At 36.0% G+C, this 72,089-nt stretch overlaps 2 protein-coding genes across 2 annotated transcripts; both read left to right on the forward strand.

The window, feature by feature from the left end:
• Positions 1 to 23,155: 23,155 nt before the first annotated feature.
• Positions 23,156 to 23,812, forward strand: LOC142525936 (uncharacterized). Its single transcript, XM_075630217.1, has 2 exons — positions 23,156 to 23,333; positions 23,484 to 23,812. The coding sequence occupies exons 1-2, from the start codon at positions 23,156 to 23,158 to the stop codon at positions 23,810 to 23,812; spliced, it is 507 nt and encodes a 168-aa protein (XP_075486332.1).
• A 6,679-nt stretch (positions 23,813 to 30,491) lies between these two features.
• On the forward strand, positions 30,492 to 31,148 carry LOC142525937 (uncharacterized). Its single transcript, XM_075630218.1, has one exon. It carries the CDS (start codon positions 30,492 to 30,494, stop codon positions 31,146 to 31,148), a length of 657 nt encoding a protein of 218 aa, XP_075486333.1.
• Positions 31,149 to 72,089: the final 40,941 nt, after the last annotated feature.

A 72,089-nucleotide genomic window follows, 5' to 3' on the forward strand; every position in this document is an offset into this window, starting at 1 on the left:
GTAGTCGTTGACACATAGACATTAAAGAAGTGTTGGCTGAGAGGTGTTGCCTTCAGTCTAGACTAGGAGTTCAGTTAGGCAGTGGATAAGTCATAAGCTGGATGGGTTTGTACAAGTAGTTGTATAAATTAAATTCTTCTAGTGGGTCCTACCCGAGGTGGTAGAAGGGGTGTCGTAGGAGCAGTTGAACTCTCTGAACATCCATAAACATATCTTGTATATTTAACTAATTAACTGTTGTTTTCAAACTGACTTGATCAGTTAGAGCATCCGTCAGTTTAGTTCTTGCCATAACTAAACTGATCTATGCGACAACTGATCCCCTGCTTTCCAGTTATTCAGTTTACATAAGTTCAAATGTTTTCTAATTTAACATTCTTCTTTACGAAGGATTACTTCGAGTTTCTTTCGCTTGGTTTTTACCCAAACTCGATTTAATTCATCGGCGTTAACATTCTTAGAACACGAGCTATTGCAGCTCATTGGAGAATATTGTGTTTGAAATGCTTTCAAAGGCACCAGCACACGATCCTTCAATTGGTATCAGAGCTAGCTGTTCTAAGAAAAACATTTGAAGAAAATTGTGTTCTAATATATGTTACTTTAAAATAGTGTTAAAAGCTATTTAAAAATATTTCATACAATTTTCAAAACTACTTGAAAATGTTTATCTATCACTCATTGCGACGAGTTGAGAGAACTGTTTCTGCAACTAACGTTATCGCCACTTCTCTTGACTCCTAGCTTTGGGGCTTTAATCGGCCTGCAGGGTCCTGAGCTATATCAGTCAAGATGCACAGCTAAATTGATCGATGGACAAGATTTCAGTTGCAAGCCTCCCAGGTCAGCTGTTCTTTAGGCAAAACTTATCCATGCTGGGACGTTGGTTGATTCAATCACCATCTGTATTCAATTTGAGCTTAGTTTGAGTCTGCTCGACCAGTTGGGTAAGCAAAAAGATCAAGTTCAAGACAAATTAGCTCGTTTCTCTAGAAAATTGAACTCACGACCAGTGCAGCATTTCAAGCATACAAGGCAACCAGTTGTTGGTATATCCAGTTCTGTCACATATAAACCGACTGATATCTGATGTTGTTTAAAATATGCTATTGTACTAGCAATTTTTCCTTTCAAACTGATGTATGTACTCAAATGTAAAATACAAGGAAATTTATTTGATTAAATAAACATCATGCTTATCCAGCTATGTTTCGTTGTGACTAAATAGATATTTCCAGATTTCTTATATACGTTGCTTGAATGATTATAACATCTGAATGAATGAGTAAATAATAACTTTTCAAATATGAGCTTTTATTCAGTTTTTGAGGGGGAGTTTTTCTTGTACTCTCAAACTAAAAAATTGTTTCTCAATCAGTTTTGAAAATTCAGTTGTTAAGGAGGAGCTTTCTTCAACTGTAGGTGCTCTCTCGATTTTTTTAGAGGCTTTTCAATTCAGTCTTTGAGGGGGAGTTTTTGTTTTTTTTTCTCAATCCTTAAATTGTTTTTCAAAATCGTCTTTAGTTCAGTTATTGAGGGGAGCCTTTAACGATGTTTAAATGGACTAACCTTGAAATGAATATATTGGTCTTAACTATTCAAGTTTTGAGATCATCAAAAAGGGGGAGATTGTTAGAACTTTACAAGTTCGCAATCTTAATTTTGATGTTAACAAAACTTGTTATTTTGTGTTACAAATGATTTACCTTAGTGTGCAGAAGCTAGGATCTATTATGAGTTGTTTACGTTGCAAAGTGAAGACCCAACTGATCGCACAAACCAAATCAGGTGAACTGATACGTCAAATAAGCAGTTCAGCTGATCGTCCAGTTGATAGATGATTCAGCAGGAGAACCTCAGAATCCTGGCCAGCCGAAGGAGTGTTCAACTGATGAAGAAGCCCAGATGATCAGTTCAACTTTACGAGAGAGAAATCAGTTCAACTGACGAGTCAACTGATTTCACCAGCCCAACTGAATGATCAGTTCAACTAACCAGTTTGGAGCGTCAGTTAAGAATCTCTCAGTTGCAGATGAAGATAAACTCATTCAATGGTTTTCAGCTATACACAAAGGTACAAAGCTTTTGTCCAGTCAAAGAACAATAATGGACGTCGCATCAGAGCATAAAATACAAACCTTTAAGAAGGGCAGTCAACGTCGAGACACAAAGTCCAAGGAACTAATTCAAAATGCAACGAATACAATTATTGAGTCTCACTGTACGATCAGTTTCCCGCGTATATAAATAGAAGATTAGTGAAGACTTGAAGACAGTGGTAAGTGTGGAAAACAAAAGAAAAGAGAGGGCACGCTAAATGCTTATCAGCTTTCAAGAAGCAAACTAGCCCAGAGGAACACTTCAACGTGATATCAGCTTAGCTTAAGAAGCTTATTTCCCTCAGTGTGTGAGAACATCATTGTTCAGTTCTCATACATGCACATACTCACCACTACCCAAATACAGTCTTGCAAAAAGATGTTAAACTTGTTTATGTAGTCTTAGACACATAGACGTTAAAGAAGTGTTGGCTGAGAGGTGCTGCCTTCAGTCTAGACTAGGAGTTCAGTTAGGCAGTGGATAAGTCCTAAGCTGGGTTTGTACAAGTAGTTGTATAAATCAAAGTCTTCTAATGGATCCTACCCGAGGTGGTAGAAGGGGTGACGTAGGAGCAGTTGAAGTGTTCGAACATCCATAAACATATCTTGTTTATTTAACTTATTAACTGCTGTTTTCAAACTGACTTGATCAGTTAGAGCATCTGTCAGTTCAGTTCTTATCATAACTGAATTGATATATGCGGCAACTAATCCCTTGCTTTTCGGTTTTTCAGTTTACATAAGTTAAAATATTTTCTAATTTAACAGTCTTCTTCACGAAAGATTACTTCGAGTTTCTTCCGCTTGGTTTTTAACCAAACTCGATTTAATTTATCGGTGTTAACATTCTTAAAACACGAGCTATTGCAGCTCATTGGAGAATATTGTGTTTGAAATGCCTACAAAGACGCCAACACACGATCCTTCACTAGAATTTTTTTTTCCATCATTTATTCGGCCGAAATAACACCATAAATAGAGATATTTATTTTTAAAATAACTTTGCACCATTTTAAAAATAAAACAACAAACTATTACTTGAAAATCCAAAGGAAAGTAATTTCAAAATATAAAATCGTAAATCATCAACCAAACCTAACTTTAACATTTTCAAAACTAACTCTAATATCCTCTCAAAAACCTCTCAAAATCATCATAATTCATAAAATATTAATATTACGTAAATCATTAGTGCAAGTCATAAACATAAGTAGTAAGTGCAGAAAAACTAGCGCTGGTCCTAGGGTTGTGTGCACCTTCAGTTCAGCAAGATCAACCTTCAAGTCCCTCATTAACATCAACATCATACTCACCTGCATTAATCATACCTAGTGAGTCTATTCACTCAGCAAACCTTAACCATGATAACAAATAATACATATACAATCACATGAAACAATGAAAATACATTTTACTTCAAATATCTTTACATTACCGTGCATAAATTAAACATTTTTCTGATAGACATAAAAAATTTTACATTAATTAAATGTTTTATAATATAAATTTATAGTTTTTGTTTTATTAAATGTTTAAATATTATATTGTTTATAATAAATTGTGTAAAATTTAAGTTGTTGTGTAATTGTAAGTTTTTACTTTTTTTACAGGTTCGATAAAACAAGAATAACCTTACCGTTGCAAATGAGATTAAGATGATTCTTGGACCTATAGAAAATTGATGGTAATATCTAAAATATTGGTGGCAAGCATGAGATAAAAATCCTCTCACAATTGGGATCAAATTAAGCAACAAATAAAGTTACCATAGGAGTGACAGTTTTATCATGTTCTAGCATTTTGATCATATCTCTCAAATTACTTGGTCAAATGGTAAAAGAAATACCACAATTCAAACAACTCAATTATTTATATGTTTTGTTTTATGTGGAAAAGAAAATTCGGATGGGAAGATTTTCAAAAGTGATGTGTATGATGATATAATTTATTGAAACACCATAAAGACTTATGTGTAAAAAATAATATTTTATTTGTGGTTCCCCAAATTTGGCTATAAATAGGGGTGCATTTTTTTTTTCTGATGATGGCAAGATTCTCATGATCGTCAACAACCAGATGCTGACTATGGATGAAGAACTCTCTTCATCACCCTCTTCCAACTGAAGGCCTGTCTCATTTCTCTGAGGTCACAATAGCTGACATTGAAGAGATGCAGGCTCTACTATCTGCTGACGGGAAGAAAATTAAGGTGTCAGACCATAAGAAGGAACTGAAACCATAGATTCAGCTGCTGGCTGACATCGTTGCAAAGGACATTCTCGCCAAAGCAGGCTCATTCGCTGCCCTTACACTGAAAAAGTTTCAAATCATGACTACGATAATGAAGGGCACAAGCTTCAAGTGGTCAACAATTCAGTTCAACATCCTGAAGAACATGATTCAATCAACCAAGCAGTCGAATGGTTTCTCACTGCAGCTCAGCTATTTGCTGAAAAGCTCTGGTCTTGTCAGAAACTCAATAGAGGATGAAACGTCCACTTCTCGTTTTTCTTTAGAAATATACTAGATTTTTTTTTCCATCATGTATTCAGCCGAAATAATACCATACATAGATATATTTATTTATTAAAATAACTTTGCACCATTTTAAAAATAAAACAACTAACTATTACTTGAAAATCCAAAGGAAAGTAATTTCAAAATATAAAATCGTAAATAGTCAACCAAACATTTCTTAACATTTTCAAAACTAACTCTAATATCCTCTTAAAATCATCATAATTCATAAAATCTTAAAATTACGTAAATCATTAGCACAAGTCATAAACATAAGTAGTAAGAGCAGTGTGCACCTTCAGTCCAGCAAGATTAACCTTCAAGTCCCTCAATAACATCAACATCATACTCACCTACATCAATCACACATAGTGAGTATATTGACTCAGCAGACCTTAACCATGATAACAAGTAATACATATAAAATCACATGCAACAATTAGAATACATTTTACTTAAAATAGTTTTTAATTACCGTGCATAAACTTAAACATTTTTCTGATAAACATAATAATTGTACTGTAATTAAATGTTTTATAATATAAATTTATAGTTTTTGTTTATTAAATGTTTAAATATTATATGTTTTATAATAAATTGTATAAAATATAAGTTGTTGTGTAATTACAAGTTTTTACTATTTTTTACAGGTTCGATAAAACAAGAATAAACTTGGCGTTGCAAATGGGATTAAGATGATTCTTGGACCTGTAGAAAGTTGATGTTAATATCTACAATATTGGTGGCAAGCATGAGATAAAAATCCTCTCACAATTGGGATCAAATTAAGCAACAAATAAAGTTACCAAAGGAGTGGCAGTTTTTACCATGCTCTAGTATTTTGACCATATCTCTCAAATTACTTGGTCAAATTACTTGTAAGTTTTTACTATTTTTACAGGTTTGATAAAACAAGAATAATCTTACCGTTGCAAATGGGATTAAGATGATTCTTGGACCTGTAGAAGTTGATGTTAATATCTACAATATTGGTGGCATGCATGAAATAAAAATCATCTCACAATGGGATAAAATTAAGCAACAAATAAAGCTACCAAAGGAGTGGCAGTTTTACCATGCTCTGTCATTTTTACCATATCTCTGAAATTACTGGGTCAAATGGTAAAAAAGAAATACTACAATTCAAACAACTCAATTATCTACATGTTTTGTTTTATATGAAAAAGTAAGTTCAGACGAGAAGATTTTCAAAAGTGATGTGTATGATGATTTAATTTATTGAAACACCAATGAAGACTTATGTGTAAAAAATAATATTTTATTTGTGGTTGTCTACCCAAATTTGGCTATAAATAGGGGTGCATTTTATTGTATTGAGATATCCCTCATTTTATGAACAAACATTTAAGTTCATAATATTTCTCTCTTTTTTTTTCTCTTTATTTCTTCATTTAAATATGTTTAGCATGTTAATTTCATATTCAAAGTTTTACACTTTGAATAATGAATAGCTAACATCCACTACAACAATAAATGGCTATTGTGACACTTTTTTTTAGACACTTTTAATTAAATGTTATTACAAATACTGAATAATGACACTTGTAAAAAATTAATAATGTGTAAAATAAAAAAACATATTAGATTAGTTATCATGACATTTTTAATTGATGTCATCTTTTATATGGAGGGAAACAATTACTTTTCCCACATCGTAAAAAATCATTAAAAACTAAAAAATTTCACTATAAATAAGTGTGAGAATATTTGGGTTAGATAAATATTGGAGGAGGGAAAATAATTGTCTCCCTCCATATAAAAAATGACATAAATTAAAAATGTCAGGATAACTAATCTCATATGTTTTTTTTATTCTCACATTTATTTTATCTAATTTTCCCTCCTCCTATATTTATCCAACCCAAATATTCCCTCATTTGTTATTGTCACTATAAATAATATACACGACACTTTTAGTTGTCATTATAAATGATTTTAACTGACATATAAATTTGTCATTATTACTATAATAACAAGACATCTATAAATGTATTTAAACATGAGTTTTCCTGACATTTAAAATTGTCATTATATGAATTATTAGTAACACGTATAAAGTTGTCATTAACATCTTATAATGACATTAAAAAATGTCAGTAAGTTTAAGAAGACATTGGAATAGATGACATTTGTTGGAGGTGTCACTAAAACTTAAATGTCACTAAATATTGAATATGATGACATTTATGAATGTCACCACAAGCAATTATTCTTGTAGTGATCCCAAAGTTGAGATGAAAAGGTGAGACTCTTGGTATGATTATAAGGTTATTAAAAAGTAATAATCTATGTTTTATATTATTTAATCATTATTTATTTTTATTTTATATTTATTTTTTAAGTATTATTATACCCTACTTATAAGTGAGAGTCTTGATTTATTGTTTCTATGTGTTACACTAAATTATTGGAACCATTTCAATGTCAGTTTGGTATTACCAAACATTAAAATGGATGCCTTGATTTATTATATATGAATATATCATAATATTAATTTCTCGGTACCTTTTAAATATTTGTTTGGTTTTACCAACCATTTAAAATGGAAACATTGAAGTGTTTACAAAAATATATATAGCATAATAAATACTTGACAACATTTATAAGTTTTGATATATATTATATACTTATAAGATAATAATATATAACAAAATATAAATATGATTATTTAATATATTGGAACCATTTTATTATGTGGATTTCAATAATGATCATTAATGATAACTTTATTAAAATACCAAAAAGTGGATCCTCTAATCTCAACTACTTCAATTAAAATTTGAATAATTAAAAATTATCAATTAAAGATTCAAACAATTAAAAGAAAAAACAAAACAAAACAAAAGGACATTGTAGTGGACTTGTAATTACCTTAACTTCCATGTGGATACGATATTCGGACGCACCGAATTATACTACTTGTGAACAATCTGCTCTTGGGAGTTCAACAATCAAAGTCACATCAGGTTTTTTTTCCGTTGTCAGGGAAGTATAATTTAATTTCAAGTCTATTTAATTTTTTTATAGTTTATTTTTCTTTCTTTGAATTTTTTTATCGATTTTGTGTGTTTTTATTCTTTTTCTTTTACATTGGCATGAGCATTTGGTCATGTACACTTAGTGGTCGACTCATTCGAAATAATCCTTTATTTTCACAAAACATGGCGGAAGAACACATCCAAGAAAATGAAGATGAAATTCAATTTCAACATGATCATGATAGACGAAGAACATTTAGAAATCACATGAATCCTACACGTACTAGTGCACCTTCATGTCTAGTTTTTCCAGCTGATGCATCTCATTTAAATTTTAAGCCTGGTATTATCCAACTTTTACCCAACTTTCATGGCTTGGATTCTGAAAATCCATACATGCATTTACGAGAGTTTGAAGAAGTGTGCAACACATATAATGATCTAAATTGTAGCATGAAACCATTCGACTTTAGCTTTTTCCTTTTTCTTTAAAAGATAAAGCTAAAACTTGGCTACAAAATCTTATATCGGGATCCGTTCGAGCTTGGGATGAATTGCAACAACAATTTTTGAAAAAGTTTTTTCATCTCATAGAACAAATTCGTTCAAAATGCAAATAATCACTTTCACTCAAAAACAAGGAGAAACTTTTTATTAGTGTTGGGATATATACAAAGAATTGCTTAATCTTTGTCCACGTCATGGTTTTGAAATTTGGAGAGTTGTTTACTAATTTTATGAAGGATTAACACTTAAAGATAGACAAATGGTTGAATTTATGTGTAATGGAACATTTGAAGATAAAGATCCAAACGAGACAATTGAGTATCTCGATTCATTAGCTGAAAATGCTCAAAATTTGGACACTATAGGTATAATCGAACCATCAAACAAGATTCAATCACCCACACCTGATGGAGGTATGTAAACCCTCAAAGATGAACATGATCTCCAAGCTAGATTTACTTCTTTGGCAAGAAAAATTGAGGCACTTGAATTGAAAAAGAATGGTCAATTAAAATCTGTTCAAAAAATTGTGTGTCACATCTGTGATACAAGTGATCATTCTACAAAATATTGTCCCACTTTGTCCTCTTTTAAAGAATGTCTCCATGAACAAGCCAATGCTTTGAACAATTTCAAAAGACCAAATTTTGAATCAGTTTCTCAAAGTTACAATCCAGGTTGGCGAAATCATCCAAATTTTAGTCGGAGGAATGATAATTTTGCACAATTTTCACAACCACATTTCCAAAATCATCAAAATTTTCAAAATTATGCACTTTATGTTCCTCCACCTAAAAAAAATTTGGAAGATACATTGAATTCTTTCATGGCAAAGCAAGAGTCTATCAATACTCAAACTGCTCAAACCATGACAGATTTGAAAGATACTCTTACTAAATTTGCATATGCACTTAATGTTAATGAAAAAGGTAAATTTCCTTCACAACCACAACCTAATCCCAAGGATCATCATTCACAAACTAAAACTTCTGGAGCTCAATTGATGGATCAGGTAAAATCTGTTATTACCCTTCGCAGTGGTAAGGTTGCGGAAAAATCCATTCTTGAACTTTGTGAAGATGATGATAAATAAACTTCAAAGGGTGAGGAAGTGGAACCGATAACTTGCGAAGAGAAGTATCAACAGACAGTGTCACCACCATTCCTTCATGCATTGAAAAATAAAAAAAATCAAATTTGAATTCTGATATATATGATATTTTTAAATAAGTAAAAGTTAATATTCCTTTATTAGATGCAATAAAGCAAGTACCTTCATATGCCAAATTTTTGAAACACTTGTGAACTGTGAAAAGAAAATTGAATGTGAAAAAAGAAAGAATTTTTAATAGAACAAGTAAGTGCAATCATTCAAAATAATAATACTTTGAAATACAAAGACCTTGGTTGTCATACTATTTCATGTATTATTGAAAAACAAAAGATTAAAAAAGCATTGCTTGATTTTGGAGCTAGTGTGAATTTACTTTCATATTTAGTTTATAAAAAATTCAATCTAGGCGAGTTAAAACCTAGTTCGGTAACACTATTACGTGCCGATAGATCTTTTAAAGTGCCAAGAGGTATGGTGGAAGATGTGTCGGTCCAAGTTGATAACTTTGTGTATCCTGTCGATTTCATAGTTTTAGATACTCAACCTATCGAAGCTTGTAATGCAATTTCTATAATTTTGGGCCGTCCATTTTAGCAACTTCTAATGCTCTAATAAATTGCAGGAATGGAATAATGAAGTTGTCATTTGGTAACATGACTTTGGAGCTTAATGTTTTTAATCTTTGTAAGCAACCACATGACAAAGGAGATGAAAGTGAAGATGAAAATCTTATTGAAACTCTTGTGGAAGAAAACATTCAAGAAGGGAGTACTCGTGACCAATTAGATATTTGTTCAATTGATACTATTAAAGACAATATTGAAATTAATCTTGATGATTTTATCAGGTATCACTCGTTACTAGGATCAGAGAAAGAATTTGAGGCAAAATACGATAACATAGATGAACCACCGATATTGGAGTTAAAACCCCTGCTAGAAGAATTGAAGTATTCATTTCTTGGAGAAGATGAAACATATCCGATCGTAATTTCTTCCAAACTAGCAATTGATCAAGAAGGTAAATTAGTTGATAATCTTAAAAGACATAAAAAAATGCAATTGGTTGGACACTAAAAGATCTCAATGACATTAATCGACTAATTTTCACTAACAAAATTCACTTAGAAGAAAATGATAAAACATCTCAACAACCACAAAGAAGATTAAATCCATATATGAAAGATGTTTTGAGAACTGAAGTTCTTAAACTACTTAATATTGGAATTATCTGCCCTATTTCTGAGTAAATGGGTAAGTCCAACACAAGTAGTTCAAAAAAAATCTGGCATCACAGTGATAAAAAATGAAAAAGCTGAATTGATAACAAGTCGAGTCCCATCTAGTTGGCGGATGTGTTGATTATAGAAAATTAAATGACGCCATTAGAAAAGATCATTTTCCATTATCATTTTTAGATTAAATTTTAGAAAGAGTAGCAGGTCATCCCTACTACTGCTTTCTTGATGGATATTCAGGCTATTATCAAATTCGCATTGCACTCGAAGACCTTTTGGAACATTTGCATTCAGAAGGATTCCATTTGGTTTATGCAATGCCCCCGCAACATTTCAAAGATGTATGCTAAGCATTTTTAGCGACATGATTGAATTTTTTTGGAGATTTTCATGGATGATTTAACTGTTTTTGGAAATATATTTGATAATTGTCTTGAAAATTTGGAAAAAGTTATAAAAATATGTGAGGAAAAAGGTCTTATTTTAAATTGGAAAAAATTTCATTACATGATTACTTCTGTGATTGTTTTAGGACATGTTGTGTCATCTCATGGAATTGAAGTTGATAAAGCAAAAGTTGATGTCATTGACAATTTAACCCCCCAAAAAACCATTAAAGAAAAATTCGCTCATATTTGGGACATGCTGGATTTTATAGGAGGTATATAAATGACTTTAATTTAATCTCTAAACCCATTTGTAACCTCTTAACAAAAGATACTACATTTGAGTAGACTCAAGAATGTCAAAATGCTTTAGATAAAATCATTCGACATTTAACATCAGCTCCTATCATGCAACCTCCTGATTGGTCTTTACCATTTGAAATCATGTGTGACGCGAGTGATTATAAAGTCGGTGCAGTATTGGGTCAAAGAAGAAATGGTAAGCCTTATGTGATATATTATGCAAGTAGAAATTTAAACAATGCTCAAATGAAATATTCTACAACTGAAAAAGAATTACTTGCTGTAATAGTAGCATTTTATAAATTTCGTTCTTATTTGATTGGATCAACAATATTGTGTTTACTGATCATTTTGCTATTAGATATTTATTGATCAAACATGATTCAAAGCCACGACTGATACGATATTTTATTGCTCCAAGAATTTGACATTGTAATCAAAGATAAAAAAGGAACCGAGAATGTCGTAGCGGATCATTTATCAATACTAGTAACGGGATCATCTTGTGAAATGACACCAATTGATGATAATTTTCCTGATGAAAATCTATTTTCAGTTACTACTACACTTTGGTTTGCTAACATAGTAAATTTTCTTGTGACGGGAAAAATGCCACCACAATGGAGTTCCCAAGATAAAAGAAAATTTTTGAATGAGGTAAAAAACTTTTATTGGGATGATCCGTATCTGTTCAAGTATTGTCCAGATCAAATTTTTTGACGTTGCGTACCCGACAATGAGGTAATTAGTGTCATTAAATTTTGTCATTCAAAAGCATGCAGATGATATTTTTCTTCAAAAAACGGCTACAAAAGTCTTGCAGTGTGGATTTTATTGGCCCACTTTATTTAAAGACGATCACGAAATCTACAAGATCTATGAATATTGTCAAAAATTGGTACAATTTTAAAAAGAAACATTGTGCCTTTGAATCCTATCATTGAAATTGAAATTTTTGACTGTTGGAGAATTGATTTTATGGGACATTTTTCACTGTCGTTTGGATAATTGTATATTTTATTTACAATTGATTATGTTTCCAAATGGATAGAGGCAATTCCATGTCGCACAATTGATCATAAAATCGTCATCGAACTTTTGGAAGAAAATATTTTTAGTACATTTGGAATTCATCGAGCCATGATAAGTGATGGGGGAACTCACTTTGTTAATAAACCATTTGCTTCATTAATGAAAAATATGGTATTACTCACAAAGTAACTACTCCTTATCATCCTCAAACAAATAGACAAGTTGAATTAGCTAATAGGGAGATACAGCAAATTTTGGAAAAAACTGTTAATCCAAATAGAAAATATTGGTCTTTGCGACTTAATGATGCACTTTGGCCATATTGAACGGCTTTTAAAACATTATTAAATATGTCTCCATATACGTTGGTTTACAAAAAACATTTTCATTTGCCTGTAGAATTGGAATATAAAAATTATTGGGCGATCAAACTTTTAAATCAAGCATGGATGATGCCAAAATTTGCGCAAATTTCAACTTAATGAACTTGATGAACCCAGAAATGACGTATAATTGCCCGAAAATTCGTGTTTGAAAATTTGCGGAAAAATTTAAAATTTTCTTTTTAAAATAATCAAAATGCCTCATTTATAAAATAAACTGATAAATCAAGTTTAATGTTCAAAATAGCAGCGGAAGAAATTATTGTTTGCAAAATAACAAGTTAAAGTAATCCAACAACTGATAAAAATGTTTGAGCATAAAAATGGTAAATGCTGAAAATGAGTTCCTCGGGTTCCACTACTGCCGACCCGAGCTGGATCACTGGTCCCCGCCCTAAGTCTCGTCCTCATCAGTACCTACAACAATCAAGTCTAGTGAGTCTAAAGACTCAGCATGCATATATCGTAAATAACAAGTAGTAATAATAAAATTGCATGTGAAGTGAAAATATCATGTCGTGAGTTATTATAATACTTGCATAATTGAACTGAAAATCGCATCATGAATAATTATAAATACGTGCATAACTGAACTGAAAATCTTAAGTAAAATGTTTGCTCAAGAGAGCCCTGAAATAAAATGGCATATCATAATTTTCTGTCGAGATTATGTTCTACGCTAGTGGCCCATGAACTGAACTGAACAGAACCGGTAATTGACCACCAGGTGAAGTAATCATCGTCTGATCAGACTAATGCCACAGTATACTGGGTGGAACTGAACTGAACTGAACTGAACCGGTAAGTGACCACCGGGTGATACAATAATCCCATGACAGTGAATTGGCCACAAGCAATATCGCATAATTCTCAAAAAATGAATATTTTATATTTTGCACGTAATTTAATTAAACAACGTAATTAAATTTCCTGTATTAATTTTACCGAATGGGTTGGATCGTTCCCAGGCTCGCTGCGACCTAAATTTAACATGAAAAATATGCAAATGATTTTCTTGACCAAACTTTTTAATTGAATCCAAAAAAGAGACAATTACGCTCAACGACTTAGTATTTAATCATGACTCCGTGCCAACCCGAACCAACACCAAACCATCATTTAGTCATGATTAAAATACACCTAAAATGATGAAATAATGCTCCAAAAATGATGCAAGTCGAAATTTTGGTGAATGGAGGCCAAAACATGAAACGCTCTATCGAGAGTCAATTTGGCACCTCGCACCGTAAATTCTCGTACGACCTCTAAAATTAACCTAATAACAAACGGCCAAAAACATGACCTTTATAACTCGATAAGGTACTGTCCAGTCCAAGGCCATAGGCTAAAAGCCAACCATGAACTCGAACGAGCCTCTGAACCGAAGCACCACTTGCTGTCAACAAAAATACAGCAGCAGCGCATTCGTTTCCTTGCGTCGTTTTCGAGACTACCTGCCATTGGGGCTTGCGCCACCGACCAGAGACTCTTACCAATATCCTAGGGTATGGTTTGAACCATGGCTAAGGGCCATAGGCCAGCCACAATCCGAATCACACCATGAATCAACCGAAACTTCCCACCGAGAGCCGAACCTATGCGTGGGCTGTTGCGATCGTTCTTGCTGTCATGGACCATTCCAGTGGCCATTTGATTGACCATGGCATGATCTAGATATCCAGAGGTATGGTGTGAACCAGGGATAAGGGCCAGAGGCCAACCAAGGTCCACCCCAAACCACCAAAACCGAAGGGACATGTGCAGAATTTGAAAGGGGTCGAAGGGGGGGGGGGGGGGGGGGGGGGGGGGCTGTTCTTGTTTCTTTTATTTAAAAACCGATTCCACCATGGACCAAGCCTAGAAAGGGCAACTTGGTCACGTATTAGACATGATAGGGGGGTGTTCAAACCATGGTTATAGGCCCCTAGGGCAGCCAAGATCAGAAACTCTCCCTTGACAGCAAGATGACAGAAAATTGAAACACAAGTGACACTAGGAAGGAGTTGCTGTCATATCCGATTTCCAGCATGCATGGGGCTTGAACTATTGGACCAACATGGTCCTAAAATGTCCTAGTACATGTCTAGAAGCAGCCTTGGGAGCCTAGGGTCGAACCAATACCTGAAACAATTAAAACAAGCCAACCCGTGAGGTAGCTAAGGAAATCCGAAAAATTCTGCATGTTCGTTTTTTGAAAATAGGTTGATGTATTTCGGTTTTCTTGTATTAAAATCATGTACAAGTGATGTTTAAAAATATCTATATGGCTTGATTGAAGAGTAAATAAAAACATATACATGCCTTGGTTTGTTTTGAACGAAAAACAAACGAAACAACGATGCGGCGCGGAGGAGACGGAGTGCTCTTCACTCTCTTGCTTCTATTTGATTTTCTCTCTTGTTTTTCCCCTAGCACCTCACGATTTTTTTACTCTGAATTTCGGTGCAAGGGAGAGGGGGAAATGGTTGTGAGAATGAAGGGGAGTTGCAATATAGAAGATATTTAAATGGCATGACCAAGTCTTGGTCTCTTTGAATGGTTAGATGAGGACTTGGTTTGATATCCAAAAGATTTTTGGAGGGTTAATGAAGTGCATGACCGATTCTTCCTATCCAACAAGGCAAAGATAATGATTGATCAATAATTAATGGTTATTAAAAAAAATTGAAGGGTTATCATACTAAGAAATAACAAGGAAAGGGTCAAAGGTGGTGAGTTGTCAAAGAAATGTTAAATCACCTATGAGGTGGCCGAAATTAGGCTATTAAGTGGAGGGAAAATATTGCTTAGTTAGTGTATTTTAAATCTTTAGAGTCTTATCTACCCATTAAATAATTTAGTGAATTAACACATTAATTATGGAACCTAAATGAACTTATTTCCTACTTACCTCAAGTTACTTAAATAATTCCTTAAACATTCTTTTACCTTAAATTAACTTATTAGCTAGCTAAAATAAATTCCGGGAATGTTTTCTTAATATTAAATTCTATCTCAAAACTCCAACTCCAGTCCGGCCTCACTTAATTAACTGAAAAGGTAACAATTAAACTATTGCGTAAAATAATTAAATTGAAATAAAGGAATTTAAATACTCATGAAATAAAAATCATTTTAATTTAAGATACTAGGAATTATGCAAGGCTTATACGTAGTCTGATTTACGGGTTCTACAACCCTCCCCCCTTAAAAGAAATTTTGTCCTCGAAATTAAAACTCACCGAATAACTCGGGGTAACGACTCCTCATCTCTGGCTCAGATTCCCATGTAGCTTCATCCTCTGAATGGTTAAGCCATTTGACTTTGACTCGCTTAACCAGCTTGTTCCGAAGCTTCTTCTCCTGCCTGTCTAAGATCTGCACTGGTCTCCCCTCATAAGACATGTTCGGAGTAAGATGCAACGGCTCAAATTTCAAGACATGCGAAGGATTCGCCATATACTTCCTCAGCATAGAGACGTGGAACACATTATGTACTCCGGCCAGATTCGGCGGAAGAGCCACACGATAAACTAGCGTCCCAACTCTGTCGAGGATCTCAAATGGTCCAATGATTCTCGGACTGAGCTTTCCTTCCTTCCCAAATCGCATGACACCTTTCATAGGTGCTACTTTCACAAAGACATGGTCGCCCACGGCAAACTCTAGATCTCTCCTCCTCTGATCCGCATAACTCTTCTGTTGACTCTGAGCAGTCCTCATCCTATCGCGGATCTTGACTACTACATCGACAGCCTACGGAATAATCTCTGGACCCAACTCTGCTCTCTCCCCTACTTCATCCGAATGAACATGAGATCTACACTTACGGCCATATAGTGCTTCAAACGGAGCCATACCAATAGACGACTGGAAGCTGTTGTTATAGGTGAACTCCACTAATGGCAATTTGACTCCAAACTCCCAGAGAAATACATAACACAAGTGCGGAGAAGATCCCCCAAAATCTGAATAACTCGCTCAGACTGTCCATCTGTCTGCGGATGGAAAGCTGTGCTAAACAGCAACTTCGTACCCATGGTCGAATGCAAACCCTTCCAAAACGAGGAAGTGAATCTGGGGTCTCTGTTAGACACGATAGAAACGGGAATGCCATGCAGTCGGACTATCTCTCGGATGTACGACTCTGCATGCTGAATCATGGTGAAAGTCGTCTTAATAGGCAAGAAGTGCGCTGATTTGGTAAGACGATCAACAATCACCCAGATAGCATTTGATTCTCTGACTGACTTCGGCAACCCGATCACGAAGTCCATGGTGACATTCTCCCACTTCCACTCGGGAATGGGAAGAGGCTTGAGCATACCTGCTGGTCTCTGATGCTCTGCTTTCACAAGCTGACATGTCAGACACTCGGATACAAACCGTCTGATGTATTTCTTCATCCCCGGCCACCAATACAATAACTGCAGGTCTTTGTACATCTTTGTACTCCCAGGGTGAATAGAGTACGGCGACATATGGGCCTCTGATAAAATATCTGCTCGAATAGAACCACTACTAGGAACCCACATTCTGTCTCGGTATCTCACAATGTCGTCGTTCACTGTATACAAGACACTGCCCTTGGCCTCATCTCTCTGCTTCCACTTTGCCAACTGCTCATCTGCTGACTGACCACTGTGAAAACGGTCTAGAAGAGAGGACTGAATAGTCAAGGTAGATAGACGGGGAACTCTACCTCGAGGATAAGTCTCTAGACCAAACCTCTGCATCTCAGTCTGAAGAGGTCTCGAAACTGTCAAATGAGCCATCACTGTGACTTTTCTGCTCAATGCATCCGCAACTACATTAGCTTTACCCGGGTGGTAGCTAATGTCACAGTCATAATCCTTCACAAGCTCCAATCAACGCCTCTGACGCATGTTCAGCTCTTTCTACGTAAAGAAATACTTGAGGCTCTTGTGGTCGGTAAAGATCTGGCACTTCTCTCCATACAAATAATGCCTCCAAATCTTCAAGGCAAAAACTACGGCGGCCAACTCTAGATCATGGGTAGGGTAATTCTTCTCATGGATTTTCAGCTGTCGAGAAGCATATGTTATCACCTTCCCATGCTGCATCAACACTGCGCCTAAACCGAGCTTCGAAGCATCGGTATACAACACAAAATCTCCGGGCCCTGACGGCATGGCCAAAACTGGTGCTGAGATAAGAGCTTGCTTCAAAGTATCGAAGCTCTTTTGACACTCCTCGCTCCACACAAATTTAGCATTCTTCTTGGTCAATGATGTGAGTGGAACGACAATAGAGGAGAATCCCTTAATGAACTTCCGATAATATCCTGCTAGCCCAAGAAAACTGCGGATCTCTGATGCATTATGTGGCACAACTCAATCTCTGACTGCTGCAACCTTCGCTGGGTCTACCTCAATACCGCTGCTGGAAACAATATGGCCTAAGAATGCCACCTTCTCTAACCAGAATTCGCACTTACTGAACTTTGCGAATAACTTATGCTTCTGCAAGGTCTGCGACACTGTGGTCAGATGTCTGCTGTGATCCTCTTGATTCTTGGAGTAGACGAGAATGTCGTTTATGAATACTATCACAAACTGGTCAAGATATGGCTGAAATACGCGATTCATGAGATCCATGAAGATCGCTGGCGCATTCATCAGACCAAACGGCATCACAAGGAACTCATAGTGGCCATAACGAGTCCTAAAAGCAGTCTTGGAAACATCGGCATCTTTCACCCTCAACTGGTGATAACCGGAACGCAGATCTATCTTGGAGAATATCGAAGCTCCCTGCAACTGGTCAAACAAATCCTCAATCCTCGGAAGTAGGTATTTGTTCTTCACTGTAACCCTGTTCAACTCCCGGTAGTCAATGCAAAGCCTCATAGCGCCATCCTTCTTCTTCACAAATAAGACTGGCGCACCCCATGGTGAAAAACTCGGGCGAATGAACTCCTTATCCAGAAGTTCCTGAATCTGCTTCTTAAGTTCTGCCATCTCTGTCGGCACTAATCGGTATGGCGCTTTTTATATCGGAGCCGTACCTGGTATAAGCTCAATAGAAAACTCCACCTCTCGCTCGGGTGGCATACCAGAGACGTACTCAGGAAAAACGTCTGGAAAATCTCTAACAATAGGAACATCTGCGACTGACTGACTTGGTGCCTCGGGGACATATATAAAAGTTGCTAAAAACGCCCGACACCCTCTATGCATGAGCTTCTTAGCCTTGACATAAGGATTATGCGCGGTAAGGGAAAGTACCTATCTGGCTCAAATAAAAACTGCGCCATCCCAGGCAGTCGGACTAGGACAGATCTCCGCTGAAAGTCGATCAAAACTCTGTTCCTCAATAGCCAATCCATCCCTACTATGATGTCAAACTCCGGCATCGGCAACACGATCAGATCCGCATAAACGAGGTTGCCATGGAGCTCAAGATCTAAGTCTCGGATCACATTGGTAGCTGCCATCTCCTCACCAGAAGGTAATACTACTGAATAGGCTACATCTAGCCCAACGGTCTTGACCTTGAGGAAATTAGCAAAGACCTCCGAAATAAATGAGTGAGTGGCCCCTGAATCTATCAAGGCCTTCGTAGCGGAACCAGATATAAATATTCTTCCTGAAAGATCGAACTCTAAGTTGAACCCAATAGTTACAAGAACTAAACTTATAGACATGCAAAGGTCAAAGTTCTTCTAACTTAAATTCCCAAAATAATACTGAGTAGAGCATGCAATCCTACTGCAATTCTATGTTCAAAATCTTAACCCAAAACATTAAATCCCAAATATAAACTTAAAGCGTAAAGGTACCTGTCATAAGCATGGTCTCCGGGTTTGTCTCCGTAGCATGGAGAGAAAACACTCTGCCTTGGGTAGGCAGATTCCTCTGAGGGCACTGCGGCAGCAAGTGGTCTGGGCTACCACACTTGTAACACTTCCCTGAGCCATACAAACATGCTCCGGCATGGCGGCGTGAGCACTTGGGACAGACTGGATGCTCAAAAGTCCTCGGGGCTGGGCGTCCCCTCTGCTGCTGCTACTGACCTCTGTTTCTAGGCGGGCCGTGAAAAGACCTCTTATTCTGATGCTGCTGCTGAGGAGGAGGAGGGCGGTGTGGTACTGAAATCGGTCGCTTCCCCTGGCGATCCCTCTCAATGTCACGCTGGTCCTGCTCTGCAGCTGGAGCTCTGGAGACGGCAACATCATAAGTAGTAGGGCAAGCCACCCTAACATCACGGCGCAAGATTGGCCGTAGTCCGTCCAGAAAGTGTCTTAACTTTGCTCCAGCATCATTCGTAATTAGGGTCACGAAATGGCAATCCCTCTCAAACTTACGGATGAACTCCGTAACAGTCAGATCTCCCTGCCTCAGGGTCATGAACTCCCTGGTCAACGTGGAACGCACCTCATCAGTAAAATATTTGGAGTAAAATACCTCCGTGAAGCGTGTCCAGCTCAGCGTAGCCAAGTTCAGGGCTACCGACGCTCCTTCCCGCCATAAGCGGGCATCTCCTCCGAATAAATAGGTGGCACATCGAACTCTGCCTGCATCTCCAAGCTCCATGAACTAGAACATAACCTCGAGTGACTTGATCCAGCCCTCGGCAATCATGGGATCAGACGTCCCTGAAAACTCCTTCGGCTTCATCTTCATGAAGCGCTCATAAGTAGCCTCGGGCTTTGTCGGCCTGGCTGCCACAGCATGGTTCCCCGCAAACTGTGCGAAGAACTGAGTCATCCCAGCTAGCATCTGGGCATTCATGTCAGGTGGAGGTGGAGGTGGTAAGTCCCTCTCCTGCCTCTGGTTCATGCCGTCCTCCTGGCGAGGCTCATCCTCTCTAGTGCGCTCGAGGATGCGTCTAGGGGGCATACTGTTCCATACATAACCCATACGTAACCAACATACATATTTCCATAATTTATATAAATTTAAATACTGAACAATAAAAATCTGGACGTAAAATATTTCATGAAAACATGCTGTCCGAATATTTCATGCTTTAAATAAAATGCGTAAATGTAAAACTTACAGACCGAAGACGTGACTTCATGAGCTTCTCGTGGTCAGTAGTAGTACAACCCTTTACAAGAATATATGCTCTGATACCAGCTATAATGGCCCGAAAATTTGTGTTTGAAAATTTGCGGAAAAATCTAATTTTTTTTTTAAATAATCAAAATGCCTTATTCATAAAATAAACTGATAAATCAAATTTAATGTTCAAAATAGCAGCGGAAGAAATTATTGTTTGCAAAATAACAAGTTAAAGTAATCCAACAACTGATTAAAATGTTTGAGCATAAAAATGGTAAATGCTGAAAATGAGGTCCTCGGGTTCCACTACTGCCGACCCGAGCTGGCTCACTGGTCCCCGCCCTCAGTCCCGTCCTCATCAGTACCTACAACGATCAAGTCTAGTGAGTCTAAAGACTCAGCATGCATATATCGTAAATAACAAATAGTAATAATAAAATTGCATGTGAAGTGAAAATATCATGTCGTGAGTTATTATAATACTTGCATAACTGAACTGAAAATCGCATCATGATTAATTATATATACGTGCATAACTGAACTGAAAATCTTAAGTAAAATGTTTGCTCAAGAGAGCCCTAAAATAAAATGGCATATCATAATTTTCTGTCGAGATTATGTTCTGCGCTAGTGGCCCATGAACTGAACTGAACTGAACCGGTAAATGACCACCGGGTGAAGTAATAATCGTCTGATTAGACTAATGCCACAGTATACTGGGTGGAACTGAACTGAACTGAACCGGTAAGTGACAACCGGATGATACAATAATCCCATGATAGTGAATTGGCCACAAGCAATATCGCATAATTCTCAAAAATGAATATTTTATATTTTGCACGTAATGTAATTAAACAACGTAATTAAATATCCTGTATTAATTTTACCGAATGGGTTGGATCGTTCCCAGGCTCTCTGCGACCTGAATTTAACATGAAAAATATGCAAATGATTTTCTTGACCAAACTTTGTAATTGAATCCAAAAACGAGACAATTACGCTCAACGACTTAGTATTTAATCATGACTCCGTGCCAACCCGAACCAACACCGAACCATCATTTAGTCATGATTAAAATACACCTAAAATGATGAAATAATGCTCCAAAAATGATGCAAGTCGAAATTTTGGTGAATGGAGGCCAAAACGTGAAAAGCTCTTTCGAGAGTCAATTTGGCACCTCGCACCATAAATTCTCGTACGACCTCTAAACTTAACCGAATCACAAACGGCCAAAAATATGACCTTCCTAACTCGATAAGGTACTGTCCTGTCCAAGGCTATAGGCTAAAAGCCAACCATGAACTCGAACGATCCTCTGAACCGAAGCACCACTTGCTGTCAACAAAAATACAGCAGCAGCGCATTCGTTTCCTTGCGTCGTTTTTGAGACTACCGGCCATTGGGGCTTGCACCACTGACCAGAGCCTCTTACCAACATCCTAGGGTATGGTTTGGACCATGGCTAAGGGACCTTGGCCAGCCACAATCCGAATCACACCATGAATCAACCGAAACTTCCCACCGAGAGCCAAACCTGTGCGTGGGCTGTTGCGATCGTTCTTGCTATCATGGACCATTCCAGTGCCTATTTGATTGACCATGGCACAATCTGGACATCCATAGGTATGGTGTGAACTAGGGCTAAGGGCCAGAGGCCAACCAAGGTCCACCCCAAACCACCAAAACCGAAGGGACACGTGCAGAATTTGAAAGGGGTCGAGGGGGGGGGGGGGGGGGGGGGGGGGGGGGGCTGTTCTTGTTTCTTTTACTTGAAAACCGATTTCACCATGGACCATGCCTCGAAAGGGCAACTTGGTCACGTCTTTGACATGATATGGGAGTGTTCTAACCATGGCTATAGGCCCCTAGGGTAGCCAAGATCAGAAACTCTCCTTTGACAGCAAGATGACAGAAAATTGAAACACAAGTGACACTAGGAGGGAGTTGCTGTCATATCCGATTTCCAGCATGCATGGGGCTTGAACTATTGGACCAACATGGTCCTAACATGTCCTAGTACATGTCTAGAAGCATCCATGGGAGCCTAGGGTCGAACCAATACCTGAAGCAATTAAAACAAGCCAACCCGTGAGGTAGCAAAGGAAATCCGAAAAATTCTGCATGTTCCTTTTCTGAAAATAGGTTGATGTATTTCGGTTTTCTTGTATTAAAATCATGTACAATTGATGTTTAAAAATATCTATATGGCTTGATTGAAGAGTAAATAAAAACATATACATGCCTTGGTTTGTTTTGAACCGTAAAATTTTTCTAAATATTTAGATCCAAGTGGATTTGGAAGGAGCTAACCGAGGTTTGACAGGCCCTGAAGCGAAGGACGGGCATGGCCGTGCTTATTAAGAGGCAAATGAGTCCAATGACTCAGGTCCATCGCTTTTTTGGGGCCCAAAAATTTTTTAAAAAAAATTATTATATATAATACTAGTTACTAGATAGCCCAAAACCAAGTATTTATTAAATAGAACTTGCTTAGCTTGTTATCGATTTATTCCTCAATCTTCCCCAATATTCATCTACAGACAACCCCTAATTTCTTCAATCTGAAAATATGGATATTGATGTTGCTATCAAACTTTTACAAGGAATTGTTTTATTTCTTGAAGAATTTAGAGAAGATGGTTACGATAAGGCCATGGTTGAAGCTAAAGAAATGGCATGTGAGATGGGCATTGAAGCTGTATTTCGAGAGAAACATGTTATTCGAAAAAAGAAACAATTTGGTGAAAGTAACAATGAAGAAGTGATACAGTCAGCTGTAGAATCTTTTCGAATTAACTACTTTCTCTTAATAATCGATCAAGCTCGTTCTTCTATGAAAGCTCGATTTGAATAGTTTCAAAAATATTTAGAAACATTTGGTTTTTTGTTCAATTTAGAGATGTTACAACATGGAGACGATGAAACCTTGTTGAGGTCTTGCAAGAATCTTGAAAATTCTTTGACTCATAAGGGTTGTTCTGATATTAATGGAGATGATCTATTTTCGGAGTTGACATTCTTGAGGTGCTCATTACCAAGAGAAGCAAAATCGGCCATTGATATAGTGAATTACTTGAAGAAAATGGATGAGTGTTTCCCAAATGCTCATATTTCTTTTAAAATCTTGTTGACTGTCCCGGTCACAGTAGCAAGTGCAGAGCGAAGTTTCTCAAAGTTAAAACTCATCAAAACTTTCTCTGATCAACCATGTCACAAGAAAGATTGAATGGATTGGCTATGTTATTGATCGAGAAAGAAATTAATGAACAACTTGATTATACAGACTTGATTAGTATTTTTAGCTCTAAAACTGTTAGACGGGTTGTTTTTTAGTGATCATTTTGGACATGTTTGATATTTTTATTCATTTAGTTTTTTATATTGTCTTTGACGTATTGATTTACTTTGAAAAATTGCTATGGAACTAAAAAAAAATGGACACACATTATGATTCAGTGGTCTGTTTTTAAAAGTCAGACTCAGGCCCAGATAATGTTAGGATCGGCCCTGAGGACGGGAACGAGCGGAATCAATGTGTTCTAATTTCTGGCCTTGCACCGACCATCCAATGGACCATGGACTAAACGGCCGCTGCCTGAAAGGACTATGTCCAAGGGACCACCGCCCCCCCCCCCACCCCCCCCCTTCCCAAATGCTCATATTTCTTTTAAAATCTTGTTGACTGTCCCGGTCACAGTAGCAAGTGCAGAGCGAAGTTTCTCAAAGTTAAAACTCATCAAAACTTTCTCTGATCAACCATGTCACAAGAAAGATTGAATGGATTGGCTATGTTATTGATCGAGAAAGAAATTAATGAACAACTTGATTATACAGACTTGATTAGTATTTTTAGCTCTAAAACTGTTAGACGGGTTGTTTTTTAGTGATCATTTTGGACATGTTTGATATTTTTATTCATTTAGTTTTTTATATTGTCTTTGACGTATTGATTTACTTTGAAAAATTGCTATGGAACTAAAAAAAAATGGACACACATTATGATTCAGTGGTCTGTTTTTAAAAGTCAGACTCAGGCCCAGATAATGTTAGGATCGGCCCTGAGGACGGGAACGAGCGGAATCAATGTGTTCTAATTTCTGGCCTTGCACCGACCATCCAATGGACCATGGACTAAACGGCCGCTGCCTGAAAGGACTATGTCCAAGGGACCACCGCCCCCCCCCCCCCCCCCCCCCCCCCCCCCCCCACAAGGTACATCTTGCGCCTATGGGCCGCTATAACTATCCAAGAAGACACTCAAAACTGGAATGATAAAGAAACCGACCCGGTGGACTGCCGTATAATCGTCAATTAATGACACCGGTAACCGTTTAGTCAACGAGACGTACGTAAGTCGACGTCAGCCTTTCAACAATCAAATGTCAAATGCGTTATTAACTCATAGCTCTGACTCAAGGATAGGAAGAGCCTTACCGCTTGTCAATTCTTGGTGTAATACTCACTCGCAATTTTCTTTATTATTCCTGATCCGGAAGTAACCTTTTCCTTTCCTTGGGCAGTACCTCCCAATCTTCCATTGGGTCAAGAAGGTTACTCTTGAATTCTCTTTGAATTTCGGTGCAAGGGAGAGGGGGAAATGGTTAGGGGAATGAAGGGGAGTTGCAATATAGAAGGGATTTAAATGGCATGACCAAGTCTTGCTGTCTTTGAATAGTTAGATGAGGACTTGGTTTGGTATCCAAAAGATTTTTGGAGGAGTAATGAAGGGCATGACCGATTCTTCCTATCCAACAAGGCTAAGATAATGATTGATTAATAATTAATGGTGATTAAAAAAAAATGAATGGCTATCATGCTAAGAAATAACAAGGAAATGGTCAAAGGTGGTGAGTTGTCAAAGAAATGTTAAATCACCTATGAGGTGGCCGAAATTAGACTATTAAGTGGAGGGGAAATATTGCTTAGTTAGTGTATTTTAAATCTTTAGAGTCTTATCTACCCATTAAATAATTTATTGAATTAACACATTAATTATGGAACCTAAATGAACTTATTTCCTACTTACCTCAAGTTACTTAAATAATTCCTTAAACATTCTTTTACCTTAAATTAACTTATTAGCTAGCTAAAATAAATTCTGAGAATGTTTTCTTAATATTAAATTCTATCTCAAAACTCCAACTCCAGTTCAGCCTCACTTAATTAACTGAAAAGGTAACAATTAAACTATTGCGTAAAATAATTAAATTTAAATACTCGTGAAATAAAAATCATTTTAATTTAAGATACTAGGAATTATGCATGGCTTAGACGTAGTCTGATTTACGGGTTCTACATGACGTGTATGAGAATTCAAGGATTTATAAAGTAAAAATCAAATCATTTCATGATAGGACAATTCTTACAAGATCATTTGATATTGGTAAAAAAACTTTGCTTTATAATTCTCGACGTCACATATTCCTAGGAAAATTATGATCAAGATGGACAGGCTCATATGTTGTAAAACATGTGTATCCTTACGTAGCTGTGGACATTGTAAATCATAAAAATTATGATGTTTTTAAAGTAAATGGACAAAGACTTAAACTATTTTTAGAAAATTATATATTTCAAGAAGAGTTTATTTCCCTTTCTGATCCTTTATTTTTTATGTTGCATTTACTTTTGTTTGTTTTTATTTGAGATTTTCTTAATCTTTTTATTTTCCCGATTAAATGACGGATAATGGTACTTCGTGACTCTCATAGTCAGTTAAATTAGTTTCTCACAATTGTTGATACAAAAATTAAAAAAAAATCATTTCTTTTCAAAATGGATGAAATTCTCTCAAAAATTTGTAAATATTTTTTCTCTGTTTCTAAAAATGTTTTAAGAAAAATTAATGTAAGTAGTTGTGAAAGATTGAGATTGATAATGCAAAAAATAATTCCAGAAGATATTCGTCTTGTATTATAAGCTAAGGTCCGAAGCTCCATAGTCATTGTTCATTCGATATATGCTTGGATTAGGAAAAAGCACTTATACGAAAAAACGAAGGGTAAAAAGGTTAGGGGTTTGTCATAAATGTGCAAGATGGACTTGCGACAAACGATGCAGATCTTTGGGATGTGTTTCCAATAACAAAGAAGATAAAATTGGTTTTTATTAAGAATGAGCTGAGTACAAAGTTTTTAGATAACTTCTTATTGACTCTTGAGACGCATTCTAGTGGACAAGTGCATATTGAACTTCTCAGTTTATGGAAACAATTCCAAGATGAGCATCATCGTAATAGTCTTGGGAATCCGACTAAAAAAGACAATGTCTGCCAATTTATAAGAAAATTTGATGGGAAGCATATCTTCGACTCATAAAAGGCGTTGAAGTCGTTTCTGGAAATAAAATCAGAGGCAAATTGTGAGCCACAATCACACTATTGTCTATATGCATGTGTGTCATTATTGTTTTTACTTTTTATTCTGCTTATAGCTGTGACCCATAGTTTTGTCATGATAACATATTATCCCCATAAAATCTCTCATCTTTTTTTCTATATTTGCAGACCAAAAAGAAAGTAAAAACTTGGCTGGATCCTATGCACAAACATTGAAAAATATTTGTGTAATTTGTGGGTCGAGTCCTGGAAAATATGAAGTGTTTGTAGAAGCAGCGAATAATCTTGGAAAGATATAGGCTGAGAGAAAAATTCACTTGGTAAATGGGGGAGGTAATATTGGGTTAATGTGATCTGTTTCAACATCTGCTCATCTTGGAGGTAGTCAGGTTTTGGGTATTATTCCTACATCTTTAGCTGAAGAAAATATTACAGGTGTTACGATTGGGGAGAAATAAAAAGTTTCTTCTATGCATGAAAGAATCACCATAATGATTGAAAATTTTGATGCTTTTATCACACTACCAATTGGTTTTGGTACAGTAGAAGAAATTTTTCGCGTTGTTTCTTGGGGCCAACTTAATATCAATAATATACATATGGGCTTGTTGAATATCAATAATTATTATGACATTTTGTTGACATTTCTTGATAAAGCTGTGGAACATAATTTCATTTCAGAAAATTCACGACAGATGTTCATCTCTGCTTCGACTGCGGGCCAATTAATTGATGATTTGGAAGCTTTTGTTCATAAGCCTGATTCGATGATAACAAAGATCAATTGGTCGCAATCAAGCTGTAAGAAAAGAAAGTTGGATCATTGATTCAAAAGTCATGGATTGGTTTCTGTTTGTTTCAGTTTGTTATCTTCAATAAAATTCCAGGTGATATCTCTTTCATTATGTACTATTTATTAATAGTTATTTTGACATTAAGGACAATGTCAATTTTGATTGGGGGGAGAACAAACTTATTTAAAAAATTAAAAAAACTTTAAAAAAATATTAAAAAATTATTCTAAAATAAAATCATGTTTATTGTTTGTATCTTTGTAATTTTTGCAAAAATATCATACGCTACATGTATGAAATGTTTAAATTAGAAAATGTATTAGTCTATTTAAGGATGCTTAAATTTTTATTTGAATAAAAAATCAATTTTAATATTCTGATTACTATAAAAATATGATTTGTGAAATTTTTTGAGTGATTAACCATTGTGATAAGATCAGATATTAAATTATATGGCCCAAGATATACCTTATAAGAGTGCCTAAAATTTTAAACTCACATAGTGTGTTGGAAACTTAATTTCGGAGTTTGACAAACTAAGCGTGAAAAGATTGAACAACTGATCAAGAAAACTAAAGGCAACTGATATTAAAGTTTCTGATAGTTGCTCGAATAGAAGATTAATGTTTATCAAGGAAACCGAACTGATATAAGATAACTAAAAGTTGTGTAGATAACTTAACAATCAGTTGGGAACTGATCAGTTAGTCAACCATGAGCTTATCCTCTCGGCTCATCAGATTTACACGTCTTCAGTGAAAATGACGTGACCCAACAACCGACAGATTGTACAAAGAGCAGTAGTAACACCGCATTTCAAAACTGCCATAGTGTACGACTGTTAGAGGAATGTTGACGTGGCTAACAACAGATATAAAGATTCAAAATGCATTCATTGTTACCGTTGGAAGCAAGCCTATAAATAGGCGAGAGGAACAGCTAAGTATAACATAACGTACTCAATCAACCAGGTTTTTACTCAGCCGAAATCTTCACAAGCTTTCTGTTCATATTCATAAGATTTCAAAAGCTCACACATAGCATATACATTCATAGCATTCAAGGCTATACTTTGAGCTTACAAGCACAAACACTTACTGTTGTATTATTTGATCTTATAGAGATCAGTTGTGCTAAGAAGTATTATATCAGTTTAGTACTGATAAACTGTATTGATACTAAGAGTTTCATTATTGGCAGTGGTAAGTTCAAATTGAAGTGTGTTTGTACAAATCGTTGTATAGATCAAAGTATTTTAGTAAATATCATATCGTCGAGATAGAAGGGGTGACATAGTCTATTCGTTTTGAAAGTGCGGAAATAAATTTTTTTATTTATTTTAAAACTCGAAATATCATTTAAAATAATCGTAATTATCAGACAGCGAAAATAATTCTGTTTAAATTAACCAAACTCATCCAACATCATACGTAAACATAAACGAGTAAAAATCTTAAAATCATCAACGTATGAAAATGTTCATCTACTCTCAAATCTCATAAATCATAATGTGGAAAACATGCGGTCCTCGGGTCATGTCACCGCACCAGGTCTGCCTGCTCAGAGTTCGGCACATCCAGTTCCCTCACCATCAACCTCACCTGCATCACAAAAGCCTAGTGAGTCTAAAGACTCAACACACCTGTACCAGGAATAACAAGTACATATACATGGCACACAACAGTGAAAAATATCATACTCAACATATCTTTCATGAACTTAAAAGCATAACATAAAGTGTCGTATAAAATCATAACACGTCAAAGCATGTCATCTCATGTCATCATATACGTATACCTTTTCTTTTTAATTGAATTCAGTTCCTTAGTTGTGACTTACGTATCAGCTTTATCGTATCAGCTCTATCGATGGATCCATCTACGTATAACCACGGTACCGGGCGGTAGGGACATCAACGATAGCATTACCTGTCCAATGAGCCTTGGCATCAACTCATCATATCTCATGTCATCGTATAAATATACATCGTCAGTCACAACAAATTCTCATCCTTCAAAAATATCATCATATTCACCACTTAAAAAAAATATGTATATACGCAACTTTTTCATTATAACCAAGCATGCACTGTATATATCATAATTTCATAAAAATCATACACGTGATGCATAAACTTTAAAATATCATAAATTTGTGCTCAGGGCGCTTCCAGGACCAAAATCTCACCCCGGGTGCAAAATGAGCAATTTGCCCCTGGAAACTCAAAAATTACTGTTTTACCCCTGAACCTCTAAAATTGACCCGAGCTTACCGAACTCCTTAAAATATCCCAAAACATATTTATAATAATTCCTAGATGTAAACTCGAGCTTATTTCATAACTTAACCGAATTGTTTTAAAACTTAGACCGGGGTTCCGGTTTTAAACCAAACCGACTCGAAACTTAACCGAATTTTACCAAACTTAAAAGATGACTTAACAACACTATACCAGACCTGAACCCACCCAATTCGAACCCCTTAGAACCCTAAAAACCCTACTGGTATGCTGCTGGGAATTACAACACATGCGCGCCTCATCCCTAGTCATGGCCGTGCTTATTAAGAGGAAAATGAGTCCAATGACTCAGGTCCATCACTTTTTTGGGGCCCAAAAATTTTTTAAAAAAAATTATTATACATAATACTAGTTACTAGATAGCCCAAAACCAAGTATTTATTAAATGAAACTTGCTTAGCTTGTTATCGATTTATTCCTCAATCTTCCCCAATATTCATCTACAGACAAGCCCTAATTTCTTCAATCTGAAAATATGGATATTGATGTTGCTATCAAACTTTTACAAGGAATTGTTTTATTTCTTGAAGAATTTAGAGAAGATGGTTACGATAAGGCCATGGTTGAAGCTAAAGAAATGGCATGTGAGATGGGCATTGAAGCTGTATTTCGAGAGAAACATGTTATTCGAAAAAAGAAACAATTTGGTGAAAGTAACAATGAAGAAGTGATACAGTCAGCTGTAGAATCTTTTCGAATTAACTACTTTCTCTTAATAATCGATCAAGCTCGTTCTTCTATGAAAGCTCGATTTGAACAGTTTCAAAAATATGAAGAAACATTTGGTTTTTTGTTCAATTTAGAGATGTTACAACATGGAGACGATGAAACCTTGTTGAGGTCTTGCAAGAATCTTGAAAATTCTTTGACTCATAAGGGTTGTTCTGATATTAATGGAGATGATCTATTTTCGGAGTTGACATTCTTGAGGTGCTCATTACCAAGAGAAGCAAAATCGGCCATTGATATAGTGAATTACTTGAAGAAAATGGATGAGTGTTTCCCAAATGCTCATATTGCTTTTAAAATCTTTTTGACTGTCCCGGTCACAGTAGCAAGTGCAGAGCGAAGTTTCTCAAAGTTAAAACTCATCAAAACTTTCTCTGATCAACCATGTCACAAGAAAGATTGAATGGATTGGCTATGTTATCGATCGAGAAAGAAATTAATGAACAACTTGATTATACAGACTTGATTAGTATTTTTAGCTCTAAAACTGTTAGACGGGTTGTTTTTTAGTGATCATTTTGGACATGTTTAATATTTTTATTCATTTAGTTTTTTATATTGTCTTTGACGTATTGATTTATTTTGAAAAATTGCTATGGAACTAAAAAAAAATGGACACACATTATGATTCAGTGGTCTGTTTTTAAAAGTTAGACCCAGGCCCAAATATTGTTAGGATCGGCCCAGTCCCTAGTGAGCTAACCCCCCCATTTTTTCGCTCCTATTCCACAACCAAGCGAACCAACTCTTGAATCACCTCTCCTAGACCACCCTAGGACTCTACTGGACCCAAAGGAATCACGGCTACACCCTCATGCAAGAAGGACACCGATCATCTCATGTGCACCATGCGAACAAACCTCCTACCCGCAGCTCGATCGACTTCGTGGCTCGTTCCAGTAGGTCTTGAATTTCTCCAGGCCTTGACTTAGACCCTCAAGGGTCAAGTCCATGGCTCAGATCAGTCCTCGAGTTGCTGGTTCAGCCCTTGCACGTAATCTACCCCAAAACCGAGCTCTCCCCTAGCCATCACTCCTCTCGGCTACCTTTAAAATCACCACTAATCCTCCTAATAGTCTCATAACTCAAACTTATCACCAAGAACAGCCCCTTATCATCAATTACTGGCAGCCCTTCGCACAGATCAAAGAAACTATGAGCAACACAACACAAAAATGTAATAACATAGTGCAAACCCGAATGATCTCTCATGTTCTTGGATAGACCGAAATATTTCAAGCAAACATGCATACACAGCAGTAATATAAACGTATGTGATGCAAAGATGAAGGAACAATGCGTGCCTTGATGAATTTCACGCAAGAACGATGAACAACGGACATCGGGAGAGCTCCGTAGAATTTTCTTATGCAAGAAATGGAAATGGCCGATGGTTTGATGAAGATTGGCTGCTGAATTCAACAAGAAGATGGTAGGGATGGGGTGTGTCGGATGGTGGGGGGAAATGCTATTAAGTTTAGTGGGTTCTTAGGCATTAATTAAATAGTTAATTAATAGATAATGGGCCCTAGTTGTCATTTAAAAGTTTAAAAATGAATTTTAGTCCAATTAGGCTTACTAAATCCAAACACACTCATGAAAAATATTTCGTGTTGGAAAGTTTTTGAAAATATTAGCCGAACCCTTAAAAAGTCCTCCGATTCGATAAAATTTACGTACCGTTAAAAATTAAAATCTTGCGGGTAAAAATACCCAATAAATCTCATTTTTTAAAAATACACTTAAAAAAACATCTTAAAATAATTAATAAATTTAATCATGAAATAAAAATAATTTTCCTGATTTCTATTCCTCGTTCGAGTGCGAAATGCAAACTTAAAAATATTTAATGCATGAACCATTAAAATTTCATGAAATAAATTATACCATGCAATAATTATGCATAAATTGCATAGAATAATTAAACACTTAATTTAAATAAAAATCCTATATTGAATGCATTCATGTTACGTGAATTAAATTTCTAGACCTTACAGTTGGAGTGTTTGAAATCTCCGAACATCCATAAATCTTGTGTCTCTTATTTTCAGCTTTATTCTATCTGTCATTCAGTTTATTTTCGCACTTTCATTAGTTAACTTATTTACATTTACATAACAAGATTCCCGGGCTTAGTTAATTACTGAACTGCTCATTATTCGATAAAGTGGTAAAATTTTCGAGTGTTGATTCAACCCCCACTTCTAAACACTATTTCACCTACCAACCGATCTTATCAAGTGGTATCAGAGCAGTTGAATCTTGTTCCTGAATATTCCTACCTACAAAATCTGATCATCATGTCTTCCTTCAACAAAATTCTAATGTTCTCAAGAGAAGAGTTCGTTGACTGGAAGATTAGAATGCAAGCTCATCTAACTGAACAAGATGATGACATATGGTACGTTAATACTGACAGACCCATGAGAATACTGAAAGCAAATATTGTTTTTGCCATAACTGATGGTGCTCCTAACCGAATTGAAAAGCTAAGAGAAGAATGGACAGCTGAAGACAAAAGAAAAGCCAATTTGGACAACGTAGCTAAAGACATTTTGTACAAAACGCTAAATAAAATCACTTTCAGCAAGATAAAGATGTGCAAGACTTGAAAAGAAATCAGGGAGAAGTTGACTCAGCTCTACAAATGCAATGAGCAATCCAAAGAGAATAAACACTCAGTTGTTGTTCAAAAATTCGATAATATTGAAATGAAGATTGGAGAATCTCTGCACGAATATGGTGAGAGAATCAGCGGCATAATAAACGAATTGAATGCACTTGGAAATGTGTATTCAAATAAAGAAGTAGCACTGAAAAGTAGTCAGAGGTCTTCCCAAGGAATGTTATGTTAAGACCATGGCAATGAGAGAATCAAAGGACTTGAATAAGGTCGAGTTACATGATCTATTCACTGATCTGAAGGCCTACGAGTTTGAGCTGCAAACAGAGGAAGGAGAACCTTCTACACCAGCAGCTACTACTGCTCTAAGTGCTCATAAACTGGAACCTACAGGTTCAGTTGAGAAATCTGCTGATCGGCTAAGAAATGAAGCATTGTAGTTATTTGTAAGGAAATTTGGAAAATTAATGAGGAGAAATTAGGATTCTTACCAACGAAGCTATTAAAAGAATAACTCAAAAGATGAACCAAATGCTTGCTACAACTGTGGCAAAACTGGACACTTCATTGCTGACTGTCCTATGACAAAGAAGGATAGTCGATTGTCGGCTGAAAAGGGAAATAAATCACATGAGCACAAGAGAAGAACCAAAGATGATAAGAAATCATTTAGAAAGAAACACGAAGTTATTCTAGCTGAAGAAAGTAAATCCAAGTGGGCTGAATCTGACAGCGATGAATCAGAACCTGAGAGCTTGAGCAGCTCCAGTGATGATGAGGAAGTCCACTGTCTGATGGCTGATGACACAGAAATAGAATCAACCAGTGAACAGGTATTCGATTTTATTTCAACTGACTTTACACGTGATGAACTTATTTCTACGTTGCATGACATGGTCAACGAGTATCAGAAGCTTGCTCTCTCAGTTGAGAAGGCCAAAGCAAAGCAAACTAATCCCATTGACAATAAAACTGAAATTGATGTATTAGTTGAACTGTGGAGTCTTAAATGGGAGATTGTTGAGCTGAATGCTGAAAGTAGCAAGAATCAATCTACGATTCAGAAGCTAACGCTTCAGAATTCAAAGCAAACTGAGCTTATTCAAGCATGAAATAAATCATCAGTTGCACTAGCTGAAATGCAAGATGTGCAAAAATCAGTCTCAGATAAAACTAGTTTAGGGTTCAGCAACCAAGATGAGACTTCTACCAGTGATACTTAGCCAAAACTGAACATTGGCAAAGAGAAATATATTCACTTTGTCAAATCAGTTGTGGTACAAAACAACCTGAGCCAAATAGACCAGTTGAACAACCTATTGAAAATAAGAACAAGGCTAAAAGATATGGAATTGGTCATAGCCCTAAAAATTCAACTGATTCGCGTAGCTGGACAACTAAAAATTCAGCAATAAACGCCCGATTTCTCCAAATGGCTATTCCAATTACCCTAACTGTAAACCGGTTCAAAAAAGATATAGGCTGAACAACCAGTTGAACAAGGCTAAAGCACATATTGCTTCACTTTACACAACACACCAAGCACACACAAGCCGATAAAAACCATTAGGAACACAGCAACTGGAAAGTCAGTTAAACTGATCCAAGTCTGGGTTCCTAAAGGACTAATCCGTTTAGGACCCAAATAGATATGGGTACAAAAATTATTCACTGTGTGTGATTGCAGGTGGCAGGGACAAACACAGAATCAATCTGGTATTTGGACAGTGGATGCTCGCGGCACATGACATGGAATGCAAATTTGTTATCCCAACTAATCAAATACACTGTTCCAAACATCAGTTTTGGAGATAATTCTAAAGGTAAAAATGTGGGTAAGGGTAAGCTTATTCGTGGTAATTTTACTATCAAAGATGTCTTACTAGTTGAGAATTTGAAGTATAACTTAATTAGCATCAGTCAGTTATGCGACAATGATTTCTCAGTTCAGTTCAACATACACACTTGCTCAGTTAGAAACTTAACTAATGATATAATTTTAACTGGCAATCGTTGTGGGAACACTTACAAAGTTAGTTTGACTGATCAACCTAATGCATTAGTTTGTTTTATAGTTTCAAAATCCTCTAAAAACTGGTTGTGTCATAAAAGGTTGAACCACCTAAACTTTAAGTCTATTGCTTATCTGAGTAACCATGATTTTGTAACTGGTTTGCCCAAAATAGAATTTTCAAAGGATAAAATTTATTCAGCATGTCTTTTTGGTAAGCAAATAAGATCTTCATTTAAAAACAAGGGGAGTACATCGTCCTCCAGATGCTTAGAACTGCTGCATATAGATCTTTTTGGTCCTATAATCAATCATGAGTTTAGGGAGAATGAAATACACCTTGGTGATTGTTGATGATTTTTCAAAATTTATTTGGGTTATCTTTTTAAAATAAAAGACCAAACTGTTGCACAACTGATTAAACTTCTCAAAAGATTATTAAATAAAAAATCAGTTGATATTGATAGAATAAGGTCTGATCGAGGGACTGAATTCATCAATCAAAATCTTTCACAATTTTTAGAAAATACTAGGATCAAGCATGAGCTCTCAGCAGCTAAAACACCTCAGCAAAATGGTGTAGGTGAGAGAAGAAACCGGACCCTTAAAGAAGCTGCTACAACAATTCTTGCTGATTGTGGTATTTCTCAGAGGTTTTGGGCAGAAGCAGTAAACAATGTGTGTTACACTCAGAACATATCGATGATTAATAAAAATCATTTGAAAACGCCATATGAGATCTTACATGGACGTAAAAGTATGGTTTTTTATTTCAAAATATTCGGCTGCAGATGTTTTATTCACGATAATGGGAAAAATCATTTAAAAGCTTTTGATGCCAAATCTACAGAGAGAATATTACTTGGTTATTCATCAATTAGTAAAGTTTATAGAGTCTTTAACAATGCACTTTCAATGTCGAAGAGTCAATTCATGTGGTATTTGATGAATTTGTACAATCAAAATATCCTTCAAACACCAGAACCAGAAGTACTGGATCAATAAGTTGAACAAGAAATTGTTCCTGATAATCAGTTTGTAGAGCTAAATGATAATATTCAAATACCAACTGAAGCAGCAGCAATTGAAAATGAAGAGAATACTTAGTTGCCAACGAAAACAGTTGCTGAGATTGATGCAACAAATGCTGAATACAGATGGAAGAAATCTCACACCAGAATTGGTGATAGGTAACCCATCTGATCCAGTAAGAACTCGAAATCAAATGATTAATTTATTTATTCATTCAGCTTTCATTTCCCAACTGGAACCGAAGATAACTGATGAAGCTCTTGCTGATCCTAACTGGATAAATGCTATGCAAGAAGAGGTGAATCAGTTTACCCATAACAACGTCTGGAACATAGTTCCAAGACCAGTTTCTAAACCTATTATAGGTACAAAGTGGGTGTACAGAAACAAACTGAACAAAGATGGTTCATTTGTGCGCAATAAAGCAAGTATTGTAGCACAAGTATACAGGCAAGAAGAAGGAATAGATTATGATGAAACATATGCACCAGTTGCATGACTGGAACCAATCAGAATGTTCCTTACCTATGCTTCATACAAGGACTTCAAAGTCTATCAAATGGATGTAAAAAGTGCATTCCTAAACGGTAAATTGCAGGAAAAAGTATATGTTGAACAACCACCAAGTGCTATTAATCACTCTCATCCTGATCATGTTTATCATTTGAACAGACCTTTACATGGTCTTAAACAAGCTCCAAGAGCTTGGTATGAAACACTTTCAAAATTCCTAATTGATCATGATTTTACTATTGGATCAGTTGATAAGACTATGTTCAAATTTTCTAAGAATGATCATATTTTGCTTGTGCAAATATACGTTGATGATATTATTTTTGGGTCAACTAAACCCAAATTATGTGAGAAATTTTCCAAGTTAATGCAGGAAAAGTTCGAGATGAGCATGATGGGTGAACTGACATTCTTTCTTGGACTGCAAGTGAAGCAATTAGAGACTGGTACTTTTATCAATCAAAAAAATACACGAAGGAACTCCTTAAGAAATTTGGCACGGTGACATGTTCTGCTGCAAATACCCCATGAGCTCATCGATTAAATTAGATAAAGATGAAGGGGTAATATTAGTTGAGATGGCACTTTACAGAGGGTTAATAGGCTCTTTATTATACCTAACTGCTAGTCATCCTGATATTGTGTTTGTTGTTTGCATGTGTGCCAGATTTAAAGTTGATCCTAAGCAATCTCATTATTTAGCTGTCGAACGCATATTGAAATATCTTAAAGGCACAAAAAATGTGGGGTTATGATATGCTAAAGACTCATCTTTCAATTTAATTGGCTATTCAGATGCAGATTATGCAGGATGTAAGCTTTATCGTAATAGCACTAGTGGATTGTGTCAGTTTCTAGGAGACAGACTGATTTGATGGTTCAACAAGAAGCAAACATCCATGGCAACTTCCACAACTAAAGCAGAATATCTTTATGCCGGAAGCTGCTGCGCTCAACTGCTCTGAATTCAGCAACAACTGAAAAACTATAGAGTCATTGCAAAAGAATCACCAATCTTTTGTGATAATACAAGATAATTGTGATTACATATAATCGAGCTCTTCACTCCAGGACCAAACATATCGATGTCAAACATCACTTCATCAGATATCATACTTTAAAGAAGGAAATAAAGTTGGATTACATTTCAACTGAACAACAAGCTGATGACATCTTCTTTAAGCCACTTCCCGAGACTAAGTTTTCTTACTTTCGAAATATTCTTAGCTTAATTGATTTGTCTTAAATTATTCTCTTTATTTTATTGTCATGTTGTTTACTCATTTGTCACCAGTTTATATGCAGTAAATTAAAAAAAAACAGTAAGAGAAAGACATCAATAAATTTAATAAAAGTTTATCTATTATAAACGGAGCGTATATGGGTGATTTCTTTTTTCACTACGAACCTTCAAGAGAGCAACCACGTGGTTATTCCTTCGGTGGAGGTCCTTAGGAAGTCTTATGAGAAGGAAATCCTTCCAGAATCTTCCGCTCCTTGAGGAGAAGTAGAAGGTAGACACCTTCATCAGTGAAGATGTCTACATTATCAGTGACGTGAAGATGCCGCCGATACCTCCTCAGAGTTGCCACCCTTTTAGGATTAGCAACTAGTCCTCCCTCAGAGAAGGACTGAAGGTCCTGGATTTCCATCAAGGACAACAGTATCTTTTCATAAACAATGTCCTCCATAGCTAGCTTCCTCGAAGACGCAACTGACTACATGAACTCTTCAACTAAGTCGGTTGATTTGAACTTTCTCCAGTATCAATTGCTATTTCTTCAATCTATTTTATCTTCTGATATGCTTTCAATGATATTGTAACTAACATGTTTACTCTTATTTATAATCGAGCTCCAAGGCATCTGAAGAGACGCAATCAATATTCCTAACGATTCATCTTCTGAGAATAATATTTCTTTTATAATTACGCACTATTATAACCGTCATTTTTTTAAAAATATGCATTTATTTAGGGGTAGTGTTGATACTTAACTGGTTAACTGATAAGACAATAGTCGGTACGTCTTCAACTGAAGAGATTCAGTTCTCAACTGAACACTCATTTATTGACATAACTGATCTTATCCATAAGTTAACTGGTTAGCTATTAAGTATTCCTTATTAAGTGACGTGACTGCTAAAATCATGCATTTAATTAATGTCATTCATGAATAGTAACTTGAAACGTGGCCCCACGTGGTCCATTAGACTTCTGTTCACATTTTCACTGCACATACTCATAATTTTATCTTGGACTGACACGTGTCCAAAAAATTAAACAATCCCAAATATATGCACTTGAACTCGCTTCATTTCAGTTTGCCTATGCACATTACAACTTTCAGAGCAAATCAATCCTCAAAGGTTTTTCTCGCAGATATTCCAACTACCAACAATGGTAAATCAAGTTCCAGCTTACATCCTCAATGCAATTGCTATTGATTTTGATTTAGTTTTGTCTGTCAAAGACGAAGCTATCTAGGCTGTCTTTCTCAAACTGGAAGTAGCTGGACTTGAGAACTTTCTGAGACTATCGTCTCAAGAAATCTATCCCAAAGAGATTCAAAATATATATGCCAATGGTTTCATCTCTATTTACAGCAAAATTACGACAACCGTCAACAGTCAACTGCTGACCAGTGATGAAGATTCTTTCAGAAATCTTTTTGAACTGCCTTCTAATGGCCTGGAAAATATATCTGTGGTCAAAACATCTGATGTGGATGAAATGCAGACGATGTTATCTGTAGAAGGACGGAGGATCAAGGTCTCTGATCCAAAGAAAGAGCTGAAGCCTGAAATTCAGCTGTTAGCTGACATCGTGGCCAAGAGACTACTTGCTATAGTCGGTTCATTTGCTGCTCTCACCTTGGAAAAATTCGAGGTGATGACTGCGATTATGGCTGGGACGCAGACTAAATCGGTCAGCCATCATATTTTCCATCCCGAGGAACAAGATTCAAACATCCAAACAGTCCAAGGGATATGCTGTACAACTCAGTTATCTGTAAAAAAAACAACGGTTTGGTGGATGACTCGTCTGAGAAGTCATCCAAATTCAATATTTTCAATTCCAAGAGTGTTCAGCTGCCAAAGGTCAAGCTAGACATGTTAACTGAGCAGTTTATCAAAGTAAAAAAGGAGATTGGGACACATGATGCTCCCAAATCAGTCAAGAAGACAACTCAGAAGAAGACAATCAAAAGGAAATTGATTGTCAGTGAGACTGATTCTGAGAAAACTCCTTCTCTCAAAATCCTGGAGAAGCCAAGAACTCTCAAGACCAAATCGGCTGCTGTTCTGAATACAATGCTAGCTGATCGATTGACAATGACTGGAGCTGAACATCCTATCAGCGCCATACCTCTAAGGGCAGTTATAGTCGAGTCTTCAACTGAGGGTCAGTTACCTCCACCAACTGATATATCCGAGAAGATTATCACCAAGTCTGGTGATAAGAAAAAATCAGCAGAAGTCCAAGCTCCCATGATTTCTATCATGCCCCAACTACTCTCCCATTTGCTAGACCAAAAGAAGTAGTCATCAGGGAGAAAATAGATGCAACTGCATCAGGACTGAGTATCTCTCATGTCCTATCTGACCCAAAAAGAAAGGGCAAGTTGACTGAAGAGTCCCGACCAACAAACTCAATTCAAACTCACATCGACCTGATTTGGAACGAGGTCAATGATTTTGTTGAATCAAAGCTGAACTTACAATGAGTGGGTCAGCTTTCGAACTGAAGTTTTTGCGAAGCACTTACGGAAGAAAGAAGTTTTGAAGAAATTCATTGCTTTGGAAACTGTGGTGTTGAAGGTAGTCAAAGCTACCTCGATTGTTCAAGCACTGTAAAGGAAGACATACTTCTTTGATCTGGTGCGTGTCAAGAAGCTTGCCCAACTGATCACTTAGCTCCATCAAAATTATGATTCAACCAGTCCCACAGCTTTCAATGACAAAGCAGTTCATGATCAACTAGACACGGATCTTAGATCACTATAGATGCAGATCAAGAGTTGGGAAATGGATCAGGAGTTGATTATTCCAGCAAATGCTCCGAGTCCTTCATCTGAAAAGAAAGCTGAACAATCAGTTTCAGATCTAGGGCAATCTCAGAAACAAGTTGCCGAATCAACTGTAATGCCCGAGATTTTGATTATTTTAATCTGAAATGATTGTTAATAAATTGATATGATTATAGACGGAACGGATCGGAACGGGAAAGACGAACGAAGACACGAGTTATGTGTGAGGACTGAACCCCTCGCGCATATGCGCGAGGTAGGTAGAGGACCTCGCGCATATGCGCGACATGGATCCGCGCATGTGCGCGTGGATGGCAGAGAGTTGAGAAGAATCTCGCGCATATGCGCCGAGCGAGGGCGCGCATATGCGTGAGATGCCGTGATGAGGACGCGCCGAGACATAGTGTCTCGCGCATATGCGCCAAGGAGGGTCGCGCATATGCGCGAGACGTGCAACTTGAAGAAGTGTGCCACCCGTACTTTGCCATGAATATATAATATATAATGAGTCTCATTTCCTCAGAAACAGTAAAGAAGAAGAACGAAGAGCTACGGGGAAAACCTTTATTGTTGCTTCTAGAAATTGATTTGCGGGAAATCCGTCCGTCAGATTTTGAATCCGAATTCAGTACTGTATTCTTATCAACGAGAGCTTCAACTGGACGTAAGTTTTACTACGTTTTGTTATGTTTTGAAAATATGATATTGAAGGAATCGGATATGATTCATATATGGTGTTCTGGACATAGTAAACATCGTATAATCGAAACCAGATTGAAAAACAGATACCGTATGGAATTATTATGATTTTCAGAATTGATTTGATTGAGATTTGATATCAGATTTGTATTGTTATCGATTATGAGTTGTGGGAATTGATATCAGTTGATTTGTATTGCTGGGTATATTGGGATTGTGTCGTTATGTCGTTGAAACAGAATTTGATCTAGTTCTGATTTTATCCAGTATTGATTGAGTGGCATATTGATATTATACCCCTCTATATTGTCATTGCAAGATTGATATTGACAGGCTTTGAATCCGAGACTTCGACAGAGTCAGATTGACAGAAAAGAAAAGTATAAATCAATGTTGATACGGGATTGCACAACTCGAGTTTGATTTTACTTAAGTTTCCCAAAATCACATACTTAATGGTCATTGCCTCGATATGTTGCAATGTCTTAGATTGAGATGCTTATTCTATTGATTTATAGCAAAGCGTGTATGGAGTCATAGGCGGAGATGCCTAGTCATTGGCAGGATATGCCAAGTCTGTGGCGGATATGCCAAGACACTGGATGTTTGGTTTATATCGATGTTTGCTTAGGAGTTGATTTATTCCTATCGCTGAGATTCGATATATGAGACAATGTCCAGGAACCGGGATCCCTAGATTAGAGATGAGTCGAGTCTGAAATGACGAGTCACGAGTTTATTTACAGTTTTACATCATTCATATTTCGGATTTGATACATGTTATTGATAACTGTTATATGCTTTTATATATGTTTTTATATGATTGCATGTTTACATGATTTATATTGGGATTATATTCTCACCGGAGTTATCCGGCTGTTGTTGTGTTTGTATGTGTGCATGACAACATGTGGGACAGGATCAGGGTCAAGAAGATAATGAGAGAGGACAAGTTAGCGTGGAGATCCGGATCATAAGTAGATAGGATTCAGCACTTGATATATCGTAGTTGAACCCTAGCTTGAGTTTATTGTATTGAGCACAAGACATGTACTTTACTTTTGATATGTATATCAGATTGATTACCTTACGTTTCCGCATTTGTATTTTAAAAAAAAATTTAGACCCTGTTTATTTAATTGATCTAATCATTCCCAAAAATGATTAAGAAATGAATTAGCGTCCGGGTCCCCATAGCAGGTGGTATCAGAGCAGTAGGTTCCTTAGACTGAGATAGGAGCTACTGAGCGGGGTAGAATGAGTTTTCTTTCCTTGCTTTTGCATGCTAGCAATCTATTATGCTTTACTGCTTTGAAATGCATGTTTACCTGTTTATCTGATTTGATTGGTAACGTGTATTATTGAGAATGGATCAGAACCGATTCTTGATCAGCAGTAAGATGATCAGAGGAGGACTGAAATAGGTTTGTTGTATTTGGTTACTAAACCTTTTGGTAATCAGATATGCCTCCTCGAAGAGTACCAGAACAGGGTAGTACTTCTGCTAATCCGATGGATGTAACAGCAACTCCGATGGAAACACTGTTGAAAAGATTTCAGTCGTTTAAACCGCCAACCCTGAAAGGAACAGAGACTTCTGTTGATTGTGAGTGTTGGTTAGATGATATTGAGATGTTGTTTGATTCGTTGGATTATACAGATGAGCGCCGAGTCCGATTGATTGGACACCAGTTGCATGACGTTGCAAAGAACTGGTGGATCACGACAAATAGAGCATTGGAGCATCGAGGTACGAATATCACTTGGAATGTCTTTAAAGCTGAGTTTTATCAGAGATTTTTCCCAGTCTCGTACAGGAAAGACAAGGAGGCAGAGTTTGCCAATCTGAGACAGGGTCAGTTGAACATAGAGGAGTATGTGGCCAAGTTCTCTACCTTGCACGATTTGCTCCACACGTGGCTGAGAATGACGAAGCCGTTGCCGATCAGTTTATCAATGGATTGAACCCCGAGATCTTTACATTGGTAAACACAGGGCGACCGAATAACTTTACTGATGCCCTGAATAGAGCAAAAGGAGCGGAAGCCGGTCTGATGAGACAGAAAGGAGCTTCCTATGTTCCTCCAGCACCGAGACCTCAGCAACCACCTCCTAGATTTGAGCGTGGCAGCAGCAGTGGTGGAAAGAAATATTTTCTGAAAGCCAGAGGGAAACAGTTTAAGAAGTCTGGCAGTAGATCTTCTAGCTCCAGTGGTTCCCAACAGAGCCAGAGTTATACCGGGACTTATTGTTACGGAGTGAGACATCCGACAGAGCAAAGCCAAGGAGTGTCTGGTAGTTGCAACATCTGCAAAAAGCAGGGACATTTTGTGAGAGTATGTCCACAGAGAGGTTCCCAGGGATCCCAGAGAGCAGAGTTATCTGGATCACTGGCTCAGACAAATAGAAGATCATCTGCTATTCACTCCTTCCAGCCAGCACCGACTTCTACTCCGTCACAGCAGAGGCCAGGTGGAAGCCAGACAGTTAGCCAGCCTCCTAGACAGCAGGCCAGAATATTTGCTTTGACAGAGGAACAGGCCCAGGAAGCACCAGATGATGTGGTTGCAGATAACTGTTCTTTATGTGGTTACCCTTCTTATGTATTGATAGATACGGGTGCTTCTTATACATATATATCTGAACGATTTGCATTGAGTCATGCATTGCCTATTGAGTCTTTATCTGATGTAGTGTCTGTCTCTTATCCTTTGGGGACAGGTTTGATATCAGTGAAATCTATGAAACATTGTGTACTATAGTATGACGGGCATGAGATTGATTTAGATTGTATTGTACTTGGGTTGTCTGATTTTGACTGTATTATCGGTATTGATATGTTGACCAAGTACAGAGCTACCGTTGATTGTTTCCATAAGATTGTGAGATTCAGACCTGACATGGCTGATGAATGGAAATTTTACGGTAAGGGTTCTAGATCTAGAATTCCTTTGATGTCTGGGTTATCTATGACTGGATTGTTACAGAAAAGAGCAGAGAGATTCCTTGTCTATTCAGTTGACGTACTGAAATCGAGTCCATCATTGGCGGATTTGCCAGTGGTCTGTGAGTTTGCTGATGTCTTCCCAGATCAGATTCCGGGTTTGCCTCCGATACGAGAGATAGACTTCAGCATTGAGTTGATGCCAGGTATAGTTCCGATTTCTAGAGCTCCGTACCGAATGGCACCGATAGAATTGAAAGATTTGAAAGATCAGTTGGAAGATTTACTGGCTAAGGGTTACATCAGACCAAGTGTTTCTCCTTGGGGTGCTCCAGTATTGTTTGTGAGAAAGAAAGACGGTTCAATGAGACTCTGTATTGACTACCGACAACTGAACAAGGCTACGGCAAAGAAAAAATACCCTTTGCCTCGTATTGATGATTTATTTGATCTGTTGCAGGGTTCTTCTGTATATTCCAAGATTGATCTGAGATCTGGATATCATCAGCTGAGAGCTAGAGATTCTGATATCTCGAAGACAGCGTTCAGAACCAGATATGGACATTATGAGTTTATTGTCATGCCGTTTGGGTTGACTAACGCTCCAGCTGTATTTATGGGTCTGATTAACCGTGTGTTTCAGAAGTATCTCGATGAGTTTGTGATTATTTTTATTGATGATATTTTGATATATTCGAAGAATATGATTAATCATGCTGAGCATCTGAGAACCGTGTTGAGAATTCTGAGGGCTGAGAAATTATATGCAAAATTGTCGAAATGTGAATTTTGGTTGAGACAGGTTGTATTTCTGGGTCACATTATATCTGGAGATGGGATTTCTGTTGATCCTAGCAAAGTTGAGGCCGTGATCAGTTGGCCGAGACCGACATCTGTGCCAGAGATACGCAGTTTTATGGGTTTAGCCGGCTATTACCGTCGATTCATTAAAGATTTCTCCAGTATTGCTAAACCTATTACTCAGTTGACTCAGAAGAATGCTCCATTTGTTTGGTCAGAAGACTGTGAGACCAGTTTTCTTGAGTTGAAGAAGAGACTGACCAGTGCTCCGATCTTGACTATTCCATCAGGTACTGGTGACTTTGTAGTTTATTGTGATGCTTCTCACAGAGGATTGGGTTGTGTTTTGATGCAGCGGGGACATGTGATTGCTTAAGCCTCGAGACAGTTAAAACCACATGAATCTCGTTACCCAATTCATGATCTTGAATTGGCGGCCATTGTATTTGCGCTGAAGATATGGCGACACTATTTATACGGTGAGAAGTTTGAAATATATTCTAATCATAAAAGCTTGAAATATCTATTTTCACAGTCAGAACTGAATATGAGACAGCGAAGATGGCTTGATTTGTTAAAAGATTTTGATTGTGAAATCAAATACTATCCTGGAAAGTCGAATGCAGCAGCTGATGCACTAGGTCGAAAGGTATGTTCTTTATCCTTATCGACGATTGGTGTCTCGAATTTGATTAAAGATTGTTGTTTTTCTGGATTAGTATTTGAGACAGATTGTAGACCGTTGAGATTATATGCTGTCCAAGTCGAACCAGGGCTGATTTTGAGAATTAAAGCGGCTCAGAAAGTTGATCAAAATGTGCAGAATTCGATATCGATGGTCAGAGTAGGGCATCGATCAGAATATCAGGTACGTGATCAGGTAATGTATGTGAATAATCGTATTGTTGTGCCAGATGTTTCGGATTTGAAACTACAGATATTGTCAGAAGCACACAGCAGTCGATTCAGTATTCATCCTGGTGGCAGAAAGATGTACAATGATTTGAAAAGACAGTTTTGGTGGAAACAGATGAAAGCTGATATTGCTGAATTTGTATCCAAATGTCTGAATTGGCAACAGGTGAAGGCCGAAAGAAAGAAACCAGGAGGATTGTTACAAAGCTTGTTTATTCATGAATGGAAATGGGATCACATTTCTATGGACTTTGTGACGAAGCTACCACGTACCTACCGAGGTTGTGATGCGATTTGGGTTGTGATTGACAGATTGACCAAATCATCATGCTTTATTCCGTACAAGATGACGTACAGACATGACCAGATGGCTGAGATTTATGTCAGAGAAGTGGTCAGATTGCACAGAGTGCCAAAGTCGATTGTGTCAAACCGTGATCCTCGGTTTACTTCGCACTTCTGGCAGAGTTTACAGCAGGCTCTAGGTACGAATTTACATCTGAGTACCGCATATCATCCACAGACCGACGGACAGTCAGAGCGGACTATCCAGACACTGGAGGATATGCTTAGAGATGTAGTGCTTGATTTTGGCACTAGCTGGCAGGATTCATTGCAACTTTGTGAGTTCTCGTACAAAAACAGCTATCAGACGAGTATTGAGATGGCACCGTTTGAAGCGTTGTACGGTAAGAAATGCAGATCCCCTCTATATTGGGACGATATATCTGAGGTACCTGAGATTGGACCTGACATGATCAGAGATATGACAGAAAAAGTGAAGCTGATTCAGAAGAGAATGAAGGCAGCTCAATACAGACAGGCCAAATATGCCAATGTTCGACGTAGACCGTTGGTATTTGAGGCAGGAGACCGAGTCTTCTTAAAGATTTCACCTTTCAGAGGAGTTGTCAGATTTGGCAAGAAAGGAAAGTTGTCTCCACGTTATATTGGGCCATATGAGAATCTCGAGAAGATAGGAGATCGTGCCTATCGACTCGCATTACCGCCTTCTTTATCTGGAATACATGATGTCTTTCATGTTTCTTTATTGAGGAAATATCTTTCCAAGGCTTCACATGTCATTCAGCTAGACGAGGTCGAACTTGACGAGACCTTGAGTTACTTTGAAAAGCTGATCCAGATTCTCGATCGTAAAAAAAAGCAACTCAGAACGAAGACTATTCCGCTTGTGAAAGTTCAGTGGAGTCGTCATGGCACTGAAGAAGCTACCTGGGAAACCGAATCGGACATCAGACAGAGATTCCCCGAGTTGTTTCACTGATGTGAGCTTTCTGTTTAGCTTCTGTTATACATTTCTTTCTGATATGATTTGATTGCCTGTGATTTCGGGGACGAAATCGTATCTTAGGGGGGGAGAAATGTAATGCCTGAGATTTTGATTATTGTAATCTGAAATGATTTGTTGATAAATTGATATGATTATAGACGGAACAGATTGGACAGGGAAAGACGAACGAAGACACGAGTTATGTGCGAGGGCTTAACCCCTCGCGCATATGCGCGACCGGAGAGGGCGCATATGTGCGAGGTAGGCAGAGGACCTCGCGCATATTCGTGACATGGATCCGTGCATGTGCGCGAGGATGGCAGAGAGTTGTGAAGAACCTCGCGCATATGCGCCGAGCGAGGGCGCGCATATGCGCGAGATGCCGTGATGAGGACGCGCCGAGACATAGTGTCTCGCGCATATGCGCCAAGGAGGGTCCCGCATATGCGCGAGACGTGCAACTTGAAGAAGTGTGCCACCCGTACTTTGCCATGCATATATAATATATAATGAGTCTCATTTCCTCAGAAACAGTAAAGAAGAAGAACGAAGAGCTTCGTGGAAAACCTTGATTCTTGCTTCTAGAAATTGATTTGCGGGAAATCCGTCCGTCAGATTTTGAATTCGACTTCAGTACTGTATTCCTATCGACGAGAATTTCAACTAGACGTAAGTTTTACTACGTTTGGTTATGTTTTGAAAATATGATATTGAAGGAATCGGATATGATTCATATATGGTGTTCTGGACATAGTAAACATCGTATAGTCGAAACCAGATTGAAGAACAGATACTGTAACGCCCCAGATTCGACGACTGTCTTCACTGTATCAAGACGTGTCTTTCCAGCGTGCTTATGTCCTCACTCACACGCACCCTGGGAAACTTTCCAGGAGATCACCCATCCCAAAATTTTCCCAAGTCAAGCACGCTTAACTTTGGAGTTCTTATGTGATGAGCTACCGAAAAGAAGATGCACCTTCGTGATATGAGTAGTACAAATCAAATCTTTTAAGCCCTCTTTAACTGTACATTCTATTACATTGAACAGTCTCGGAATCCCTCTCATTCCCGTGTGGGTCGGTTCATTCATGTTCCCTCCACCTAGAAGTCTGCCAGGAGCTGCTCATTGTCCGTGCAACTGATGGCATCGGCGATCACCCCCCGCCCTCTTCGGCTCCGGGCCTCACATGCCCACCAGCTTCCGCTTGGTTCGTCCCCGAACCACACCGTACTAAGAGAGGTCGGCTCTGATACCACTTGTAACGCCGCAGATATGACGACTGTCCTCACAGTATCAAGACGTGTCTTTCCATCGTGCTTATTTCCTCAGTCACACGCACCCTGGTAAACTTCCCAGGAGGTCACCCATCCCAAAATTTCCCCAAGTCAAGCACGCTTAACTTTGGAGTTCTTATATGATACCGAAAAGAAGATGCACCTTCGTGATATGAATAGTACAAATCAAATCTTTTAAGCCCTCTTCAAATGTACAGTCCATTACATTGAACAGTCTCAGAATCCCTCTCATTCCCGTTTGGGTCGTTCATTCATGTTCCCTCCACCTAGAAGCCTGCCAGAAGCCGCTCATTGTCCGTGCAAGTGATGGCACCGGCGATCACCCCCCGCCCTCTCCGGCCCCGGGCCTCACAGATACCGTATGGAATTATTATGATTTTCAGAATTTATTTCATTGAGATTTGATATCAGATTTGTATTGTTATCGATTATGAGTTGTGGGAATTGATATCAGTTGATTTGTATTGCTGGGTATATTGGGATTGTGCCGTTATGTCGTTGAAACAGAATTTGATCTAGTTCTGATTTTATCCAGTATTGATTGAGTGGCGTATTGATATTATACCACTCTATATTGTCATTGCCAGATTGATATTGACAGGCTTTGAATCCGAGACTTCGACAGAGTCAGATTGACAGAAAAGAAAAGTATAAATCAATGTTGATACGGGATTGCACAACTCGAGTTTGATTTAACTTGAGTTTCCCAAAATCACATACTTAATTGTCATTGCCTCGATATGTTGCAATGTCTGAGATTGAGATGCTTATTCTATTGATTTATAGCAAAGCGTGTATGGAGTCATAGGCGGAGATGCCTAGTCATTGGCAGGATATGCCAAGTCTGTGGCGGATATGCCAAGACACTGGATGTTTGGTTTATATCGATGTTTGCTTAGGAGTTGATTTATTCCTATCGCTGAGATTCGATATATGAGACAATGTCCAGGAACCGGGATCCCTAAATTAGAGATGAGTCGAGTCTGAAATGACGAGTCACGAGTTTATTTACAGTTTTACATCATTCATGTTTCGGATTTGATACATGTTATTGATAACTGTTATATGCTTTTATATATGTTTTTATATGATTGCATGTGTTACATGATTTATACTGGGATTATATTCTCACCGGAGTTATCCGGCTGTTGTTATGTTTGTATGTGTGCAAGACAACAGGTGGAACATGATCAAGGTCAAGAAGAGAATGAGAGAGGACAAGTTAGCGTGGAGATCCGGATCAGAAGTAGATAGGCTTCAGCACTTGATATATAGTAGTTGAACCCTAGCTTGAGTTTAATGTATTGAGTACAAGACATGTACTTTACTTTTGATATGTATATCAGATTGATTACCTTACATTTCCGCATTTGTATTTTAAAAAAAAAATTAGACCCTGTTTATTTAATTGATCTAATCATTCCCAAAAATTATTAAGAAATGAATTAGCGTCCGGGTCCCCACATCAACTGTTCCAGCAACTGCTCCTCCCTCTAAGAATGATCAACCAACACCTTCATTTCCTCCATCCTCTACTACATATCTTCAACACTACACTGATGATGGGATGTCATTGGCGAACATCGACGAAGTCATACAATCAGTCGCCACTGATGTTCAGTTGAAGATTTTGTCTACAATAGCAGCTGAAGAACCAAACGTAACTGAACAACCTGCCGCAGAGGCTGTTTTGCAGAAAACTGAACAACCAGTTCAATCGGCTGCCACGACTGAACAAGAAGTTATAGCTGACACTGACGTGGCTCAGATGCACCTGGAACAAACTGAAGAAGTGCAAACTGAACAGCCAGCTACAATTTCAGTTGTTCAACCAACTGAAGAACCAGCTACAGTCTCAGTTGATAAGAAAACCGACGAGCCATCCATCTCAACTGATCCTCCAAATTTCTTCCTTCCTCCAGAACTACTACAGGACGCAATACCAGAAGATGAATCAGAAATGGTCACTGTTGCGACTGAATCAAATGATAGAGCCTTGGTAATTTTTTATCAAGAAGACAAGGAGCAGGAACCTGATTCCTCTGGGGCACTGAATCGATGATCGAAGAAATTCATTCCAATCTTCACGATGTGATCTCCTCTATCCCTGACATCAAATCAACACATCCGCTGCATACCTTAAAGATTATTCTATAAAGGAAAAGACTCTCAAGAGTTTACAACAAGTCACGAAGAATATTACTACACTATTTTTCCAAATAGATCAGTTCAAGAAGGACCGAGTGACGATTCAAGCTCATTTCCAAGCTCAAGAAGTGTTCACAAACCGCATGGATTTCCTCCAGAACGTGTTCACAAAGAGAATGAATTTGTTGCAAGAACATATAGTGCACGCATTATCAAATGTCACTTCGGAAGTCTGTGCTTTATCCAGCAGAGTTGACAAGTTTGACAAAAAGGCGGAATAATGAAAAGAAGAAGAAAATGAACAAGATCAACATACACAATCCAAAAAGAGACCCAGCCAACTGACTGATCAAGGACCAGCTGATAAAAGAGCAAAGAATTAAAGAGATCTAGATCAGTTAGAAGACAGTCTTCTTATTCTTATTCAGTTGAAGAGTTTAGAAGATTTTTAATCAGAAGATTCTTTTATTCTTTCATTTTCTGTATGAATCTGTACATTGAAAGAGGTGTTAATAAAAGATTATTTTATCCATAAAGTATTCAGCTTGATCAGTTCACATTTTCTAATTTTTGTCAAACACCTAAAAATGGGAAAATGTTGGAAACTTTATTTCGGAGTTTGACAAACTAAGCGTGAAAAAATTCATTACTTGATTAAGAAAAATAAAGGCAACTGAACTGAAAGTTTCTGATAGTTGCCCTAACTGAAGATTAATGTGTATCAAGCCAACCAAATTGATATAAGCTAACTAAAATCTTTGCAGATAACTGAACGATAAGTTGAGAACTGATCAGTTAGTCAACCATCAGCTTATCCTATCGGCTCATCAGCTTCACACATCTTCAGTGAAAAGGACGTAACCCGACAACCGACAGATTGTACAAAGAGCAGCAGGAACGCCGCATTTCAAAAATGCTACAGTGTACGACTGTCAGAGGAATGTTGACGTGGCTAACAATGGATATAAAGATTCAAAATGCATTCATTGTTACCGTCGGAAGCAAGCCTATAAATAGGCGAGAAGAGCAGCTGAGTATAACATAACGTACTCAATCAACCAAGCTGTTACTCTGCCGAAATCTTCACAAGCTTTCTGTTCATATTCATAAGATTACAAAAGCTCAGACTTAGCATATACATTCCTAGCATTCAAGGCTATACTTTGAGCTTACAAGCACAAACACTTACTGTTGTATTATTTGATCTTATAGAGATCAGTTGTGCTAAGAAGTTTTATATCAGTTGAGTACTGATAAACTGTATTGATACTAAGAGTTTCAGTCTTGGCAGTGGTAAGTTCAAACTGAAGTGGGTTTGTACAAATCGTTGTATAGATCAAAGTCTTTTAGTAAATATCATATCTTCGAGATAGAAGTGGTGACATAGGAGTGTTTGAAATCTCCGAACATCCATCAATCTTGTGTCTCTTATTTTAAGCTTTTATTTCTATCTATCTTTCAGTTTATTTATGCACTTTCATTAGTTAACTGATTGACATTGACATAACAAATTCCCGAGCTCAGTTTATTACTAAACTGATCCATTATTCGATAAAGTGGTAAAATTGTCGAATATTTATTCAACCCCCTCTAAACACTCTTTCACCTACCAATCGATCCTATCACAGTGAGTGAAGAGGACTGAAAAAACAGCTTCCGAGCCTTTATTGATCATTAGAGATGCTATCTATTGTTTAGATCTTGAGTTCTTATTTTGAAGAAAAAAATAGATATTTCCTAAAAAAAGAGAAAAAAAAATGATGTTGAAGATCTATGTAATTTTAAAGTTATATGCTACGACCTAATTATCTCTAAAAAATAAAAAGAAAATAAAAAAGAAAAAAATAGAAAGAGAGAAATATGTTGTACAAATTAAATAAATATGCGGTCAAGGAGCATATACTTAGTCTAATTCTATGATGTATGAAAAAAAGGTCAAGAAAATATATATATATATATATATATATATATACACACACACACACAAAGACTACCCAGTGATACTTAGGGGGATAATTGGACACCAATAGAAATATTCATAAACAATAATAATAATGAGCAATTAATAAAAAGAAAATGCAACAACAATAAATAAAGTAGGCGGTTTAACCAGCCATATAATATGTATAATAATATATATATAAATGCGGAATTTAAAGACAGAAATTTAAATACAAGAATTTAAATGCAGGAATTTAAAGATCTTTAAATATTTGAGGTTCCTCCACTTTCTGATTGCATACAATCTTTAAAGAATTGTATGTAGAGCATACTTTTGCAAAGAACACCACAAAATCTTCAAAGATATATATATATATATATATAAGATATATAGGTATTTATATATATTTAGGCGGTTTAACCGGTCATATAATATATATATACAAGTATTTAACACATAAATAAAACACACCTTGAAATCAAAATAAGAACTTCAATATTAATCTTCAAATTATTTACAAATTCTTTAAGAACATAAAGCTTGAAGGGTAAGAACACCTTGAATGTGAGTGGAGAAAGTAGGAAAAGTAAGAAAGAGAAGAGAGAAGAAAAAAAGAGAAAGTGGGAATCAAAACTTGGTATCAAAAAACTTGCATTTCCTTGGAGGCCTTCTCTTCTTTTTATAGACATCTTCAAGGGTATTTTCGGAATCTTGAATAGTATTTGTCCTTGTCATGCTTGCATCATTTTGATGTCATTTTTCATATATATATTTATATATGTATGTATATATATATATTTTTTTTGTACAAATTTTACAATTAAAATACAAAAATTACAATTCAATAAAAATCATGTGTCTAAATTGTGCATTCCTTCTTCATCGAGTAAATCTTTAAGGATAATATCTTCTTCTGAGGAGTAGAAGATTTCTTCTATTTTCTGGTCTTCTAATTCTTTCGAGAATCTGTTGTACATTCTAGTATAAAAGTAAAAAGCTTTGGGAGCATCTGTATAAAAATCTGGAAAATGATCAACGCATGGTGATGAGCTCAATATGTAGATTTTGTAAATTTGGTTCATAAAATATAATCTGTAGTCTTCGTTTCTCTTTTCGATGAATTTATGCTTGAAGGCTAATGTCTGTAATCTCTGATGTTTTATTTGTTTTTGGATTGTAGCACTACAATTGACTGGATGATGGACTTTGGGTTCCGCTTCTTGTCTTTGCCATTTGAAAAAGGGCTTGACCCAAATTCTGTGAACTGTTGGTTCTAAATCTGTTCTAATCCATTCTGGACATGTTGATCTTATTTCTAATTTTACTTCATTATTGCCGGTATCAAAGATATATTGGATTGCACTTTTAAGGGCAACACTGTTGAGACTGTCTATGTTATCTTTATCTGTAATGATGATTTCGGAAACTAATCCTAAATCTAATAAGGAATTTATACTTATTCTTTCTTCCTTATTATTAAACTGAAAGAAAAAATCTCTAAATGATGAAAATTGTATTTGGGTAGAAAGGATGTAGAATTGAAGTTGACAAGAACAATTGTCTATGTCTAAAGTTTCTTTTTCACAATCAATTTTATGTTTGGCATATTCATTTATTCCTTTTAAAGGAATAATTTTTATGCCATCAGGTTTTAAGAAAAGAATTTCTTGGATCATTTGGAATTTTTTGTAGAAATTTTCTTTGACTTTCGAGAAAATAATGTCATTTATTTGGGTAGTTAATATGATTAATTCTGTAAGTGGTCTAAAGAAAAATCTTGTTGGGCTCAGTTTTTGGCTAGAATTAAATAGACTAGGTCTGTCTAATAGACTGGGTTTGTCTATTTCAAAATCTTGAATCTTTTTAAGAAGGTTCAAGTTCATAAGGTTTGCCTTAAGGGCTGCTTCTGTTTTTTGTAATTTTTCCGTCAATTCCTTTATTTTATCAGACATTAATGATTTCGAATCATTTAGTCTTTTAAAATATTTTTCCATCGTCTCGCAATGATTACAAAATTGAAAATCAATTTTTAAATCTTTTTTAGGAATTTCATAAAAACTCTTTTTTGGAAAATTATTTTCATTGGCTATTTGTTTACCATAAATCTTTTGGGTATTTATATTTTTTCGGACTGGATAATCAATAAAGTAATTTGAACCAATAAAACGGTTGGCTGATTCTAGAGCTTCAGGAAGGGTTTTAAAACTTTTATTAAAAAATTTTGTTCATTTTTAATAACTTCAACCACTCGGGTCCAATGGTTGTAGATTCCTGTCACCTTCCCTTGGTAAACAACGTAATATAATATGGTTTCTGAATCAGCTTCATGTGCTGATTGGGAAGAAAGATTTATTTGATTGAAATAATAGGCCAAGGCGTTTAAGACTATGACTTTTTGATTGGAATCGTTTGGTTGGACGTTCCATATTGAATTTAATAAAGTTTTTTGGGATTTTTTTAGATGAAAAGGTTTTGAAGTCCTGAAATATTTTTGTGAGTTTTGAGGATAAACAGGGAGATTGATATCTCCAAAACAAATTAATTCCGTGGGGGATTTCTGTTGGAAATAATTAACTTTGCTTGATGACGCCATTTTCCTGGATGGATCAAATAAATTTGTTAGAATTCTTTCATAATCCCCATAAGTTTTTATTCTTTTTAGAGAAATATTATTTTGAAATTTTTTTCCTTGAATTAGTGCACTAATACTATTTTCATATATAGAATATGTTTTTATTAAATTGAGATTTTTTGTACGAGGTTTTTCTAAGAATTCAAAATCTAATTTTTTATAATTAAATTTAAAAGAGATAGAATTATTATTTACTTTATATGGAGTAATTAATTCTATAAAGAGTGTTCCTAGAATTACAGTATGATGTATGTCATTAACTAAAATAAATGTAGTTTTAATACAAACTCCATTGTTTAATATTGATGCTTTTGTTTTTGAATTAACATTTAATTTAGAATTGTTAGCAGCCGAAAGTTTTTCATTAGTTTTTTCTTGAAAATTTTTAGGTACTATCTCTAATTTTATACAATTTAAATCACCACCAGTATCAAAAAGCGCTATTGTACTAATTTTAAAATTTTCTGAAAATACCAGATTTATTTTTAGTATGTATTTTCTAGAGGTTATTTCTCTTAATACAAAAAGAAAGTCTTCTGGAATTTTCTCAAGGTTTTGAATGTTTTTAATTTCATTATCTTCAAATTATTCGGAATTTTCAATATTAATATTATTTAATATTCCTTTGATTATTTCAGAATCTTGTTTTTGTTTTTCTTTTAATTATTTTAGTTCTAATTTTATTTCTTTTATATCTTTTTGTAAATCTTGGATTGTTATCTCTTTATTTTTTGTTTTCTTTCTTTTTTTCTAAAATATTGGTTAGATCGTAAGTATTTTTAGAAGTAGTATATTTTATTTTTGTTTTTTCTTCTTTATTTTCTTTGAGAGATTTTAAAATTTTATCAAGATATTCTTTTTGAATATTGGGATCATTTATGTATTTTAGAATATCAAGAAGGAATTGTTGATCTTTTGAAAGCATGTTAATTTGTTTTTCAAATTCATTACTAGATGTAATTAATTCATCTATTTTTAAAGATTCATTTTCATCTTTAGAGGAAAAATTTTCTAATTCTGACTCAGAAGAATCAATTAAAAGATTAGAAATTTTATTTAATATTTCTTCATTTAATTCTAATTCATTTAACTGTTTATTCAATCTTCAATAATTAGCAGTATGTCCTTTTTTATGACATTTATAACATTCAATATCTTTAAATGATTTTTTAGGATATTGTTTGAAATTTTTAAATTTCTTATAAGGTTTCTTATAAAATTCTTCTTTTGATTTAAAATTTTTCTTATTGTATTTTAAATTTTTTCTATATAGTTTTTCATTAGATTCACTACAGTTTCTTAGGCATTTAGAAGGAGAGAAGGTTTATTAGGATTTATATCGAATTGTTGACAGAAAGTTCCTAATTCTTGTTTCGTTCTTTTCATTTCCCATTTTAAATGTTTTTGTAATTTTAGATCTTGACATATTTTTAAACCTTTTTGTTGAGTTAGACTAATTAATTGACCATAAGTAAATTCATTATAAGGAATTATTTGTTTTCCACATGATTCCCTAATTTTATTTCTAACATTTCCTCCTAAAATAGTTGGTAATCCTGCTATGAATTTTTCTTTCCAAAATGGTTGATTAGAGTCTTCCCTAAGCATGACTCTGGTTAGAAAAGTATTTTTATATCATTGAAAATCACTTAATTTTTTACATTTAAGATTTGATAATAATTCAGCATTTTTATCTTTTAAATGTGAAGGATCACCTATAAAGTGTAAAGAGATTGTTAGGATTAAAGTAGCTACAGCATCTTGTTGGGGATTTTCATCTTGATCTAAAATTGGTATCCCGTCTTCATCAGTTTTTATAGAATTTAGAATATCTTCTTGTTGTTGATTTGTAAGATAATAGTCCCACCAACCCTTAATTTGACCAAAAAAACCTGCTATAAGGAGTTCGGCTATGGTTCTATCTTATGTATTTGTTTGAGTTTTATAAGGATTTGCTGCCATAGTCATTTGTTGTAAAATACTAAGAATATTATATTCAGTCATTCCATCTATGTTCCAATCATAAACGGAAGAAGCATTAAAACGAGATTGTGTTATGGGTTTTATTATTCCTAAATCTGGAGCAGGAATAATTTGTAACTTTTGTGAAGATTGATTCCAATCCATTTTATTGATTTTATTTGTAGGATTTTGGAATTGTTCTAAAGCTTCACTAATATCTGAATCATGATTTAAGGTATTTATTCTAAGATTAGAGGTTGGTGTTTCAGGAGCAGTTTGATCTATGGGTTGATTTGAGCTACTAGCTGTTGTTGCTATTTTACTTAATTTATCTTGTATAATTTTTATAAATTCAAAATTATTCTTTTTGATATTTTTAACACTATTTTCAGTTATTTGGTATGGTTTAAAAATTGGGTTTTTGAGTTTACTATCTGTATTCGAGGTTTCTATTTTAGTTGTTGGTTGTTTTTGTATTTGTTTTTCTATCCGATCTAGTTGTTTTCCTATGGTATTTATATTTGTATTTGTGAAATTATTTTGTATTATGATGTTTTTTATATTAATTTTATCATTATCTCCTGGATTTTTTATGGGAATTGCTTCAATTTGTTGATTTTGTACCAGTATTTTAATTCCTTGTAAAGGAGGATGATTAGATTGAATTTTTCTAGAATCAATAATGGTTTCCCATTCTGGTGATTTATTTCTCATTGTAATAGGATTTACATAGTTTGAAAATGGGTATTGTAAAGAATTTTGAGAAGAGTATATTTAAAACCAATCGAAGAATAAAATGTGAATTTTATATTAATTTATAAATTCATAGAATTTTTCTTGAATATCTTTTCTGGTATTCATAAAAGTTTCAAAAAACCATAATCTTTTTGGTTTATTATGTATATCATAAAAATCTTTATGTAGAAAGTTTTTATCTATTCGAAATTCTTTTTCTATAACATTTAGTTCATTAATTATATTTTCTGTTATTGAGTAAAAAGTTGGACTAGTTGGATCTTGTTCTGATTCAAATTGTTGTTATGGAATATTCAATTGTCTTCCTATCCTATTTTTGGTATATATAGGTCTAGGTATTTCTGAGGTATAATCTACATTTCTTATTACAGAATTGGGTATATCTGAAGTAGAATATCTAGGTTGGGTTTTATAAGGAGAGTTTATTTGTGATATTCTTCCTAAATCTATAGTATCAGAAGTTGAAGAATCATCAGATATATTGTTATAACTATTTGTTCTATCAAAAGAAAGTTTAACTCTTCCATCTAAATATTGAGTTTTTTCTTTTAATTGGGTGTTGGGTTCTTCTTGTTCTATAAATTCTGTTTTGACAATACCTTCTAAAATCCATTCTTCTGGAAGTGTTATATCTTTCCATTGAATCGGTTTAGGAATTACTGTATTAGATTTTCTTAAATCTGTTTGTAATAAAAGAGTTTCTCCTTTTTTACTATGAAATTTTACTTTTGTCGCAAAAGCAGAAATCATGGCTTTACAATGTACTTTAAAAATTAAGGCTACGGGAATTGAACCTTGAAGCATATTATAATTATGAGTTTTAACTTGTAGAACTAAAGATTTTAAAATATTTTTATCATTTAAGGAGACTGAAAAATTTGGATAGCAATCAAAAAAAATTTGTCCCGTACACAGACTGGATTCAACAGAACTTAACAAGGAGTCTTAAAAGTTTGTGAATCTATCATCTCTTAAAATAGCAAGAATAGAGGTATTTAATCCTTCTTTTGTTAAAGGTTTTATCCCAACTTGGACTAATCCAATATGAAGGTATTTATAATTCTTTTCTCTATGTTTTTGTAAAGAATTTTGGAAAAATAAATTTATTGTTTCAAATGGTTTTGTAAGTTGAATATCTCTTTCTTCTGTTTTGATTGTAAAATCAGTTTTGAAAAATTGATACCTTGAAGTTTTATAGATTTGATCTTTATTTACTTTAGGAATTTCCCAATTATCAATTGATTTATCAAAATCTTCTATGACTATTTCTTCAGTATTTATTATCCTTCTATTTTCATAAGAAGTTGAAGTAACAGAGTTAAGAGAAGTAGATCTACAGAAAATTGAATTCATTTTATTAAAATTTGTGTTTCGATTTTTAATTTCTCTCTACAACACTAAGCAATTCTATGGTTTTACAGCCTTAACGTTAGAACTTACTACTAAGACCTTCTTAGGCAAAAACATTCAAGAGAAACTAAATTTCTAAAACTCAAATTAAAATATCGTAAAAACAATTCTTATAACTCTACCCCCCCCCCCCCCCCGCCCCGGGCTCTGATACCAAAGACTATATATATATATATATATATATAATAAGAATAAGTAGATTTTGAAACAATGGATTTTCTATCTTTTGATTAATCTGGCTCGTTTGTCTGTGTGCATTTTGTAAACCATTTTCTTGAGCATTTATCTGTATTCCAACTCCAGGAGAGAAATCATTCTCATGAAATGAAACATTTATTAACCTGTGAGGATATGGAGTTGAGACTCTTATTAGGAATTTCTGAAGGCCATGTACATTTAATTAACTAAAAATAAGCTTTGAATTGATCAACTCGGATTATTTAATAAATTATAATTATGAAGATCTTGATATAACTTTGACAGTTTTCAAATTTAATTTAAACACTTGGAAAGTTTCGATTACATTTCTATTTAAATTAATTAATATGTTGTGTATTGCTATTAACGCTTAAATTGCTAGGTACTAGCAATGAGCTGGTTGGGGGTGTGATAAACATAAAAAATTGTACATTAATTAAATGTTTTATAATATACATTTTTAGTTTTTGTTTTATTAAATGTTTAAATATTACATTTTTATAATAAATTGTATAAAATATAAGTTTTTGTGTAATTATAAGTTTTTACTATTTTAACAGGTTCGATAAAACAAGAATAACATTGCCATTGCAATGAGATTAAGATGGTTTTTGGACCTGTAGAAAGTTATTGTTAATGTCTATAATATTGGTGGCAAGAATAAAATAAAAATCCTCTTACAATTGGGATCAAATTAAGCAACAAATGAAGTTACCACAGGGGTGACAGGTTTACCATACTCTAGCATTTTGACCATATCTGTCAAATTACTTGGTCAAATGGTAAAAAATAGTACAATTCAAACAACTCAATTATCTACATATTTTGTTTTATGTGAAAAATAAAATTCTGATGGGAAGATTTTCAAAAGTGATGTGGATGATGACATAATATCTTGGAACACCAATAAATATTTATGTGTAAAAAATAATATTTTATTTGTGGCTGTCTCCCCAAATTTGGCTATAAATAGGGGTGCGTAGTAATGTATTGAGATATCCCTAATTTTATGAACAAACATTTGAGTTCATAATATTTCACTCTTTGTTTTTCCTTTATTTCTTCATTTAAATATATTTAGCATGTTAATTTCATATTCAAAGTTTTGCACTTTGAATAATGAGTAGTTAACTTCCCAAAATTGAGATGAAAAGATGAAACTCTTGGTATGATAATAAGGTTATTAAAAAGTAATAATCTATGTTTTATATTATTTAATCATTATTTATTTTTATGTTATATTTATTTTTTTAAGTATTATTTTACCCTACTTATAAGTGATAGTTTTCATTTATTGTTGCTATATGTTACACTAAATTATTGGAACCATTTAAATGTCAGTTTGGTATTACCAACCATTTAAAGTGGATGCCTTGATTTATTATATATTAATATATCATAATATTAATTTCTTGGTACCATTTAAACATTTATTTGGTTTTACTAACCATTTAAAATGAGAACCTTGAAGTGTTTACAAAAATATATATAGCACAATAGACACTTGAAAACATTTATAAGTTTTGATATATATTATATACTTATAAGATAATAATATATAACATAATATAAATATGATTATTTAATATATTGGAACCATTTTATTAAGTGGATTTCAATAATGATCATTATTGTTAACTTATTAAAATACCAATGAGTGGATCCTCTAATCTCAACTACTTGACCACTCTACTTCCACCAGCAGAGATCAAAGCACGAAAGAAAGTATGTATTAAAATATGAACAATTAAAAATAATCAATTAAAGATTCAAAAAATTAAAAAAAAAACAAAACAAAAAAAAAGACATTGTATTGGACTTGTAATTACCTTAGCTTCCCTGTGGATACGATATTCGGACTCACCGAATTATACTATTTGTTGACAATCTGCTCTTGGGAGTACAACAATCAAAGTCGCATCATTTTCCTTTCATCATATAGATTTTCCTTTTCATCATATACATATACGTTTTCCTTTAATTGAATTTGAATCGTTAATTGTGACTTTCGTATCAGCTGAAAGTCGATGGATCCATCTACGTGTAACCACAGTACTGGGTGGCGGAGACATCAGTGACAGTCTCACCCATCAACTGAGCCTTGGCCTATCATATCATGTCGATGGAAATACAATCGTCGGGCTCCATATGGGGTCTTCTCCCGTAAAAGGACTCTCTATGGGGCTTTTTCACTCACCATATCTCCAATCATATCATCGTATTATCGTATTAATCACAATTACTTCACTCCTTCAACGTTTCATATTTTCATCACTTAAAAAAATTGATGTGTATATATAAATCATTTTTTTTAAACCAAGCATTAGCATTTCATCATATAATTTCATTAACATTTAAAATAAACTTTTTAGCATATATTACAGCATTCAGGACACTACAAGGACGTCTATCATTTTTCAGGTGTAAAATGACAGTTTTACCCTTAGATTTAGAATTTCTTGATTTTGACTTTTTCTTACTTTCAATAACTCTAAACCATCCGAAATAATTATTTAAGCTTAAATTAATTTTTAACATTTTTATTTAGCTTAAATTCGAGACATTTCGATTTAATTTTCTATATATTTATTCGTAAAGCATTTAATTTTCAAATTAATTCGAACTTTAATATTTTACTCCCAAACTTTTATCATGAGCTTTTCATACAAAAATTACCCTCGTGAACCATGAATCGACCTCCGTGGACCGTGGTTCGACCCCTTACCCATATAATTCAAAAACCAAACCTTAGTTTATTTCCCCTCGATCCATCTCGCGGTAACTTCGAGACACACCCGAGCCACCTCGAGCCAACCCCTGACAAGACCACATAAAAACCCTACTTACCAGCCCTTACCTATTTACCCAGCCCTTAGCCCATGCCACAATTCCAGCATGAGTCACAGCCGAGACATGCAATATAAAACTCCAACTCGACGAGGACTCCTCACCCAAGCGACCACCCGAGTCCGAACTCTCATGACCCTCACTGGACCGCTACAGACCCTACTGGATTGAGACTAAAGGACTTGGAAGCCCAGCCCATCAAACCCGATCAGACATGCACATGCGCCCCCTTGCCCTCAAGCAATCTCCTAGCACTTCGAACCAATCCTTGTGCAGACACCCTAGGAGCAACATACATACCTCGTAGAAATCCTAGCCATTCCTAACAGCAGCTACAATCGTGGCTCACCAGGACAACCCTAGCCGAAGAGTCCCAGCCCAAAAAGATCATATAGCATGTACCATATTTTAAATAGTTAAAAACAATTACGTAATAAAAATATTTCCCCTTTTTCACCAATCGGTCTCCATTCCTCGATCGCGTCTCGAATAAGTTTTAAAAATAGTTTCACGCATTCGTGTCAAAATGTGCATTTTAAACATGTAAGCATGCGTCCTATATTTAATTCATGCGATTAAAATTTTTTAATTAGTCATTTTTCATTTTCCCTAGATTCGCATGCAGTTAGGTTACGTTGTCGCATTTTGGACCTTACAATTCCTCCCTCCCTTAGATGAAATTTTTTCCTCGAAATTAAAAATTACCGAATAGCTCCGGGTAACGACTCCACATGTCCCACAGTTTCCCAAGTAGCTTCTTCCTCAGAGTGATTTAGCCACTTGACTTTGACCATTGATATGACTTTGCTTCGGAATCTTCTTTCTTGTCTTCCTAGGATTTGTAGGTCTTTCCTCGTAGGACATATTTGGGGTTAATTGTAGGGACTCATAATTTAGTACATGTGAAGGTTTCGACATGTGCTTTCGCAGCATCAAGATGTGAAATACATTATGTACTCCGGCTAGCATTGGTGGCTACGCCACTCTATAGGCTAGTGTTCCAACCCTCTCCAATGTCTCAAACGACCATGATTCTCGGACTGAGCTTGCCTTTCTTACCAAATCTCATAACACTCTTCAGGGGTGCTACTTTCACAAACACGTGGTCACCCACTGCAAACTCCTACTCTCTTCGACACTTATTGGCATAGTTTTTCAATCGACTTTGTTCAGTCTTCATCCTATCTCCGATTTTGACTACTAGCTCCGCTGTTTGTTTAGTCAAGTCAGGACCAAATTCTCCTCTTTCACCAACCTCGTCCCAATGTATGGATGATCTACACTTCTCCCATATAGTACCTCGTAAGGAGACATTCCTATTGATGATTGATAGCAATTATTATAGGTAAACTACAATAGAGGTAACTTAGGCTCCCAACTTCCTTGAAAGTCAATCACACAAACTCGAAGTAGGTCTTCCAATACTTGAATCACCCTTTCAGACTGTCCATCGGTTTGAGGATGGAATGTTGTACTGAATAAAAACTTAGTCTCCATCGTTGTATGTACATTCTTGCAAAAACATGATAAGAACCTCGGATCTCTGTCAGAAACGATAGACACTGGAATCCCATGCAGTCGAACTATCTCTCTTGTATACAACTCGGCATAATGTGTCATGGTAAAGGTCGTCTTAATAGGTAGAAAGTGTGCTGACTTCGTAAGACGATCAATTATCACCCATATAGTATTAAACCCCTTGATAGTTCTTGGTAATCTCACAACAAAATCCATAGTGATATTTTCTCATTTCCACTCGGGAATAGGAAGTGGATTAAGTTTTGATGCTGGTCTCTGATGCTCTGCTTTAACTTGTTGACATGTCAAACATTCAGATACAAATCGCAAGATATCTCGTTTCATACCCGGCCACCAATATAATAATTGAAAATCCTTGTACATCTTCGTGCTTCCATGATGGATAGAATACGGAGTATCATGGGCTTCCTTCATAATAATTTCTCTCAAATAATCACCGCTAGGAACCCAAAGTCGATCTCGATATTGAACTATTACATCCATCTCAGAATACAACTTCCGTCCCTTAGCTTCATCTCTCAATCTTTATTTTTTCAGTTGCTCATGTGTAGATTGTCCCTCACGGATTCTATCTTTAAAATTCGACTATATTGTCATGGTGGCAAGATTAGGGGCCTCGTCCCTAGAATATACTGCCAACTCAAACCATTGTATCTTGGACTGCAGTGGTCTTTGAAGTGATAATTGAGTAATGACTGTTGTTTTCCTACTCAATGCGTCTGCTATTGCATTAGCTTTTCCCAGATGATAGCTAATGTCACAGACGTAGTCTTTTACCAACTCTAGCCATCTTCGTTGCCTCATATTCAACTCCTTTTGGGTGAAGAAGTACTTCAAACTTTTATGTTCAGTGAAAATCTTGCACTTCTCCCCATATAAGTAGTGTCCCTAAATATTTAATGTGAATACTACTGCGGCGAGATCAAGATCATGTGTGGGGTAATTTTTCTCGTGAACTGTCAACTGTTTAGATGCATAAGCTATAACTCGATCATTTAGAATCAAAGCTGAGCCTGACCCAAGTTTCGAAGTGTCTGTAAAAAGAACATACTCTCCTTGCCTCAATGACATCGATAATACAGGCGCTAAAATCAGGGCTTGCTTCAACTTGTCAAAACTTTCTTGACATTCGGATCCCCATATAAACTTTGCATTCTTCTTTGTCAAGACGGTCAAGGGTACCGCAATAGAAGAGAATCTTTGTGTAAACTTTCGGTAATAGCCGGCTAGTCCCGAGAAACTACGGATCTCGGTTATGCTCTTAGGTACATGCCATTCTTTATCTACCTCGACTTTGCTTGGATCGACCTCAACCCCTTATCTAGAAATGACATGGCCTAAGAATGCCACTCTCTCAAGCCAAAACTCGTACTAGCTGAATTTAGAGTATAATTTCCTAACTTGCAGTATTTGGAGTGATGTCCTCAAATGCTCACTATGCTCCTCTTTACTCTTCGAAAAGATCAAAATATCATAGATGAAGACTATAACGAATTGATCAAGATATGGCTGAAATACGCAATTCATGAGATCCATGAAGATCGCTAGCGCATTGGTCAACCCAAATGGCATGACCATAAACTCGTAATGCCCATATCGAGTACTAAACATTGTCTTATGAACATCCGATTCCTTAACCTTTAATTGATGGTATTCGGACCAAAGATCTATTTTTGAGAATATCGATGCTCCTTTTAATAGATCAAATAAGTCTTAAATTCTAGGTAGAGGATACTTATTTTTTATTATGACTCTATTCAGCTCTCGATAATCAATGCAGAGTCGCATTCTTCCATCCTTTTTCTTCACAAATAATACCAATTATTATTACCGCCCCACAGAAAACGACTAGGGTTAATAAAACTCTTGTCCAGCAATTCTTGAATTTGATCTTTTACTCTTTCATCTTGGCTGGTGCTAGAAGATAGGGAACTTTAGAATTTGGTACAGTGCTCGACATCAACTCAATAAAGAATTCCACCACAAGGTCCAGTGGAATGCCAAAAACGTCCTCAGGAAAAAGGCTAGCAAAGTCTCTGACGACCTCAACATCCTCTAGCTTCTGACTGACAGGAACATGTGCTTAAGTAACACATGCTAGAAAAGCTTGGCATCCTCGTCTCATAAGCTTCCTCGCGCACATACAAGAGATAATGTGCGGCATTTGCTTGTTTCTTGCTGCCTCAAAGACAAATGATTTCCCACTAGGCGATCGAATAGACACTGACCTATATGAAAATCTATCGAAGCTCCATTCAATAATAAACAATCCATGCCAAGTATGATGTTGAATTCAGGCATTGGGAGTATGATAAGATCTTCTCGAACCACATCTTTTTGTAAACGAAGCTCCAAATTCTTTACAATGCTCGTAGTGATCATTTGATCATCAGAAAGAATAAAAACTTTGAATCTCAATACAATATCCTCGGGTATAATATATAGTCGATTGACGAATGTCTCGATATGAATGTGTGTGTAGCTCCCGAATCCAGCAATGCGTAGGTAGCTACACCTAGAATGAATATCCTTCTTGGCACAAAAATTCCATCAAATCCAATTGTGTTGAAGCTTAGGGAGGTTCTATCATTATTTCCCCAAAGTTTTTTTTTGAAGTTTTAATTCTTGGATCCCAATATTCTATTAAAATTTCATTTTTAGCCCCTCAGATTCTTTTCAAGAATAGCTTTATCATCCCCAAAAGTTTCGAATGTTACAATTTAGCCCCCAAGATTTTCGAAAATTCTTTCCTTACCCCATAAATTTCAAATTTCATCATTTTGAACCCTAAACTTTCGGAAATCATGATTCTAAACCTTTGGAATTCCTAAAATTGCGAAAAAGCTCCTAAATACTTGAAATTTGAAAACAGCCCCTGAACTTGCTAAACTTCTTAATTTAGTCCCTGAATTTTTTGAAATTCCATATTTCACCCTAGGATCTTTGGTTATCTCAATTTCAGACTTCAAAAATTTGGATTAGAGCCTTGAATTTTGGTTATGTGCAATTGATTCCCCTAAGTTTTGGATTTTTCAAATTGGACCTCATAATTTTTCAAAAATACCCAAACATGCCCAAATTTTGATTTCTCTCAATTTTAAGCCTTAATACTCTTATTTGGATTTAATTACCCCCTTGGCATGATTAAGACTCATAATCCAAATTCAATTTATATGGTTTTTATTGTCATCTCTTAGTTCCAACTATGGTAGATCATGCAACCTAATTTCCACTAGGTTCTTCTTGATCCCAAATCAATTCTCATAACCAATTTAACATTTCATGCAATAAAAGAAATATAAAAATATTAAATAACTATGTTGCCTGTAATTAGGGTCGTGTCTGGCTCCTCCTCGGCTTCCTCAACATGCATAACATAAGCTATACCCACCATTGGTGCTTTCTTCTTCGGGCAATCAATGGCTTTATGCCCTTCCTCCTTGCATATTAAGCACCTATATGTCCCCAACATGCACTGTGGCCTTTCTATAGGTTTTGGTGCTCCAGGTTGTGGTGGCTTTGGTGGTCTTGGCTTCTTCACTTGCCCTTGGGTCTTTTGCAGCCCTTGAGCTCTAGAAGTTCCCATAAATGGCTTCTTATTCGGCTGAGAGATCTGCTGGTGTTGTCGCCTCTTGCGCTGCATCTCATAATCGATATCTTTCAAGGCTTGCTCAGCTTGGAATGCATAGACAGTGGCAGCTTCATAGTCCGCCGGTCGCATCATTATCATATCAAGGCGTATGGTAGGTCGAAGGCCATCCATGAAGTGCCTTAATTTCTATGTAGCATCTCTAGCAATGAGGGGTATAAAGTGACAACCCCTATCGAACTTCTTAACAAATTTAGCCATAGTCGTGTCCCGCTGGCGGAGACTCATGAACTCCCTCTTCAGGCTGCCTCAACATCGGCAGTAAAGTACTTCTCAAAGAATATTTCCTTGAATCGAGCCCAAGTAAGTGAAGTCAAACCAATCACATGTTCCTCCCCTTCCACCAAAGGGAAGCATCATCTCTAAGCATATATGTAGCATACCTAACACGGTCGGCGTCTCCCATATTCAAATAACGAAAGTGCACCTCAAGTGATTGAATCCAACCCTCAGCAGCAAACGGGTCGGTGGTGCCAAAAAATTCCTTTGGACCTAGCCTCCGGAACTGATCATAAACATCAAGTTGTGGCCTCGAGGCCTGCTGAAACTACTGCTCAAAGAGGCGAGTCCTGCTTTCCATTGCACGAGTAACAGCATCCCCATTAGGAGGTGGGGGTGCATTCCCTTGACGATCCTCAGAATTCTCAGCTTGCCTCTAAGTACTAGGTGCACGTCTAGGAGGAATTATATCTTAACGTTTTTCAACCAACATGCATTTAAATATAATGTTCTAATCATGCAGCATATAAATTCCATTTATTGTTATGCTTAAACATGAATATCATTAAATTTTAATAAGCATGCATCTTAAACATCTAAATCATGCAATCATACAGGTGCTATCAAATAAATCATATTAAACATTTAAATTTACAAATTTGAGGCTTGATGACTGAGCTTTCCGGAACTGGCGATGGCACAACCTTTTGCAGGAACGTTGCTCTAATACCAACTGAAACGTCCACTAATCGTTTTATTTTACAAATATACTAGAAATTTTTTTTCCATCATGTATTCGGCAGAAATATAACCATACATAGAGATATGTATTTTAAAAATAACTTTGCACCATTTTAAAAATAAAACAACCAACTATTACTTCAAAATCCAAAGGAAAGTAATTTCAAAACATAAAATTGTAAATTGTCAACCAAACTTTACTTTAATATTTTCAAAAATAACTTAACTCTAACATCCTCTAAAAAAACCTCTCAAAATCATCATAAGTCATAAAATCTTAAAAGTGCGTAAATCATTAGCATAAGTCATAAACTAAGTCATAAACGTAAGTCGTAAGTGCGTAAAAACTAGCTCTGGTCCTCGGGTTAACTTCAGTCCAGCAAGATCAACCATTAAGTCCCTCATCAACATCAACATTAACATCATTCTCACCTGCATCAATTACACCTAGTGATTTTATTGACTCAGCAAACCTTCACCATGATAAAAGGTAATATATATACAATCACATGCAACAGTGAAGATACATTTTACTTAAAATAACTTTTCATGACCATGCGTAAACTTAAAATTTTTTCCTTTCATCATATACATTTTTCTTTTCATCACATACATATAAGTTTTCCTTTTATTGAATTCAGATCGTTAATTGTGACTTTCGTATCAACTGAAGGTCGATGGATCCATTTACATGTAGCCACAATACTGGGCAGCGGGGACATCAGCGACACTCTCACCCGTCAATTGAGAAATTGCCTATCATATCATCATATCATGTCGATGGAAATACGATCGTCGGGCTCCCTCTGGGGTCTTCTCCCGTAAACGGGCTCCCTCAGAGGCCTTTTCCCTCATAATATCTCCAATCATATCATCGTATTTGTAACGTTTCGAAAATTTGAAGGTCCACGTATACCACATGCATACAAGTTATTAAATTCTTTTGTATTTTAATTAAATGTTTTAATTGCACGGATTAAATATGTTGCGCATGTTGAAATGTTTAAAATATAATTTTCTACATGAATGCATTAAAAAGGTAATTTGAAGGGTTATTCGAGTTGCGATCGAGGAACGGAGACCAAGGGCTGAAAAATAGAAAATGTTTTTATTAAATAATTGCTTTTAATTATTTAAAATATGGTTGATGCTTTTTCTTATTTTTTTTTAAAATAAGGAGTTTTGAGGTGATTTTATACTCCGGGACGTAAATTTTATCGGTGTTGGATTTTTAACAAAAATATAAACGTGTTGGCACCCCGCCTATTAAATTCGCAAATTTTATTAAACAAAATATCTTAATTAAGCACTAATGGGCTAGATGGGCCTAATTAGCTTAGATGGGCCTAATAACTTTGTTAATGGGCCAAGGCTTTTGTTATTGTTTTATTAAATATTTAAATTGCAAAATCCTACCCTACACCATACAAGTCACACGCCCCACACCCCAACAAATCAACAAGAGTCCTTTTCATCAACAAAAACTCACGGCACACAAGGAAAATTAAGAGGAAAAGTTAGAAAGTTTTCAAGGGTTTCAAGCCGTCCTCTTCTCGTCCTCGTTCTTCTATTCGTCAACGATAAATCGTGCGTTAAATACGCCAAGGCACGTCATATTCTTTCGTTACTCATCCATCACACCATAGTATTTATTTGATCATGTTTTGTATGAAAACAAGTCACCCGCCATAATATTTTCCCAACTATGCATATACATGTTCTAAACTCTTGATTTTTGACCCCAAAACATGTTTATCATGTTGTTAAAGGGGCTGCCATGAACTAGGATGTTAAGGGGCATGTTTCACACAAGTTTAAGGGTCCTAGATCTTGCACAAAATGATGCACATGAAGAGGAAAACAAGCTGGAACCACTTTTTTGTCGTGTTGATCAAGGGGCTTGGTTAATGGGGTTTGTTGCTTGGCTTGGTATCGGCTTGACCAGGGCTGGACTAGGGTCATGTATGAGTTAGGGGGAGTGTCCTAGCCACGCTAGGACTCGAACACAAGGGCTGGGGAGGAGTCCTAGCCCGAGAAGAGGCATGCAGCACACGTGGGAGTGCAGCTTGCGCAGGGTTCAAGGGCTCGTCCAGGGGGTTCTGGGCTGGGCTAGGGTGACTCACTAGGGTCCTAAGAGGGTGCTTAAGGTTCAGGGTTAGGGGCTGGCTCGGTTGGCTAGGTCCTAGGCACGATTGTAGAGTTCTATGTCTAAGGGAGTTCTCGGCTAGGGCTGTGTGCTGGTTTGTGATTCGGTTTTGGGGCTAGGGCCAGGTTCCTTTCGTTCTAAGGGTCCAGAAGGTTTCCTGGAGGGGCTGGTCAGGGTTACTCTCGGGGTGGTCCGAGTTTGGCTCGATTAAAAAGCTAGATGGTTCGAGGGTGGCTTAATCGAGGGGCTAGGGTTTTCTTTTTGGAAAATAATTCGAAACATGGCTCACGGGGGTCGAGTCATGGTTAAAAAGGGGTAAAATAATATACAAAGTCTAAGTTTTAAATTTGTGTATTTTATATTAAAGTTTGAATTAATTCGGGATAAAAACGCATTAAAACGAATAATCAAGGATTAATTAAAAATTCTAGTTTTTAAGCTAAATAAAATTATGAGAAATTTAATTTAAGCTTAAATAATTATTTGGGACATGTTAGAGTCAATGAAATTAAAAAAGTCAAATTCTATGTTTTTTACGTCTAGGAGTAAAACGGTAATTTTACACCCGAAACTTAGTAAACGCCATGGCAGTGTTCTGAAGGCTCTTTTATATGTTAATATGATTATGTTGCATGCTTATGGATTTTTCTGATTTAATATGGACATTTAAAAGATATGTTGCATGCTTGGTTTAAAGGAAAATTGTTATTTATATGCATGTTTTTATAAAGTGATGTAATTACGAAATGCTGAAGGATGTGAAGGGGTTGTGACTAATACGAACACGTGATACGATGATATGTTAATACGTAAGTCCAAGGCTCAGATGACGGGTGAGAGTGTCGCTAATGTCCCCGTCGCCCAGTACTGTGGTTACATGTAGATGAATCTATCGCCCCAATACGAATAAGAATACGATTACGAAAGTCACAATTAACGATATGAATTCAACGAAAATGAATTTGAATATGAATATGGATGTGGATATGAATATGAATA

The sequence above is a fragment of the Primulina tabacum genome, chromosome 15 (assembly GCF_025594145.1).
Source record: "Primulina tabacum isolate GXHZ01 chromosome 15, ASM2559414v2, whole genome shotgun sequence".
Classification (NCBI taxonomy): domain Eukaryota; kingdom Viridiplantae; phylum Streptophyta; class Magnoliopsida; order Lamiales; family Gesneriaceae; genus Primulina; species Primulina tabacum.

What these genes read in the sequence shown, in the direction of transcription:
- LOC142525936 (XM_075630217.1), top strand. Translation starts at nt 23,156, where the DNA reads ATGGATATTGATGTTGCTATCAAACTTTTACAAGGAATTGTTTTATTT. An exon ending in AAAGAAACAATTTGGTGAAA is followed by an intron (nt 23,334 to 23,483) that starts GTAACAATGAAG and finishes TGTTCAATTTAG; the next exon opens with AGATGTTACAACATGGAGAC.
- LOC142525937 (XM_075630218.1), top strand. Translation starts at nt 30,492, where the DNA reads ATGGATATTGATGTTGCTATCAAACTTTTACAAGGAATTGTTTTATTT.